At 38.4% G+C, this 72089-nt stretch overlaps 1 protein-coding gene across 1 annotated transcript; it reads left to right on the forward strand.

The window, feature by feature from the left end:
* The first annotated feature begins 5066 nt into the window (after nt 1-5066).
* Nucleotides 5067-41257, forward strand: Slc30a8 (solute carrier family 30 member 8). The gene is made up of 9 exons (XM_034517216.2): nt 5067-5183; nt 13331-13337; nt 16047-16243; nt 24520-24666; nt 29101-29254; nt 33448-33598; nt 36437-36542; nt 38376-38510; nt 39904-41257. The coding sequence occupies exons 1-9, from the start codon at nt 5117-5119 to the stop codon at nt 40047-40049; spliced, it is 1110 nt and encodes a 369-aa protein (XP_034373107.1). The 5' UTR covers nt 5067-5116; the 3' UTR covers nt 40050-41257.
* Nucleotides 41258-72089: the final 30832 nt, after the last annotated feature.

The following is a 72089-nucleotide window of genomic DNA, read 5'->3' on the forward strand; positions in this document are numbered from 1 at the left end:
AAAAATGAAAATGGTTAAAGGATAAAGTTATACAGCCCTAATTTACCAAGGAGAAAATAAAGTTGGATGCCATTCAGTTCGTTTGTCAATAATATATCAAATATTGGAAATGATTGATGTTTTGTTTATGTTTACTGTAGATTAAAATAAACGTTCAATGATGTTGCTTATAAGACAATTAAAATCTCAGTGTTCTTATTTAATGTTTTCAGTGAGGACTTTTTAGAAACTTACATGGTAGAAATAACCATAACCTGACTATGGAAATGGTATTCAACTTGGAAATAAGGTCATTCTTGTCTGTGTGGAAGTACAGCAGCCTGGATGCTTCAGAAGGTGACTACAGTAGGTGGCTGTGAATTTATCCTCTGTTGTTGAAGAGTACATTATAATGGAGAATCTATATGGAATGGCATTTTACTGGAAAAGGGACAGTATGAGACAGACTTGGATGTCTAAATTGAGACTATTGAATTCACAGTGTAAACTTGTGATGTTTTCAAGTCCCCAGGCTCTTTCCAGTGGCCATGACTTTTTTCACTGATACTTTTATTCTTTGGTAATTCTCAGCCTTTGCTAAGACTGGGACATTGTACTTGAATGTGACTGAGTACACAGTAGTGTGGTTATATGTTAGAGCATGTTGTACTATGCTAGAGATTAAACTGAGAACATATGTTGTTTATAACCTATATTAGAAACTATTCTCTTTATTGCCTTGGAAAACTATATGGTGAACTTTATTAGTGTCTTTATTTTGTAGACAAAAAAGGAGAAGAAAAGAAAAAAATACTCAATTTGTTCAAGGTCCCATCTAAGGAAGTGCTGAAACCAAAACTCTAACTGATACACTTTAATGTATCAAAAATGATACATGAAGCAAAAATGATGTAAACTTAAAGGTAAGGTCTGAAAACAAGCTTGCTCTTGTACCCCATTTTAGGGGACAGTTACATACAAACAATAGCCTCGACAAATATTTTTGAAATATAAATTTATTTAGGGGAAATGTGAATTACGAGAACTTGGTCATGTTGTGTCTTGGTAATGTCCTGGTAGTATTTCATAGAAAAATGTATTTTCTATAAATGTATATTTCTATAAATGAAATATAAAAGATGCTGGTATTGGGGCCAATGTAATGGTTTAACACATAAAGCCGCATGCTACCAAGACTGACCATCTGAACTTAATCTCTGAGACCCATGTGATAGAGGGAAATGGTTAACTCCTATGGTTGTCTTCTGACCTCTGTGTATGTGTTACAATACACATGCTACTCTACTCTAGAAAATAAAACATTAAAAAGCCTTGTATGAATCATTTTTGTACAAGGATTAGCTATTGCTTGTAAAATTTTATTAGGAAATTGGTGCTGGAATCAGCCATCGCCAGGAAGCTGAAACTGTTATGTCAGTGATATTCTGTGGCTGACAGAATATTTATTCTCAGAGGTAACTGTTATAAATTGCATTTTGCCCCTTCAGTTGCTGTAAGCTTATGATGGAGTGTGGGCAGAGAGGACAACCTGTAATTCAAGATGATTGGGAAGCTGGTTGCCTAGGAAACTGAGATGAACAGCAGAATGCCCACCAAAACCAACTGTCAACAAGAGGGCATTTCTGTTCTGAGTTGCTTTCTTAATTTATACCTTATGCCTCCTGTAGTGTCTAATTAAAGCTACTTACTTGATGGACAGTTCACGCCAAAGTGACACATGTTAGCCAAGAGAGGCTACAAAATTTTTTATAAGCATTCTGCGGGCTAAATATTTAGAAAAAAGATAATAGTGCAATGAAAATGAATTTATAAAGTGGTGGACATTTACATATTTTAAATATTTAACATAAGACACTTAAAAGTTTTTTAATATTCTTTCTGTGTATACATGGTGTATATGTATATATGTGTGCAGACATGCAGAGGCTGGAGAAAGACATAATTGTGTTTTTTTTTTTTAATCTTCCTCCACTGTAGTCACTGAATCTTATGCTCACATTAAAGGTAGCCTAGCTGAACAGAGAGCTCCCATGATCCACCTGTCTCTGACCTCCATTGCTAGGGTGTCTGAGTATAATCATGCCTGGCTTTGACTTTAGCCTCTTGCTTGTAAAACAAGTACTCTTGGCCACTGAGCCATCTTCTCAGCTTCACATAAAGCCAATTCTTGATCATAACTTAACTGCACCTAAATTTATAGTCACAAAACCTGTTTCTAACATGAGATTTTTATTTGCTATAATCTCTGCTCTTATGCTCGTTGCATGAGATACTTTGGTGTACGATAATTATCTTCAAGAATAACACTTAGAAATTCATAAATATTTGATGAAAATGGTATCTAATTTCTCAATACTTTATAAATACAGACATCTAAATTTTTAATTTTAAATGTATTATCTATGTCCATACATATTTTATAGCTATGCATATTTAATAAAATCCCAACACATGAAATTTCAGTACAGAGCCTATGACCAGGGTAATTTCACTTAGATAAATTTATAATGAAATAGAACAAATTCATATTTTCTTATCCTTTTTTGCTTTGATTGCATTTGCCTACCTTTTTTCATCTCTGTTTCACCTTATCCTATGCTAACACTATCCATTGCCTCTCTCCTTACCCATAGTACATTGCAAGGTAGTATATGACCTCTGTACTCATAGGCTCATGAACACTTACAATTCTGCCTGTACATTCATATCTAGACTAATGACAAAGCTTTTGGTAGTCTCAGGCCTACAGGTTGCTCTCTTCTGTTGCCCTCTACAGTCCACATTCTCCTTTCTGTACTTTAGTGTCTTCTTCCCTTTCTCCTTTCCCATCCTTACTGCATTTCAGCTTCATTTGTAGCTGCTTCCTTGTTTTTCCAATATTTGTCCTTCCAGATTTTATTTCTCTCTTCTATGCTAGCAACTGTTCACAAATGATCCGTGCAATGGAGTATGGTCCTGTGTCACCCAGATGGATTGGTAGTTGTTTTCTGCTTTTGTCTAATTTGTCTCTATAGAATAACTTGATGTTTTGCTCAGGTAACTTAGAATACATGAGAAGGAAATGCTTTGATTTTTTTATTCTGCTGACATTAGCTTCTGAGATCTATGGCTTCTCCAACAAGGACAGATTGCTCCCCTACAGCTATTTCATTGACTCTTCACTGACAAAGTAAAATTAATAGTCAGACAATACTGTTCTATGCAGAGCCCTTAGCGTTTATATTACAATGGGAGCTTGTGAAGTCTTGTGGTTTGCTGGATGTATGGCTCCCCATCGATGTGATAAAAGACCTCAAACAAGGGTTGCGTCTTTCTTTCAGCCCATCCCAGTGCCACTGGGATGGCACCCCATTCTCTTTATACAGTGTAACATTGATCCTATCAGGCATCGAGAGTGATCTCTGCTTGACAAAATGGCATACTCCAGTGACACCAGGCTGAGGGGTTACTCTGGAGCTACACCTCTCTGAATTTTCTCCAGAGGAAATGCAAAGGAAGGTAGAACTAAGGGTTCAGTGATGGCTCATGCTTCCCTGCTCTACCTAGCAATTTCCTCCACCTTTATAGATCTTTGGTCTGTATTCAAATGACTATTGTTTGACCAGGCTCTTGTTTCTTCTCATCTGTGGAAAAGAATGGAGTTTGCAATGAAGTAATGTGTCAATCCTTGGAATTTTGTGACTTAAAATTCTTTTGTGAGCAACCCAGAAGGCTCTATTCCTGATTAATTGTGGTTGATGTCCCTGAGGGTGTTGCCTGGGCTAGGTCTTCCACCTTCTGCTGTGGGCAGTCCAGCCAAGGTAGGTACAGTTCACTCAGAGGTAGTCATTTATCCAGCAAAGAGCTTACCAAGGGCTTTTTTTTTTTTGATATTTTATTTACACTTCAGATGCCATCCCTTTCCCCACTCCCCCCCTTAGAAAGCCCCTATCCCATGCCCCCCTTTTCTTTTTGCACATATACATTTTTTTAAAAAATGTTAATCATAGGCTTTATAAGTTTGGCATTGCTCAATCAGAGGTGTAACCCACTACCCAATCTAGATATATCAACTATCTTTGACTGGTGGAGATACATGAACATCTGCCTCCCTGTCTCCCCTCCTTTCTCTCTTTCATCACCTAGCTTCTCCTCTCCTTCTTCTCCTCCTCTTCTTACTCCTTCTCTTCCTCTCAGTACTCCTTCCACCTTAGCTCCTCCTACATATCACCCTTCCTGTTAAAATGAAACTTTTCTCTCAAAATACAATTAGAGCATAATTATGCCAATTTGTACCCGTGAGGTACAAGATAGTCCTCATACTCAGTCCAACATTTTGTTGACTAACCAGAACCTCTGTCGTCTCTCCTAACTAAAACACTTAGTTCTGAACCTGGCTTTTTCCTTGGCTTTAGGATGAATGTCAGCTGACAACCATCCACTCAAATCTTTTCTCTCAATTACCAAGGGCTTTTAACAATGCCATATCCAGAATACACTCTGATGCTAGATTTCAGTGAATGATAACCTTTGTTCCCCACTTCAGGAATGAAATCCCAAAAGAGTCCTAGAAGAGGGGAATTAAAATTCTCTCAGCTGCTTAGAGGTCATCTCTGAACTATATCCCAGGAGAAATGTTTGTAGAAACAAAACGAAAATGAGGAAAAGAAAACAAAATGAGGCTAGCGTAGAGAAAGACAGAGGTGGCAATTTGCAGCTCACTCAGCTGTACTCTGAAGGTAAGTGTCCTGCATCAGCATTATCAGAGCAACTCCACCCTTTAGAAAGCAAGGAGAGATTCACACATATGCTCATGTATACACACACACACACACACACACACACACACACACACACACACACCTCTTATTATGATTCCACTTTCGAGTCTGCCAAAAAAAGCAGGTTCTGTGGGTGATAGAAGGAGTCCAGGTGATCTTCCAAGGAGACTGTTAATTTTCACAGACCTACCCACAACACTGATGTAGAAGGCCCCGTTAACTCAAGTACTGGAAGAATTTTTCTAATTTTTTAGGGAGTTGTGTGAGTATAATAATCTCAGTGCTTTTTTTACTTCCAAAACTGGAAAGTGAGTTAAACATCAGAAACAACAGTATCAGCTCCTGTCCTGGCTACCATGGAGTTTCTTGAGAGAACGTACCTTGTGAATGATCAAGCTACCAAGATGTACGCCTTCACTCTGGGCAGGTAAGAAGATACTTATGTCTGCACTATATGTCAGTAAGATAAAAATAATAGTACTTTAGAAGGTCTGCTTTGAAAATTAGGATTATTTTGAGCATCTCAAAAGAGGTTTACTGATTTGTGTGACTCATGTCCTGAGACATACTGAACACTGCATAGTTGTTCTGATTCCTTCAACATTATAAATCCTGAAAGAAAACACTCATTAAAGTGATTTTTCTTCTACGGTTTTTCATTAAAGCAAATGGACAAGAACAATCTAATTGTTTACTGTTGCTTTCTTTTTTCAATTTTTCCATTTTTAAGTTACAGAGTAAGCTGTCAGAATTATATATATATTCACACACACACACATATATGAAAAAGTAATATTTTCCAATGATGGTTCAAAACCAGAGTTATAGTCATCTGAAGATGAATGGATTACTTTATATTAGTAGGTGTACCTGTAATAAGTGTAGTTGAATTTAATGTTTTTTGTATTTTTAAAATGCCTTCCATAGTATTATGTGTAATATATTCTTTAATTTTCATTTTTAAACAGTTATTGACTGAACACACCTATCTAATGACCTATATATTTAATGAAAAAGAAAATATTTCTAGTCCTAGATATCTCTTTATTTAAAACCAAGAGGCTAATATGAATTGCATATAAAAAAAGAATTGATTACAGAATAGATAGAGAAGAGTACTGGAGACATTTAATGATTTTAAGAGATGACATTAAGAGAAGCTAATGTTTACCTGGGTGTGAGGATAAGAGCAAAATTTAAAAAAAAAAAAAATAGAATAAGGACTGAAGAAAAAAATAGAATCCCAATAGATTGAAGGGAAATCTATATAGAAAGTAAGGAAATGGGAGGTAGGGATATAGCTGAGTGGAAGAGAGTGTGGGGAGGGAATTGGTATATGTGGGGAGATCGCTCCTAGTGGGAGTCAAGTGGCTAAGTGAAACCTTAAAATGGATTCATGCAGAGGAAAACGTAAGAGAACATGTACTTAGTAATAATGTATGTAATACTTCTATTTTGTAGAATCAAATTCAATGATTCAATAATCTAAAAACAATGATATTGTATTTGTTCATATCAAATACAGTAAAACCTCTAAGACTTTCCCTAAAGACTATTTATAGTTTTTTAAACAAATGAATAGTATACAAAAAAAGAACATTTATTATCACACATCGAAAGAATGATTTTTCTTAGGAAATTTGAGGTGTCGGTTATTGATTTCATAAATATTGAAAACAAAGCCTCATATGAAGCCTGGACAACATGGTGTTAGCCTTAGGAGTGCTTCCATATTATCGAAATGACAATAATTCCTAGCAAAATAGATTTTTAGAAGTCTGTGATACAAACAGCCAAGAATTTATCAAAATGATCCTGTCCACCAAATAGGGTGACAGAGGTATGGTTCTCAAGATACAGTGCTTAGAAGAGCCAGGAAAACATTCAGTGTTTTCTTTTCAAACACAAAAATGAAATCTTGAACATTTTTTTTTTTTTTAAATCCCAATCCCTCCATTTGCCACAGAAGAAAATGAATGCCAAAGAATGGACCCAACATCCTCTTTGCAAGGCCAGACGGCTGAGTTGAAAGTTGAGAGGATCCATGCTCCTAGTGGGTCCGTGTAGTGAATTTCCTTCTCCTGCATCCACGCTCTGTGTGACCTCAAAACCTCATCTAATTACTCCTGAGATAATCTGTGTCTTACAGACCTCTTAACCTTCCTCACCTCTTCCAGTCTCTTTACCTGTGCATTTTCTTTCATTTCAGAGCTTTGCCTCTTAATAATCTTTTTCTTCTTCTGGGTTGCTTCCTTTGACCCATCACTAGCTTCTTGTTTAAATTGTTATATGCTGTAAAAAGACACTTACTCTTGAAGGCAACCTTGTTGTCCAATTCCATTGAGAGATTGTTTCCTATAGCTGTTGTTTTACAATAAACTATTCCCACAGGGGGTGGCTTATAGCACAAAATTCTATGAGGAAAATGTGAGGCATATGACCTTTGCTCTGGTTTGCTTAGGAGGCTGTTTTCTGCTGGTGTCTAGACTAGAAGGTTCAAAATGCCTTTCTTACACTCCCATGCCTGGGGTCTTTTGCTGACCTTTGACTAGAGTCTTTGTTCTTGTTCTCTACGCTTGCACCAGCTTGAGAGTTTTGACATGATAATTCAGGACCTAAAAAGAACAAGACTGAGAGCTTATAACCATCACATAGCCTAGGACCACAGCACGATCACTGTTACTATTTTAGCAGGTAATAACAAGCCTCAAGGTCTGAAATTTAACACGACGGATATTACTGGGTGTCATCGTTGTACAAACTTCACTATGGGACAAAGGTGAACCTTGTCAGGGCCATTGTACTACGTGTACCCTCTGCTTCCTCTGCAGGGCTTATTCCAGAATTGTTCCATTGTTATAGAAGGACAGTGGAAACAAGAATAGGGATAAAGGATAGAGATTAATCAATAGAATCTTTTCAACAATCTCTTTCCCTCTGTCTCTCTGTCGTTCTGTCTGTCTCTGCCTTTGTGTCTGTCTGTCCGTCTGTCTGTCTCTGTGTGTGTTTGTGTGTGTCTCTGTGTGTGTGTTGATGTGTGTGCTTGTGGAAGACAATCCTCAGGTGCTTTCCATCATTTTCACCAGCCTGGATCTTTTAAGTAGTAGGTGAGGTTGGCTGGTCAGTGAGTCTGAGAGATCTGAAAATATATATCCCCCAAGGATTGAATTCAGGCCCTTCTGTTTGCCAGACATACCGGCAAGGTTTATGTTTTTTTATTGTCTCTGGAGTTGTCCTAAGGGCACTTGCAGAAATGAAAAACAACATGTTCTCAGTAAGAAGTGAGAGACTGGGTATTTCCAAGCAGAGTCGCTGCTGCTGCTGGAAACAGCAGAGTTCTTGTTTTTGAGAAAGGAAGAGTGGGCTTGAGGCTTCGTGACAGAAATAAACTAGCGAAAGAAAGAGCAGCTAAAAGTTTAGCAGCAACAGCCCAAGAATGAACACACACACACACACACACACACACACACACACACACACACAAATAAAAATTCCTTCTGTAGTTGCCGCTAACCACAGACTGGCATCAGCAGCAATCCTGAAGAGAGGTTTTCTTTGTGTTTCCCACTCATCGAATTCACATGCTGACACCTGAAGGCCCACTGTGGGCTTATTAACAATATGGCTTCTAAGGATATAACCAAGATTAAATGTGGCTACAGAAATGGCTGTTACATATGATAAGTCAGGGAATTCATTTTCTCTCTCTTTATATGCATAATGAAAAAAAAGCCATGTGAGGATACCAGAGAATGTGCAGAAATTTCCTAGCACACTGGCCATGAAACTCTAAACTCTAGACCTGTGAGAAAATACATTTCTGTTGTTATGTTATCCATGCTGCTATACTTTCTTGCAGTTCAAGCAGCCCGACAGAAGCCCTAAATTTAATTGAACCATGTAAACTCTGGAGTAATTTATATCCTAGAACACTGTTGAAAGCAGCCAGAGCAATTGGAAGGCAACTAGACAGCCCACACTCTGACGAGTTACTAGTATGTGGGCTGACTAGTACTATCTCTGAGTGAATAACTAGTACAGGCAGAACAAGCACCATAGGCTTGAGAGTGAGGCCTCAGAAAGACAAAGCATGTGCAACTAAAATAACCACCATCCGTGGAGTGTACAGAGAGGTAAAGAGACACAGAGACGGAGCCTCTCAAGCAGCATAGGGCATTCACAGGCATGGAAAACCAGAAAAAATCCACTCCACTGAACTGAATAAGACAAGTCATCAAATAAGAAATGAAAAGAAAGAAAATCCACAAAGGATCAGCATCATGAGAATACATAAAGTTCTTCATTTTCCTCAAAGTCACAAGACACAAAGAAACAGAATAAATACATAAATAGTAAAAAAAAAATTCAGTAATAGGACAGATTTAAAGTATCTAAATGTTGGACTTATAGTTTAAATGCTTTAATAATAGCTACTATAATATATCAAAAAACAAAATGTAATTATGTTTAACAAATTAATGAGAGACTTGATGACAATCTTAAAATAGTGAATATCAACAAAGAAATAGAAACCATAAAATCAGCATGTAAATTCTAGGATGGAAAGGCATAATAAGTAAAATTAAAAAAGAAAAAAGAAAATAAATAGCCAGAAAGGCCTAAAAAAAGACCTTTGCTATTGATATCAACAGACAGAATAAAACTACAGTGGTCTTGAAAATAAAACAATAGTTATCATTAATAAAATAATAAAGTAATAATTAAAATAATTAAATCAAACTAAAAATAATAAAATATTTATTTATATAATTATATAAATATATGTGTATGACTATAAAATAATAATAATAATTAAAAAGTTAAAGAACAATGAGCAGAGTATTAGAAAATGTGACACATGGAAAATTCACTAAGTCTAAATAATAGTATTACCAGAAGGAAAGAGAGAAAAACATAAATGTCTTTAAGTAATGCCCCCAAATCTCCAAAATTTAGAAAAAATTAATTTGCAGTTTCTTTATACTCAGTGAATAGAAGAAGAAACAAGCAGCTCAGTGAAGTAATACATATTTAAGCCAGTACTAGGCAGGCAGAGGTCGGTGGATCTCTATAAGTTTGAGGCTGGCCTGATCTATATAGTGAGTTCTGGGACATCCAGTGCTACATAGAGAGACTTTGTCTCAAAAAAAAAAAAATTGAGCAAGTGCCTGGGGAGCCAGCAGAGGGTGTTGGGTCCCTCTGAAGTTACAGGTAGTTGTAAGCTGGACTCTGTAGGTTTGGGTGAGCCCCCATGTGCTCAGAGGTGAAACCCAGCTCTTCTACAAAAAGTGCTTCTTCTAAGCACTCACCTCCCACACAGCTCCAAAAATTCTCTTCGGCTTCAAAGAGAATTTCTTCACAGTCATAACATGAAATGTCATAATTATGAAGAAAGTCTGAAAGTATTTCAGAGTAAGTAGAACATAACTATGTTCAGGCGCATTGCTTCTAATCAGTACTGCACCGTGTGTATTCCAGCCAGGACTTCTGCGTGAGAAACCAAAAAGAGAGACACCAGATTAGAAAGGCAAAATGAAAATTCTATTTTCAAGCAATAACATATTTTAAATATAAAAATGTCAAAAATACAGTGAGAAATGGTTAGATTTAGTAAGTTTAGTAAAGTGGTAGTGAATGATAACTGTAAATGTAACTGTATTTTTACATAAGAATAGCAAAAAAAGAGAAAGAAAGAAAAAAGAAAAAAGAAAAACAACACAATAACAAAACCCCTGAAAACAAAGTTAAGAAAACACTTCTACTTATAAGAGCATAACAACACAATGAGTAAGAATTCGTCAAGTAAGGGCTAAAGATATGGACTCAGGTTTGATTCCTAACACTCACATGGAATCTTACAAACACCTGCAACTGCGCTCCCCAGGGGAAGAAATGCCTTCTTTTGTCTTTTGCAGACACAACATTGCATGTGGTACACTGACCATACATGCAGGCAAAACACCCATACTCATAAATTAGAAATTTAAAAAGTAATTCATTAAATAAATAAAGATGCTCAATTTTATATTATAATTTACAGAACATTGTAGGAATTAAAGAATTCACTAAGAATGTTCCCCGCGTTGGAGGAGTGGAAGAATTAAGATTGCTAAGATGTCAAATTTTATAACTGACATGAGAATTTAATGTGCTCACCATAATACTTTTTATGAGAAATTAAGCCTTGATAGAGAAGTTAACAAATAGACCACACAACTTACATAGTAACAGAAGGGACTTAGAACTGAACAACACCCTTGCAAAAAAAAAGAAATCACCATGTCTTAGGATTATGATTGCTGTCAACCGTAGCAACTCTTACAGAGGAAAGCATTTAATTGGGGCCGACTTACAGTTCAGAGGTTTAGTCCATCATTGTCATGGTGGGAAACATGGTGGCATGCAGGCAGACATGATGCTGGAGAGGTTGCTGAGAGTTCTATATCTGGATTGGCAAGCAGCAGTAGGAGAGAGAGAGAGAGAGAGAGAGAGAGAGAGAGAGAGAGAGAGAGACAGAGACAGAGACAGAGACAGAGACAGACAGAGACAGAGAGAGAGACTGGGCCTGGCTTGAGCTTCTGCAACTTCAAATCTCCCCCTCCCCCATGACAGTTCCTCCAATAAGTTTATTTCGACTCTAAAAATGCCACTTTTCCTAATATTTTCAAATAGTGCCTATGGGGTCATTTTCCCTTAAACTACCATGTTCCATTCCCTCAACCCCATAAGATTCTAGCCATAATGTAATGCAAAAAAATGCATATAAAATGTAATACAAAAAAAGTCCAACTTTAAAAATCCCAATAGCCTATAACAGTCTCAACATTGTTTAAACACCCGAAGTTCAAAGTCTCTTCTGAAACTCATGATGAACTCTTAACCGTAGCCCCATGTAAGATCAAAATCAAAAAGCATATCACATACTTCCAACATACAATAGCATAGGAAATACATTGTCATTCCAGAAGGGAGGAAAGGAAGCAAGGTGGGGAAACACTGGACCAAAGGAAAACTGAAAACCAGCTGGGCAAACTCCAAACTCTATTTCTCTGTGTCTGATGTTGAAGAGCTCTTCAGATCTCCAACTCCTTTCAGCTTTGTTAACTGCAACACACTTCTCTCTCTCATGATAGATGGTTCCACTCTCTATTAGCAATTTTCTTCAAAAGCCATCCCGTGACTCTGTCATCTTCAGCATCTTGGAGTCTTCAAGGCAGTTCTTGCTTCACCTTCATAGCTTTCATCAATGGCCTGTTTAGGCCTCCACACAGTGATACCCCTGCCACATGCCTGACCTCAATGGTTTGCCTTAGTTGTGGAGGGAGATGCCATAAACCCCTTTCCTGTATCTTTGACTCTAAAGCCATAAACAAGTGGCGGAGAAGTTGGCAAGTTCTGCTGTTTGCTGGGGCTGGAACACAGTCCCCTAATTCGAATACATTTCACCAGCTTTCCGTTTTCAATGGTTTCCATCACTGCCTAGGCTTAGCTGTCCTGGAATTCCCTCTGTAGACCAGGTTTGCCTTGAACTCAGAGACCCACTTGTCTTTCTGCCTCCCAAGTGCTAGGATTAAAGGTGTGTGCTTCTATGTCCACTTTTTCTCAAATTGGAAGTTTAACTGGGTAGGGTTTTGATCTGAGGTCACTACTCCTTTGATTCCATTTAGCACCAGGCTTTTCTTTAATCTGTTTACAATTCCTGGTGCTCCTTTTTCTCCTCAAACTGTACATTTTGCATTGTTCCTTGCTCAGCTTGCTTCTTTTCATTATAGATATGCATAAGACTGGTCACTAATAATCAAGCAAGTAATTAAGCAACACTATCAATACTACGTTTTCTGAAAATTTCTCCTGCCAAAGCTGTTAATCCATAACTCTTCAATTTAGCTTCAGGCAGACTTTTCAGACAAGGGTGAAGCATAGTCACATTCTTCACCAAAATATCACAAGAATTTGACTAGGCCACATAGTAATATTCTTCTCTGAAACCTCTTAAGCCAGAAGCCTACAGTTCAAATCACTCTCAACACCACTGTCTTCCCTGATCCTACTAGTATGGCCCATTAAACCCACTTAAAGCACTCAACTGCTTTCCTAATCCAAAGTCCATATTCTGCCCCAAAAGGAAAAGGGTCAAGCCTACTACAGCAATACTTCAGTCCCTGGTATCAACTTCACAAGGTATCACATACTCTGCCTTTAAAAATTAACACCAACCCAATAAGAAAGGCAGGAGTGGGTGGGTGGGTGAATGGTGGAGAGGCAGGGGAGGGAGATTTAATGAGAGGGGCTCCAGAGGGGAGACTTGGAAAGGGTATAACATTTGAAATGTAAATAAATAAAATATCCAATAAAAGAAAAATAAATAAATAAAATTTTGGAAAAAAAATAAAAAGAAAGCACTTGGCCATTGCTACAATAGCCACACCACTACTAGTACACTAGAGTGTATTTATCTGTTCATCCGGTAACTCACATGCACACAAAGAAGACATAAAAGTGGGTGTGTGTGGTGGTTTGAATATGCTTGGCTTAGGGAGTAGCACTATTAGGAGGTGTGGCCTTCTTAGAGTCGGTGTGACCTTATTGGAGGAGGTGTATCACTGTGGGGATGGGCTCTGATGTGTTTATGCTCAGGCTCCTTCCAATGTGGAAAAAGCCTTCTCCTGGATGCCTGTGGAATACAGTTTTTATCTGGTTACCTTCAGATCTTCGGCTCCTCCAGCATCGTGTCTGCCTGCCCGCTGCCATATTTCTGCCTTGATGATAGTGGACTGAACCTTTGAAATTGTAACCCAGTCCCAATTAAATGTTTTTCTCTATGAGAGTTGCCTTGGTCATGGTGTTTCTTCACAGCAATGGAAACCCTAACTAAGACAGAGTGGCAAGAAGTCTTTCAGTATTAGAAAGAGAGGTAGAAGAGAGGATAATTATTGGGTAACAAGCTCCTGAAATTCATTATGTGCATGTATGAAACCATCAAAGAGTGAAAAAATGAAAAAAGTAAGTATACACTTAAATTCATGACATGGGCTACCAGCATATGTATACTAACTGAATGTGCCAATTGTCTTTCAACAAGGTGTTTTCAACAAATGTTTTTGGGACAATTAAATATTTATGTGTAGAAGAATTAATATGTATATATTTCTGACATCATGCTAAAAACATTACTAAAATGGATCATAGGCATTAAGGTAGATGCTATAATGATATAGTTAAATATCTTCTAAAAGAAAACATAGGTATAAACCAATGAATCTTGGATTAGGAGTGTTTTTCTTGACAAGATACTTAACATATAAATATTAAAATTGTGTAAGTTAACAAAAAAGGAAACATTTTGTTCTGAAAAGGATAGTATAGAAACAACGCCTGAACTTCACGAAATTAATGGAGGTAGACTTTGTTCTATTCTAAGCTCTGGGAAGCTGCATGGCTGGGTTTAGGCAGCTAAATATAAGGAGGTCTACACAAACAGTCTTCTGGTTATAGTGGGTGAGTCTCATTTGATAACATTGTTTTGCCTCCAGACACTTGGGTCAATTTCGAAAGAAAATAGTATATTAGTATTCTCATTGCTGTGACAAAAAGCAAGTTCAAGGAGAAAAGATTTGGCTGTGGTCATGGTTCAGGGGAGGACAGTCTATCATGACAAGACAAAGTAGGTCCTTTGTGATGGGAGCATGCGCCTGGGGCTCTCCTATTTTAGCTTTCCCAGGAAGCAAAAAGAAATAGACCAAAATCAAGGGGAGGTATACAATTCACAGGGTGATCCTACAGCTCCTTTCTGCAGCCAAATCCCACATTTTCTACCTTTAAAACAGTTATGGAAGCTAAAGATCAAGAGTTGAAACATTGGCTCATGATGAAGGGTCTGAGGGGAGGCTTTCAGACTCAAATCATGCCAGATAAACTTCCCTGCCTGCACAAACCCACAAAGATAGTCTGATAAACCCAGACAACAATTCCAAGATAGGAGGAAAATCAGTCTGAGGATAAAGCATAGGTGAGAAGAAGAGAAGGGCACTGGAGCCCTGTCCAAATAGTGCTTGGAGTCTACATGCTTCTAAATGTCTGCAGTAGCAGAACCAACTATTTTCATGCATTACCTTTTCAATACAATTTTTGTTTTTGGTACATAGAACTCAAAACATTCTAACCAATGGACTCTCATTGTATAAAAATCTATATTTAATATGTTGCAACACTATCCAATAAAACATCAAGAATTGTTTTTTTGGAAGTATGATTACCAGTGATTTTCCTTTGCTTTGTGTGTTTTTGTTATGTTAACTTTTTAATAATAATATGCATATATGTTATTTTTCAGAAGAATTCAAATATGACAATAAATTATATTATTGCGATCCTAATTATAATATTGCGATCCTAATACTTATCAGCAAAGCCCAAACATTCAGACTTATAATTCCAGATGGTGATAATCCAATGAGATAACCTTCAAATAGAAGCTAATCTAAAATTTAACTTTTAGGGCTAGAAATATAAAGTTCTTAATTCTGAGAGCCTCATTAGTGTTTTCAAATAAGTTTATTGAGTTTTAAAACATCCTATTAGTTGAAGACTCATGGATAATGTCATATGCACCAGCAACACTTGATTTTAGGTGCACTGATACGGGTTTTTCCTTGTTCTTTTCTGATCTTTAACTATTTGACCTCAGAAAAATCACATTATCTCTCTGAAACTTACTTAGTCAAGAAACTATGCAGGCGGGTTACCTTTGATCAATAGCCTTTCTAGCTCCGATCCTATGGAAATTTCCAAATTAAGTCTTGAGTTGGAACAGAATTGATAGTATTTGAGGACACATAAGTGGAATCCAGCTTTTATCGTAACTGAGTACTTGGTTGTCTGCACATGATGCAAATGGGTGATCAGGTGTCTGAGCGTCTCCACAAACTCAGCCTGGATGAGCATTGTGACCTACTGATGTCTATTTGTCATACCTTACAGTCTACCATACGGTGATGGTGGTGGGTTAAGAGCACAACATTTAGAATCTTTTAGTAATGGAGCAACTAACAAAGACTTGTCCTGAGGAATGTCTATTTTTTTCGTTCTATTCCATTAGCTCCACAAAGGTAGTGCTGGTAAGCAGTTATGAGTTCAAAAAGGAATGTAAAGAAAGCTCTGAATTACAACTCTTTTGCTAGTTTGCAGATGTCCTAGGAGCCACATTGAGAGTGGGCAGGGCTGCCAGGAAGGTGTTTGTTTGCAACCATGTTCACTTCTTGCTCCTGTCAAAATCATCCTCAACAGAGAACTTCGACAGAAGCCTGTGAATAAAGATCAGTGTCCTGGAGACAGGCCAGAGCATCCAGAGGCAGGAGGCATCTATCACTGCCACAACAGCACCAAGGCCACAGGGAACAGGTCGAGCAAGCAAGCGCATGCCGAGTGGAGACTGTGTGCTGCTTCAGCAATATGCTTCATCTTTATTGTGGCAGAGGTGGTGGGTGAGTACTGTCCAGGAAAATGCTTGAAGATTCTGCAACCTAATAAAACCTTGTGGGGGGATGGGAGGGACAACTAAGTTGTTCTTTAAAAGAAGCTTTTAGCATTTTCTGCATGTATAGAATGACAATAGGCATCTAATAGTCAAGTTGGAAAATAGAAGAAAAGTAAAATCTATTATTATGTCACATTTAAATTAAATGAAAGCCTCTAATAATGCCATAGGTTATTTCCTACAGTATATCTTTCTTTTCTTTTACGTAACTTGGACCTTGTTGAATGCTCTTGTCTATTGTATCAAATATTCTTTAAAGATATTTTTGTGCCCAAAGAATATACTCCACTGTAATTCATATAACTATTTCTCTACTGTTAGGAAATTTAGGGATATTTTTCTGCTTCTGCATTATACTACAATGAAGAAAATCTTAATAAAAATCTGCCTACTGTTCTGGTTATCCTTTGAAAGGGATTCTAAAACTGGAAATAATTGAAATACTTGGTTGAAAGACAAGAATATTTTTTTATTTCTTGAATCATTCTGTCAAACCTATATCCAGACACTTGAAATGATTCATCAGTATGGAAGCTCCTCATAAAAATGATTTTCCACCCAACTCTTTAAAAATCTTTGTTGTGACTAGACAGGAAGAGTTCGGTGGTTAAGAGCACTTGCTGTTCTTTCAGAGAACCTGAGTTCAGTTCTCAGCACCCACATTGGGCAACTCATATCTACCTGTAATTACAGCTTTAGAGGGTCTGATACTCTCTTCCGAACTCCACAGGCATGCATACGTACACATGCACATGCATTCGTGTACACACGCACACACATACATTCACACTCATAAAGTCTTTGCTGATGTAGATATCAGTGCTTTAGTATTCATTGCTTCAATTCTTAGCATCGTTCACACACTTATTAGTCAGACATGTTTACTTCTCTGATGTACCCCCTCCTTCTTTTGTATTACCTTCTTAGTTGAGAATTTTGCAAATTATTTTATTGATCTTTGGGAGCTCCTGAAGTGTTGGGATGTTAATTCTGGTCTATAGCATTTATAACTATATTTTTAGTTTATTGATTGCCTTTCCATTTGTGTTTTGACTTCAGAAACTTAAATTTAAGGTAGTTTAGGTTTCAAATATAGGCAACTATAAAACTTTCACCCTGAGCTTTTTTTTTTTTTTTAAACTTGGTAATCTCCACCTACTGAGAGAATAAATACTTTTTAATGCATTTTCTTCTGCTTTTTGCATGTGATTTTAACATCAATGTAAAATTAGATGTTTTGCATTCTACAAGAACAAAAGTCCCTTTTCTAACCATTTAAAAAAGTTTCCAATATCATGGCATAATTATTTTCCATTGATATTCAATATATTTTTATTTTTCATTTATCTTTTATAAGTATCAAAGTGTGTTTCTAAGGTTGTTTATCGATCTGAGTTCCTATCCTATAACAGTAACATAATTAATGTAGATTTAAATATTATAGTGTCTGTTGTATTGTCTATTTAGAAGAAAAGTAAATGGTTATTAATTTTTGTGGTTTTAATTAAAAATAAGACTCACTCTGTTCTCATTCAATATAATTATGAGTTTATTGGTGTGTAAGTTAATAGAAATTATAAATATTTATTAATAATAAATTTAGTGGTAGTTTTCTATTTTGGTGTTTTTCTAAGATTTTTGAGTCACAGCCACACATGCTAATATGGAAAGCTGAGATTTAATAATTTCATTTTAATAAATAAACCATACAGCTTGTAATCATCTCTTCTAGAGAATTTTTTAAGTACTTTTTTGGTATATATTTTAGCTTTTGTCTCATTCATTGGTAAACTCAAAATTTCTGCTTCTTCAGTATTTTTTTCTCTTCTATATTTTTTTCTAAAACCATTCAACTACTAGGAAATTTTAAAATTATTGTCAGACACTGGGACATGATGGCCTTCTATCTAAGTTGCTCAGCTTGAAGATTTTGGAATGAAATGTTATCTCATTTTTCTCTAAATATGTAAAAGGAAACTAAGTTTCATGTATATGGGGCCATTATTACTTTTACAATTCTGTTACCCATTACCTGGAACACTATTACTAGTGTCTTAGGGGCCTCCCTTCCATTCTGTTACCTAGAGGGAAGCTGATATGAATGGAAACAGGCAAATAGAAGAAAATACGCTCTCCCTAGCTCCTTCTTCCACTGTATTTTTTAGCTACCAGAATAAGATGTTTTTCTTCTATCTTTGGACTCTTCTCATATGTGCACATTTACAGGTTTTGAAAATCAGGTAAAAACCATAGATCTGTTAAATCCAAAACAACCACAGCATTGATACAGCACTTTACTCTGAGTTTATAAGGAGAATAAGTACCACACAATTTCTCTGCCAACTGCTATATCTTTTGAGGAAAGAGATCAAAAGTTTGATGGAGTTGCAAAACAATCCGCTGCAGACAATAGGCAGTTCCAATCTAGAGCATCTTCTTGGAAATGTACCGATATCTCACAAAAGTACGTACAGAAGCACACACACAGATAGATGGCACAATACATACATGTGCACACATGTGTATATATACATATACACTTACAGTATACTTAGATAAATAGATGATGTTTTATACAAATAGAAAATGTCCACCCTTTATTTCCTGTTATAATGTTTTCTAGTTCTTTGTCTTGTTTATTTGCTCCAGCTATGGCCTTCAGAACACACCAAATAGAAGTGGCAAAAGTGAGTTCCTTGTCTTGCTCCTGATCACAGAGGAACTAACTCTTTCCCTTTTCCATCCTGTGTAGCAAGAGGTTGTGTCATGTGGAGCCTTCATTTTGTTCATTACTTCTAATATTCTTTATTTGTTATTTGCCGTTTTTGTTTCAAAATACTCCATGTGAGATAGGTATGGGAAGCTATCCACATGGCTCTCTTCCTATTCCTATATATCCAAGTGTGTGAGTTCTACTCTGACTCTTAAAGTCACATGCAATCTCACCAGTAAAGGAATATAATGGATCCTGACTGAAACCTGCTGAGTTTTGAGCCATGTCAGCATCAAGCTGATTATTGTTCTTCTCATGCCTCCCATCAGGCCACTTCTATCCATCTTCAAAAGTCTTCAGCATTTTCCATTTGGTTGAAATGCAGTTGAGCACGAGGCTAATCCAACAAGAGCATGAGTAGCGGGAAGAGGCTGGTTCAGAAGCTGCTTCTACGCTAGACCCCACTTCACTCTCCCAAATGAAATGTGATCAATATAATAGAAATTCTGGACATCTGAGACAAAAGAAAAGAAAATTCTTTCTGTGAAGTATCTTTTCAGATATTCCACAATCAATCTGCCTTATAAATTAGTAATATTTTTCTCTTGCCACATCCTTATTCAGTTCTAACTCAAAGAGATTATTCATTTTCTGAGAAGTGATCCTATGCTTTAGGGTCTCAGGAGCTTTCACCTTTTTATTTAAATACCAAAGTCTTCATTCTCATCAAAGCTCAGCCATCACTCAAGATCTCAGTCCACAGCACACCTATTCCCTGAAGTCAAATAGAGGAATGATTACTCTCAAGACCTCTTAGGGGAGTCTAAAGGTTCTTTTTCAGGGCATGGACTCTGAAGAAGGCCTCAAAGGAAGAACTAGGAGGTTCCTAAATGAAATGAGAAAGTCCTTTTTGATAGAACACTGAAAGTGATGTAGTTGTATGTAAATTTAAAAAATTGGTTAAATCAATAAATAAAAATAACAAAACCAAACAGCTTATTATTTATGCCTGTGGTCGGAGAGGTCACAACTATCAGGCTCTTTCTTCAAATATTTCTATGGGTATGTCTGAAACAGGACAAGGAATGATACCTACAGAGATTCAGGCACAACAGCTTAAAGGAGACAGACACTTCTGTTCAGTTTGCTTTTGTTGTCCAAAATGACTACAAGACTTATCCATCCTCTTGGCCTAAGGACCTGATGCTTGAAGTATCTCTTGCCTCTATGTGAAGAGATTGAATAAAAACTTAGTGTCTTTCCTCTAAAAATATTAATGTGGAATGATGCAGTCCCGCAGCTTCCAGAGCTCCATCTCTGTCTTACCTGCCTTCAGCAACCTGCTTTAGTAACATCTTGATCCTTAGGACACACCTGCTCAATTATCCCCAGATTCATTCACAGGAGCCAATAACTTAAAACCTGCCCGTTGTTTAATCTAATTCAGATTAAGCTTTTATGACTTAGACCTGAAGGAGAATACCTAAGGAGAGTCTGTTGAAGACACAGCTAGAATGGTAATTGGGAGTTCGGCCGGGGAACTGGGTTCTTTTGCAGAGCTTGCTTTATAACTGCTCATTAGAGTAGGAGAGAATCGGGCCATCGGGCTACATTTTGGGAAGAGGACTGCCACAGTGTGCTGAGCAGAGTGGTAGAGGGACTGAGAAATGAAGGAGATAGGCACAGTGAGCCCACTTATGGGCCTTTGGAGCTGTCAAACTTAACTGTTTTGTGGCTTGTAAACATTCTTCACTGTGCAAAGGCCATAAAATGGGGCTTATGTGGTAGATATGAACGCATATCTGTACTTGAAAAGATAAAATGAAGACACAGAGAACTCGGAAAATAAGCCTAAGTGCGTCATTGCTGGAAGCAATTGAGAGTAGGCAGGGAGAGGCATCTGGGGTACCATGTTCAGTGTTATATAAGGATGGGGTAAGATGATTTTTGCCAGGCAGTGATGCAGAGCTGGAGCAGGCTGAAGAAACACACATTTGAGAGTGAGAATTTCTGTCTAACTAAGAGAAGGATGTAGCTGTAATGCGTGATTCTTACATGTTTGATTACTAGATTTTTACTTGCTTTGTTCTGTAGTTATGACACCTCAGTGACATGGGTCATAAATATTTTTGGTTTAAAAACTTTACTCTCTGAGAACCTTATATATGAGCATCGAATCTGCATCATGCCCTTCTATTTCTCCATCTAACACCTCCTGTGGCTGTCACCCCCAATTCAGGTTATAGATAATTTTTGTGGTTCCTGCTATTGAGAAATTTTAAAACAAGATCCCCAAAACTATGGTACATTTAAAATACTTGCTAAATAATAACTGAAGATTTGGACACATCATAATATTAGATAATACAATGTAATAAAATGCTACTCATAAGATAGGTAAGTCATTCTTATATATGAATTAACGGTGTATAAGAGTGTAGCTCAGTAGTGGATACAAGGCTCTCTTGGTTACTTTTCTATTGCTATGATAAGACACCATGGCCAAGGCGATTTGTAGAATGAGTTTACTTAGGGTTGACAGTTTCAGAGAGTTTGAATTCAGAAAGATCGTGGCAAAGAGCATGGTAGCATTCAAGCAGGTAATGCTGGAGCAGTAGCTGAGAGCTCATATCTTGAGACATACGTATAAGGCAGAGAGATGTAATTGGGAATGGTGTAGACTTTTGAAATCTCAAAGCCCACCTTCAGTGACACATCTCCTCCACCAAAGCCACACCTCCTAATCCTTCACAAACAGTTCCATCACTGGGGACTAAGCACTTAAATATATGAACCCATGGCTGTATTCTCATTCAAACCCCACAAAAGGTATTTTCATCAGGTGAACCATTATTTTTTTTCTCAGCCAACACATCTCTTCCTTCATGGAAAATGCCATTTGGAATTTAAAGCCAACTGTTTAAATTCAAGGGGTTCCATGTCTAGGAGATGCAGGCCCAATATTCTGCAGGCAGGGCCCATGTGATCTGTTTTCAGGCTGAGACCTCTCTGTGCCTGTGCTCCCTTGCCACAAGCACATTCTGCACACATCTTTCCATGGCTAGAAATAGAACTGACAACACGCTGCTTCACACATTCGCCATAGTTCTCTTCAGCAATTATTGTTGTGTGGGATTTCTAAATTAGCATACAAACTATGAGGTTTTATTATGATATTCTGAAACATTATTTTTTGTTTATTCCACTGTTCTCCCTTTATGTTCTTGCTTCTGTTCCCTGTTTCCCCTTCCTTCTACCTTCATATTCTTCTATCAACTTTCTTGTCCTGTGTGTTGTATCACTCTCTTCCCTTTCCATGACAATTCTTTTTTTCTCATCTCAGGGTCTCATTTCTACTTTCATAGCATGTGCACAATTATACGTGAACATATTTACACACACACACACATGCACACACACACAGTCAAAGCTAGGATCAATGTATGAGAAGCATCATGTGATATTTGTCTCTCTGAGTTTTATCATATAATGCCTTCCAGATCCATGTGCTTTTAATCATCAATGTCTTTTCTCTCCAAGTAAGCCTGTATACTGGTAACAAAGATCTCTCTCTCTCTCTCAAACACAAATCTAAACATTCATTGGCATTGCCTGAAAATCCTAAGGAGATCTCCTTAGCCAGGAGGCTAGCCTTCAACCTCCTTTTCAATCGCATTTTCCATACTCATTGGATATGCACCATCTTCTTTTTTTTTTTTTTACAGCAAAGTGCCAAATTCTTTTATTTCTTTTTCCATGTTCCTGTTTATCATGAAAACCCACAATTTTCTTGATAACTCTCAGTCCTTCTTTGAAAAGTTCCCGAAGAGCACAGTGTTCTCAGATCCCATTCCAGTAGCAAGTCTTCAGTGCAGTGTTAGGAGATCACTGAAGAAAGGGGTTGTAATTTGTTTATCTTTGTGTACTTTGCTCATGCTACCTTGCACAGCAAGGGCTCAATAAGTGCTGGCTGGATGGTTGAATTAATGGACAAAAATGCCCCATGCTTTCAGAAGCAAATGCACTTGCTACCTCTTGAAAACAGTTTACTCTGCATCCTTCAGCAGTGCCTACACTTTTCTGGATAGTTCCTATTACCAGCTCTGATGGTTGGGAAATGATTGTGGGGTCCCAGGTCTCCACATTACCATGATTCTTCTAAAGCAAGCTCCTTTTTCAGTTACTTCCTCGCCAGCTGAGCCTGCTAAAGAATTTCTCTGAGACTTTTTCTTCCCTTAACTTAGCGGGCAATTTCAGCATGGCACAGAGAATCCTCATCATTCATGGCTGAAATTGCAGCATGCTGCTTATCTGCATGTAGTCATTCTCCAGGCAAGAAATAATGCATTATTAACACAGCTTTATTATCAGGACCGAGTCTGGCAGATAGAGGAACATTAGAGGATAATTGGAAGGACAGCTGATTTGTTAGCAAAATGTTGCCTTTTGGCTAATGAATCATTCTGATTTTTGCACCGACAGCTCAGTAACAAGCCTGAAGACTACTTTGCTTCAGACCATTAAACTTTGACAAACCAGTTATTAAGTACAGCTCGAGCCACCGGTCTGTGGGGATTATTGCAATTATGAACCATCTATGCAATTTTTTTTAATCATTAGGCGAGACAAGGTGAGTCTGATGATGGAGGGTCTGATGACTGACAGTCTCTGCTGTTTTTGTAGTACACAAGGCAATAAACAGTAGCAGGGACGACTCATCAGTCAGCACACGCTCTTTGCTGGAAAGAGGTAGGGAGAGCAATAGAGGTTATGGCTCTCAAACAAGCCCTGTTCAGGAAGAAAGGACACAACACTTCTTTAATTTGTCTTCTGGAGGCTGGAGGTGTTTTCAAAGGAGAGACAGAGGGAAGGCGGAGGAACATCACCAATGCTCAGAAAATCAAGGTGGCCCTGTATGCCTGTGTTTCTCTATCTTATGCTTTATCAGATTGTTCATGCCTTCGGTATGTCCACTGGATAGTGCTTCCATTTTTCCGTTCTGCTCTGCTCTCCCACTATTTATAACACAGATCTTTAGTGCAGCTAGGTAGTATAATTCAGCACAACAAAGGTTAGCACTGAAGGCTATGGTAAAATTACAAATAACAAGCCGGTGAGCCAGACTGCAATGCTGCTTTCCAGGTAGAAGTTCAAGTCTACAGACTGGGTTATGACACCCTGTGAATCTAGCCAATGCCTCTATAGCCATATGTACTTGTAGGCTCATTCCTGAGGCTTTCTGCTTAGCCTAATTGAGATGCGCCATAATTCCTATCTCTGTACGTCCACAGCCTCAGAAATGACTCCCTGAACATTCATGTTTGCATGTTTGAATTTATTTACTGTTAGGGTCTCAGTTATTTTACAAATTGGGAAAAAGAGGTGGGTTAATTTAAATTCAATACCTTTCTTTCTTCTCAAGTTGTATGAGTGAACTATGTTTAATATGCACATGACTCTGATTGCATTCTGAGCCTTTTTTTACCCAGTGTGATTTGTGCATCTCACAGGTGGACGTGTTGCTGGGAGTCTGGCTGTTCTCACGGATGCTGCTCATCTCTTAATTGACCTGACTAGTTTCCTGCTCAGTCTCTTTTCTTTGTGGTTATCATCAAGGCCCCCTTCCAAGCGGCTGACATTTGGGTGGTACCGAGCAGGTAAAATCCTCTGACTGTGCAGTAGTGAATGAATAACGACAAAGAGTCAAATAGAGCTTGGGAAAGAAAGGAAGGTAAAGAGCAAAGTCTTGTCCAATAATTCCCTCTGGACTCCAAGTCTCATGCTCAGGATAAAATAACCATGTGGGAATTCGAGCTCTCTACATTAATTCAGCTGACAGCACGATTAATGGAGGTATCTCCTCTCCCATGGGACAACAGGAATAGCTGTACCATGATAGCAGCCACCATGTCCCCAGAGTCTCTGTGTAGTAACAACTTGGAGATGATTCTTTCAGTTACTCTACATCCTTCCAAGAAAGGATGAAGGAAGAGCATCTGCCACATTACAAATTAATGTCCAAGGGAGTACCAAGGTTTTGTAATTGTCCGTAGGGGGTCAGGCATAAAATATGGGCTTCCTCACTCACACACATAGTCATTCCTAAGATCTGAATGCTGCCTTTGAATCTCAGGTTGGAATTTAATGACTGTTCAGGTGGTCTTGAGATAGGACTTTTTTAAGTCATGAAATTTTTGCTCTCATTTGTGGGTCAATGTTGTTATTGTGGGAGTGGGATCCTGGGAAGAAGGAGGCAGTCAGCATCATTTATTTCCCTTTCTTCACACACACTTGCTTGTTTTTCTATCATGTTATGATGTGGCATAGAATGTTTGCCAACTTCAAGAACCTTGGGTCCTTGTACTTCCCAGGATCCAGAACTATGAGGAAAAAAAAAAACCCACCTTTTTTCATTATAAGTGACCTATTCTCTAGTAGTTTGTTATAGCAGCAGAAAATACACCAAGATAGCCATGCAGTGAATGCTCACCTCAGCTGAATCCTTGTTCATTTAATCATCAATAGCAATGAAGGAGACAAAGATGATGGCAAGAAACAAAGGGAGGGAATAAAACTCACTCTTGTCTTTTCTCAGAGCTTCTTTCACTGAGTGACTGCCTGTTCTTGCCAAGAAAGTAGCCAGAGCTATGAGAAGTGTTCAGTCTCTGGGAAGGGTTTACTATGGGTCTTTACTATATTCTCTCTCTCTCTCTCTCTCTCTCTCTCTCTCTCTCTCTCTCACACACACACACACACACACACAAACAAACACACACACACACACACACACACACACACACACACACACACACACTGCTGCACTGTTTCCCATCTCTGTGGCTTCTTACATCAGTTGCAGGAATTTCTGTTGGAATATTTAGTGCCAGCCTTGGAATCATATAGCTACAACTCTGTGACTTCACACGTGCTGAGGAGCCAAGGCAAAGGAGGGCTGATGGCAGCATTCAGGTAATCCTCACGGCCAGCCTTCACAGGGAAAGATGTTGGTGGCCACAAACCACAACTCCTTCAATGACAATGTGAACCATAGGTTTTCGAGATTAGAGTACAAGGAAACTCTGTTCTTCATGCTAAGCAATTTATCAGTGCAGGTGTTCTGGATTCGCTTCCCTTCAACAGTCAGAGAGAAATAAACAGCCACAGAAAGTTTCTGAGATGGAGCTTAGAGAACTCTTATTCTTGTTCGTGAACAAAGTGCCCCTGGAAGCCGTGTGAGTTTCGTTGAACTCTCTGCATTTTTTTGGCACAAATTTGTACATGTAGTCAACACTTCCTAGTACTGTTAGAACTGTTTTGTTTCACTAGGAAGTTTCCTTTTTAAGATAGGCTAGACTCAGAACTTTGCATCTTTGCTTAGACTCTGTGCCATCAACCATGGAAATCTATGAGCCCCTAATATTCTAAAAGACCAAGAATGTTCAATAAAAACTCTCTGCTATTAGGCAAAATATTTTTGAAATACAATGTAAATGTGATGTAAATATTGAGAACTTTAAATATAGCTAGGATGACTTAATAACAATATTTTTGATTTTATCTAATGTCTAACTCAGTGCCTGCATAGTATTAGTGGCTATCATGTGAAAAAGTACCATAGACAGTGGTGGGCCCCGTGAATCCACAGCCCAATCTAGCCAATCACTTGGTTATTTTCTTGGAAACCATATAGTACCATGGTATCACTTACTCTGACCAATGTTTGGATCTGACTGTTGATCCTTAAACTTGGTGTGAGGGCTTTATTGTCCCAGCCCTTCTCTTTGTATATATTTCTAAACATGGGCATAGAGGGAGACATGCTAAACTTGAATATCCCGTTTTAGATCTGGTCTCTGTTTCTAGCTAAGAAGAATCTTTAAAGGTGGATTCTCATTAATTGGGCAAAGGGAGTCTTAAGACTAATTAGTAATTCTCGAGAGGTTGTCTAATGTTCCGTTAGTTTCCCTGAGTTGCTTTAACAGCATGGTTCCAACTGGATGGCTCAGAGACATTGGGTGTCTTAGAGGTCTAGAGAAGCAGAAGTGTGTGATAAAGGCATGAATGAGGTTGGGTTCTTCTGACATCTGTCAGTGAAAACCTGCCCCATACCTCTCTCAGGCCAGCTAGTGGTCATTTGCTGACAGTCTTTGGCGTTCCTTAGCTTAAATATTTCTGCTTTAATTTTTATATTGTCCTGCACTCTCTCTCTCTCTCTCTATGCACATCTATTCCCACATTTCCCCATAGAATAAGCCAACTTGACATATTTGAATACAGAAATGCCTTATGCCAAAATGACTGCATCTTAACTAGTCATGTGGAAACACCCTATTTTCAAATAAGGTGACAATATGAATTGCTGATGAATAGCATTTTTACATACAGATCTTTGAGGGACAGAATTCAAGCCACAACCCATGTCAACTTGTATTCATATGGTATTTTAAAAGTCTGTCTTATATAGTTAAGAAACCCTTACTGTATAAAGCCACATAGGCAGTCACGGGTAAACCATATGGGTCTGATACTTGTAGTCAAGTCCTAAATATCTGCATCAGAACTTCCTATTATGTAAAAAAGTTCCATAGATGGTCTGTCAGATGTTTGGAGTGTTGCATGGACAATAACCTCATACACATTCTATTATGCATGAAACATAAAGTAGAACATCAAACTTGCAATTTTATGCATAATTTTGTTTAGGAAGAAGCTAAGCATAAGTGAGTTCATGTGAGAAAAATATAAAATGACTGAGATAAGTAGTATATGAATATAGCAAAAAAATGATGATTGTATATAAGTGACCAAAGTTAGAGAAGCAATAGCCACATGGTGGGTTATAGTAGATAATTCTGCTTTAACAGGTTCTAATACATAAGAATATTGTAAAGGGAGTGTCATAGTTGGTGTTAATTGTCTTGATACAGCCTACAGTCACCTGAGAAGAAACTCTCAACTAAGGGATTGCCCAGATCAGATTGGCCTGCAGACATACCTGAGGAGGATAGTCTTGATTGCTCTGGGTGGACCCTGCCTAATGTGGGTGGCACCATTCCTTAGGCTAGTGTTCTTCTTCTGTATAAAAAGTCTAGTTAAGCATAAACCACTAAGCATCATCCCTCTATGGTTTCTTGTTGAAATTCTTCCTTAAGTTCTGGACTTGACTTGCTTCCACGATAGTTTGTGGCCTGGAAGTTAAGGTAAACAAACCCGTTCCTCTCCTAGGTTGGTGTTTCTTACAGCACCAGAATGAAACCAGGACAGGGAGTAGAAAATAATGTATTGGACTTTGCCTGACCAGTGGCTCACAGGATCTCCCTAGACCCTTGTGGGTTTTTAAAGTCTATCTACAAGGTTGAGTGAAAGAACAAGGTGAGGTATTAAGGGATGCCCATGTGCTCCGAAGTGCTTTCTTTCTTAAACAAGCACATTGAGATCTCCCTGATCTTCAAATATTAATGCAAATGTTTCCTTTTTGATGTTTCTTTTCCTCGCGATTGCTCTTAAAGAGCAGTTTTGGAGCGCTGAGAAGCCCTTGAGTCTGACTCTGTGTTTACAATATGTCGGGTTGGCAAATGAAACCCATTTCCGTAAAGTACACTCTGACGCTTTCCTTTTTTACTAGCTTATTCCTCTAAAGGTGCCAGTGCTGGCAAGTTGTAAATGTTTTATGTTGAAATTAAGAGTTTCTAAACACATTTTACTCGTCGGATCTCATTATTTCATTCCTCCCTAATAAGTTTTCATCATTTTAGCACCTGTGTAAATTAAAATCCCCAAGGAGAACAGGGAGGGCAGACAGCAATTAATATGTTCTAAAAATTTGCTGAAAATTACCCAGTAATAGGGAACCTAATGAATTTTGATGCTCGTGTTTTATGGATGCAATGCTAAAGTGCCTCATCTCGGCTCTCAAATCCATTCATTCATCTGCTTCATGAATCACTGAAAAAAAAAAAAACCAAAAAACAATATGAAGCCATTTTCATGGGTGGTGGGGGAGGAGGAATCTAAAAGTCTATGACTTTTGCATGGGGAGGGGCGGATGTGAAGGTGATATTCATGTTGCTTTCTGTGAATTTGACTTCCAGAGGTCCTCGGTGCCCTGCTGTCTGTCCTTTGCATCTGGGTGGTGACTGGTGTGCTGGTGTACCTTGCCTGTGAGCGCCTCTTGTATCCTGATTACCAGATCCAAGCAGGCATCATGATCATTGTTTCAGGCTGTGCAGTGGCAGCCAATGTTGTGTAAGTCATACCATGCTGAGTGTCTGAGTGCTTGTCTCCACTCTTACCTAGAGAAAGATTTAGAAATAAATCCCCTGTGTCAGGAGGATGCTAACATTCCGACATTTGAGTGCCACTAAGAAAGAAAATAATGTTGGTCACTAAAGATTAAGGAGTTTTAAAACATTCCTTCTGATAGTTATATTTGAAAGTTAGCAACACACCAAAAACTGGAAAAAGATCATGTGATATACATATCGAACTGAATTTCACAGTCCTTCAAACCCACAGACTATGAAAAGGAAACTCAGCCATGTTAAACAGACAGTGAAGAATTAGGATTCAAATCTAGAGGCATGGCTTTAGAATTGAGCTTCCGTCCACTCTGCTTTCTTGTATGTGTTGATGACCCCATGGGATGTGGCTTCCAAATGGCTCAATGTTTGTTAGGTAAGTACATAATGAGTTCTCAGATTGCTGAGTTGACAGAGACCTTAGAAATTATTTACTGTCTCATGGATGCTGCATTTGTTAGCTTTTGAAATATCTTTATAAAGTGCTCTTCACCTTTGTGTATTCAACAAAATAAAAAATAGAGAGGTTTCTTCCCCAATAAAGTCTATTTTTTAAATTTTTTATTGGATATTTTATTTACATTTCAGATGCCATCCCCTGTCCACATTTTCCCTTTCTAGACAACCCCTTTCCCATACCCCTTCTCCTTTTTGCTTTTATACAATTCTTTTAATGTTAATCAAAGGCTTTATAAGTTTGGTAATACTCAATATCAATCAGAAGTGTAACCCAATACCCAATCTAGATATATCAACTATCTTTAACTGGCGGAGACACTCAAACATCTGCCTCAATCTTCCTTCCTCCTCTCTCTCCTCTCTCTCTCGCTCTCTGTCTCTCTGTGTCTGTCTCGCTCTCTCTCGTCACCTAGCACCTCCTTTCCTTTTCCTTCTTCTCTCCTTACTCCTCCTCTCTGTACTCCTCCCACCTTAGCTCCTCCTACATATCACCCTTTCTGTTAAAATAAAACTTTTCTCTCTAAATACAATCAGAGCATAACTATATCAATTGGTGTCACTAAGGTACAAGATACACCTAATATCCAGTCCATCATTTTGTTGACTAACCAGAACCTCTATCATCTCTCCTAACTAAAACATTTAGTTCTGAACCTGGCTTTTTTTTGGCTTTAGAATGAATGTCAACTGAAATATCATCTCTCAAATCTTTTCTCTCAAAGTAAATAGCTGGTATTGGCTATGAGACTTTAAGTTTTCAACCCCGTCAGAAATCCAGAATGACTGAGTTAACTGAAATTATGGGAAGCACAAAGCATAGCTTCTAAAACTTAGCCAATTTATAGAGACCACTAAACACCTGGAAAGCCCCTATACTACAAAATGTTGGAGCATCCAATCTTCAGCCTTCTGGCTCAGGATCATCTGACAGACCTAGTGATGCAGAATTATTAAGGGCTGATTACTCTGTCTTGGCAAATATAATCAGTCAACTATTCTGCAAGTGTGTCCTTGGGTTCTTCTGGGTTCTTTGAGATTGGGGGCAGAGCTGCCACCTGGGATCTACTCAGTGTTTGGGCCCAGACCGGGAGGAACCAGTGCTCTGGGCCAGGAGTGACTTCCTGGGTCCTAGTGGGTTCCAGTTACTCCCAAAGTCTATTTTATCTTTGTAACATGCTACTGCATGAAAAGCTGTTAGGGGAGAAAAATCTTCTCCACAGGTGCCTACAGAAGGAGCTCAGTCCTTGAAGCTTACTTTAGACATCTCACCCCCAGAACTGTAATATAATGAATTTATGTTATTTTAAATTCCCAAAGAATTGTGGTACTTCATTAATTCAGTTAATTGAAAATCATATATAGATCAAGCATCTGTGATACACAACCTAACCTGACCTGAAACCCAAGACTTTGGAATATGTTTTATGCACAAAATTCTGTACCTTGGAGTATTTTTAAACATTTTGAATAGTCAAATTAGGGATATTTAACTGGCAAATTTTATGTAAAAATTCACACACACACACACACACACACATCATCATCATCATCATCATCATCTTCCAGTACAAACTGATGCATATTATAAGGTAGATTTGACATCAAAGTCTTGACAGTGGTTGAAGAAATAAAATAGTACTGACATTGATAGATATACTAGCTTATATGATTTGAAAAGGTGTCCTCAGGTTATTGGAGGAGTATTCCATTTAGACACCTCTATTTTCACTCCATAGTGTGTACCCAAAATATCTGGGCTAAAAACTTATGATGGTTTTGGATCTGTTGTCATTGACTAGATCCTATGTGCTATGAGTTAACTTGAAATGATGCTTTGTTTTGGAAAAAGAATGTGGACAGACAAACATGAATCTATTTTGTCGGGGAGATAAATACTCAGGACATATGTCATGATCATCAAGGGGGGCTTAATAATACCTTCCTTTAGGAGACTAGGAGAAGAGTATATCCTAAAGTCATTAGGAAGAATGAAAGTATTCATAGTTTCCAAAGAATCATATGTCATGTAGGTTGTGTTAATCCTATGCAAAAATGGTGTACCAACCAAGTCAATTACTCTATTAATCTGGTGGACCTTAAGGGTGGATCTTGATTTTCACAAATAGATAGCACCCAGAATTTCTTTTTTACTGCATTGCTTTCAAACATTGACCATTCCAAGTAGTTTTCATACTTAGAAAGACAATTAACTGTTTGTTCTGCCTTTCCCAAGCAAACAAACTTATGGTTATTTGTAGATAAAAGTGACTAGAGTGTTTACTCTGGGAGCTGAGAATGTGGGTTTCATGTGCTGCTAGATACTGTGTTGTAGGAATATACTGAGAAATCAGGACTAAAATGGTGGTGGTGGGGGGGAAGAATCTGCTCTTTAGGAACCCACAAACCAGAACAGAAAGTTCTAATAGCAACTGTGAAGAGAGTCTTTGGTAAAAGTTGTAGATAGAGCTCTGAAGTGAAGATATTTGTGCTTAATTTGTGAATTCACCCTAGTTGCTATATATCTAAACTAGACCTCTCTGCTGGTCAACTATAGTGATAATTTTTAGTAGATATGAATATAAATCTCTCTCTCTCTCTCTCTCTCTCTCTCTCTCTCTCTCTCTCTCTCTCTCTCTGTGTGTGTGTGTGTGTGTGAGTGTGTGTGTAATCCTCTCTATCTCTGACACAAATGTATGCTAGGGAGATATTATGATGTCCAGTTTGTGGTGCAAATATTTAACTATGCCTAAATATGTGTTCCTCATCACCTTAAAATAAAACAAGCTAAAGAATGAATGACAACATGATGAACATAAATAACAGATTCAGCAGCTCTATTTACAGCCAGCCTGTCTGGGGCATGTGGAATGGTAACTTATAGTTGACAGTGAATTCCTATCCAAATACTGACAATCTGAAAACTGCATTATGGAATGATCAAATCTTAGTGGGGAGCTGTGACTCTGCTTTCAATGATGGCCTGAGATTTAACAGATACATTAAAAGTACATGATGTGTTTCCTTCTTTGTCTGTTTGCTTGTAATATGCATGCTAAACTTTTGCAATATGTTGTAATATGCGTGTATATATACAAGTTCTTTATACCATTATCAGATGATTTTAGTCTCTGTATAAATAAGCATATATGCAGACACAGTATTCTTTGCATTGACCATTAGGAAATTATTCAGATTTAAATAATCTTTCAAATGAAGCAAATTAAATTAAATATTCCAGCTTTTGGAAACAGATGAGAGAGCTCTCTGCAAGCTGCAAAGGGAGACAAACAGTCAATAGTTCAAGCAGGCTATAAGCTTATATAAACCACAGTGACAAGATATACTGAGGGTTTCAATAGTAGAACTTACATGTTTGGGGTACCCAACAGTCATCTAATTGGATCAAAGTTCAATTTTCATGAAAGCACTAATACTTATCACTTTTTCCATGAAACAGAATAGCATTATGTTAGTGAATTCTCCAGAAAAGTGGTGAATTTTTGAAATAATTCCTTTTGAGTGTTTTGAAAAGTTCTAAGATATACTTATATTCCAACATAAGTCCAACACAGTATACCTTAATTTATTTTAATTACCTGGCAGTTTGAGTAATAAATGCTACAGATGATTCCTCCATTATGTAAACTTACTGTGTTCCAGGAACATTGTTATCTCTTTCAGACTAACTATGATTTTGCACCAACGGAACCTTGGCCACAACCACAAGGATGTACAAGCTAATGCCAGCGTCCGAGCAGCCTTTGTGCATGCACTGGGGGATGTATTTCAGAGCATCAGTGTGCTAGTTAGTGCTCTTGTGATCTACTTTAAGGTGAGTATGCTTAGTGATCACGGTGATTCTCTGGATGAGGCAGCATCAAAGACTCAAATGCCACCAATACTAGCAGCCTGTCTTTACTCACTCAAACCACTTTATAAAGCTAAAACTAACAAGTCCTGAAACTTCAGTCTTTTCCTGAATCCCAAACAATTGTTGGTGCTTCATCTGTTTGGGCTCTGAATCTTTCAAGAAAGATCCTCTTGATATGGCATTAAGAGATAAACCAATGAAACATGAACACCTTGGGTTTCTTCAGCTATAAACAATGGAAGAGATATCTGGCTTGATCTAAGTTATACCTATTGGATAATGAATGGAATGTATGGAATGAACTCAGAGCCACAAATCAAGGTAGAGATCGGGCACATTTTGGTATCTACAGGTATCTTACTGAGATAAATATGTCTGATCAAGTATTTTATCTGTTCATATTATCACTGCCAGGAATCATATTTCTTACAGATTTATTTATGTATGCTTTATTAGTTATGTCCAATAATGTGTCTCTGAGAGAGTATGTGAACACAAGTGCAGGTACCCACAGAGGTAAGAGGAGTTGGATCCCCTGCAGCTGGAGTTATTAGAGTCCTAATGTGAGTGCTGAGAACTGAGTTCAGATTCTCTGCAAGAGCATCATTTGCTCCTCATCACTGAGACATCTTCTCCAGCCCCCTGAGAATCATATTTTTCGGGAGGGAATCCAATTCGCTGTGTTTGGGACTTGTGCCTGCTGCTTAGCTGGGAAATGGTAGAGTATTTGATTCATGTGCCTGCTGACATTGTTTTCAGTGTGGGAGGAGCTGCTTTTACCCCAAAGGAGAACTCTGGGGGAAAATGAGAATGGAGAAGGGTCTCTCATTCTAAACACGTAAGAACTTCTTGACAATATGTGTTTGGGACAGAGTGAGTGCGGAAAAGAAATAGTCTTTGGCTCTGCTGCTTTGTATTATGCTATTATAATTGTCCAATTTGGAGAGGATAGTATTTTTTCTTAAAGTGTGAAAACATGTAGGGAAAAGGAAAAGGAAAAGGAAAAGGAAAAGGAAAAGGAAAAGGAAAAGGAAAAGGAAAAGGAAAAGATATCTGAACACAAAGGGGAAGAGATGCACAGTAAATGCTTGAAGTTAGTAAATAAATAAAAACTTTTCAAGTGAAATAAAAGGTTCAAGTCAAAGGCAAAGGTAGTTTAAAATCATAAAGATTAATAGTTTGAGTTTGCCAGAGGGGATGGTGAATTCCAATGAAACAAGGCCTTCTAAACACAGTAGGGCCTGTGGAACTATGAACTCTCATATATTTGGCAACACACATAGGATCTGCCAGGTCTGGCTGAGAGGGGGAATAGACACAAGGCCCCACCCCCAACACAGAAGCTATTTCCAATTGATAACTGCTCACAAATGGAAAGTTATTCTAATCAGTTATTATCCAATGGAGTCTCCCTGGCTATATAAACCATACTTACGGGCAGGCTTCATGCCCATCAGTAAATGTCAAAACAGAATGAAATCAAGGGCATTTTTGAAAGTTCTCTGTCTCATAATGCTTTGTCAGGCCTTTTGTCTTTTTAAACTTTACAGGTCCTTTGCATATATTTTATAGCTTCTGATTTTGTGTTTTTATGAGACTTGTGTGTGTCTCTGTAACTATTCGTGTTTCTTAAGCTTTTTCTTTGGCTCTTTTTCTTCTGTTTGTTTTGTCTGATTCTGTTTATATTAGTATTAGTATTAGTATTAGTATTAGTATTAGAATTAGAATTAGTATTAGTATTAGTATTAATATTAGTATTAGTATTAGACTTAGTATTAGTAGTATTATTGCCTGTGTATATCCTAAAGAGAAAGAAAGGGTATGTGTTTGGGTGGTTGGAAGAGGGAAAATTATAATCAGAATATACTGCATTAAACAATCTATTTAAATAAAAAAGAATTGAAACTTTGCAATGCATTAATCAACCACTCACTTTCACTAATCTAAAAGGCTAAGAATGTCACCCCAGAACATCACATAGCATCTGAAATCTATAGCAGACTTTTCCCAGCTTTGCTGTAACCCGCCTATCCATGGCATCCATAATATATTTGGCAAGTAACTTGATTTATGACTTTCTTTGCTGTGTAACTAATAAAATCCATGTAATGCCTTCAAAAACAACCCCAGTTGCTGCATGCACAGAGGTTAGGTTTATGTTACATTTCCTAAAGGAAGTAGAGAATAGACTTTTCCGCTCCACTGAGCTTCATCATAATCAGAATAGTCCATATTTCACTCTAATTTCAAGACTATCAATCAGCAGGGGTAAGGAAGAAGAGGGAGAGGGAGAGAGAGAGTGAGGGAGAAGGAAATGATGGGAGAGAGAGAGAGAGAGAGAGAGAGAGAGAGAGAGAGAGAGAGAGAGAGAGAGAGAGCTCAAGAATCATGCTTTGGTTTGTGCTTTAAAAGCTGAAATAAATGATACCGTTTTCCCCCCTCGTCATAATTATGGTTGAAAAGCATTGGCTGGTGTGATGATCTTTTCACATCCTTCCATGACTACTGTGTTTTCAAATTAGTTTGAAAACTATAAATCAGGTAAATATAGAGAATATTTAAGAATATATAGGAACACATTTCCAGATACCCTCCATTCCTTACTCACTGCAAATTTAAAACTTGGGTGACTGAGTTCCCAGGAAAAAAAGCATCCTGCCTTTGAATTGAATGTTCAGGGTCAGCAAGGTCAATGAGTGGTTGAGAAAAGAAGGATTCAGAGAGCGTTACTTCTTTTATCAACTGGGCGTCTCGATAGAAAGTTTGAACTCAGTTAACCAAGGCTGCTGTGTTTTCCAGCCTGACTACAAAATCGCTGATCCAGTGTGCACATTTATCTTTTCCATTCTGGTTTTGGCCAGCACCGTCATGATCTTAAAAGACTTCTCCATCTTACTCATGGAAGGTAGGAGTGCTTTCATCAGTATCCTCAGGACTGATGCTTCTCCCCTTTGATCATAAAAGGGTGGCTGCAAGGCATGTTCTTGGTTAATTTGTATTTACATTATAGAGGAAATTAGAGTGATAAGGATTATTAATGTTTGATTTCTGCCTATATGGAACAAATAGAAATTACACACACACACACACACACACACACACACACACACACACACACACACCCTGTTAAATTTTACCTCGCAATTTATTATAAAGATGTCAAATATAAGCACTGAATACAACATTAAAAGGAAGTATTGCAAATATTGCAAAGGTATCCTGGAAACTATCAAGGAAAGACAAGAAGCATCTTTCTATTAGGCAGCAACATAATTGAACATTTAGGGCTCACGTGTCTCAAAGTACAAAGACACTGGGATGGTATTTATTTAATCCGGCAAGTGCTTGCGGAACCCTGCCAGATCATGTCCTTAAAAATTAGACTTACTAAGATGAGCTAAACAGTGATTCAGTGATTGACACTGAATGAAGGGAACTATACTTGAGTGAAAGGACAGATTGCCTAAACAGTAAGAATAGAGCAGTGAATGCTACAAAGAAGAGCTGTGAGATTCAAACATGGCTGCGGAGGAGGGGCCGGCGAGCAACTGGGGATGTGATGTTACAAGCTCGTTCTTAGCCCAGGGTTGGATCTTTTTCACTGTTCATAGACAGTGTGGCCCCAACTATTCTTCTGCTTGGCCTGGCTGGCCCCATGGGTCTTCCTGTCAATCAGAGAAAGATGGCAGAAGTAACTCTCACTGTCAAGACAGTAGCTCCTATGACTAAAGCTTACTGGAAATGTCTCTGCCTTATGTAGTTTGTTGCTTTATTTTCATTTGGCATAACACAGTTGAAGAACTGCTGTTTTCTGAGATTCCCAGACTGCATCTCAGTAGTTAGGTGTGATTGACATATATTCTGAGACTAGTTCAGCCTCAAAGAACAGTTAATAGCCAGGTACAGTGGCAAATGCCTGTAATGTCAGAAACTTGGAGGTAGAGGCAGGAGGATTGCTGTAAGTTCAAAATTATAATACATGTAGGCCATTCAGGGTTACATAGTGAGAACCTGTCAAAAATAAATTATAAACATTAAAACCCAGCTGATTGTCCAGTGGTTTTCTGATATTTCTATGTGTTCTACATGATTTATTTAAAAAGAAGAGTGACTATCAAATTGTTATAGTCTGTGACCCAGACTTTGAATGACCTAAGCAGCTAACAAAATGAGCTATTTGTAAATCATGGCAACGTTAGCATTTCCTCTTACCACAGTTTCTGGAGTGACCACTAAATATCAACCTTTCATAGCATTATAATTTATAAAGAACAGACTTGTTCCACAAGCTCTCACATCATTCATCACATGTGAATTGCTCATATTGGTGATATTTTATTATGCATATGATGCAGGTCAGAGAAGCATCACAATTTAAGAAAATTCCCACTAATTATAGTCAAAATGCAAACCCAAGATTTATGATAGCAAACCCCTTGCTGTTTCATTATGTTTTGTAGAACATGTGCAAAGATAATTAGGCAAAACACTGTTGGTATAATAACATCTTCAGGATGATTACTGTTGCTAGATGTTGCTGAGTAAATTCTGTTGAGTATTTTGTTTGTGGACTTGAGATTCATCAGTCTCAAAGCCTTCAGCAGAGGCAGATTTTAAACATTTGAAGTACCAAATCAAAGAAAGGCACTGGATGCAAGTTGGTGTTCTACAGTCCACTTAGCCTTCCTGGTGAATACATTTAGGTAAGTAACAAGAGGGTGATACTTTTCTTTGTCAGGTGTTCCAACGGGCCTGAGTTACAACAGTGTGAAAGAGCTCATCCTTGGAGTTGATGGTGTGATCTCTGTGCACAGTCTACACATCTGGGCTTTGACAGTGAACCAAGTGATTCTCTCTGTTCATGTGGCTACAGGTCAGTGAGTCTTGTAAACACCCAGGCACGATTCACTCCTCACTCTGAAAAGTCAGTCATTTCTCTTCCTTTTACAGTCACCCTTACTATCTATTGTCTGTCAAAACAACTGTAAAATGTGTTGCTCTACTCAGCACCTCTGAAAACCAGCCCACTTATCAATGTTGTCATAGCAACAATGATCCCAATTGCATCCTCTGAGCTGATTGCAAACAATAGAGAGAGCACAAAGGGCTAAAATGTCTCTCTTACTTCAAGTCCCCAGCTTCAGAAAAAAATGACTTTGCCTATTTGTCTGGGTACCCCCTTAGTCTAGAGAATAGGGATGAATTAAACAACAAAGCATCTCAATGGAGTATCGCATGTGTAAATGATACTTTTCTGACCCCGAAGAAGAAAGAAGGGAGATGGAGGCTCAGCTTTGAAATTTCAACAAGCTAATAGATGTGTAGAAAGATGGTCAGACATCATGTGGCCATGCAAGACACTTCATCAAATAGACTCTTTTTTCAAGTAGAAGGGGAGGGTGTTCATAAGTTTTCAGACTGGGAAAAATGGGAGGCAGGAGGTTCTTCTTCCTTTTAAGAGAAACCTTAGGCCAAGGATAGTAATTAGGTTTTTTAAAATGACTCAAAAAGTTACTTAGAGGTAAGGGATGGGAAAGCCAGTGGCAGTCACTTGAAGGCTGCACTTTATCAGATGTCTTCATTTTCTCCAAGGGACTTCAGAAATCTACAGCATCCTCTGTACAAATATTTCACCACCATTGTAAGAATATAGTAAACAATCAGGTAACCATGTGGGGACTTTGCAGCCTCCTGATATTATTTAAGACAGAAAAAAGGATAGCACTGAGGCTGGATACTTTAGGGAAAGTCTGTGGGGAGGTCTAAATGCTTCCCTGTTCCTGCCACTTGTCTTGATATAAATTCTAATTAAATCCAGGATTGGCAAGAGGGAGATCCTGGGGGGGCTGGTGATCAGGGCCCAGTAAGGCACAGGAGCTCAGTCTGGTTCTACTGCTATCCAAGTCTTTGCTCTCCTTCCATAAGAAGCTCCTACCAGTGCCAGACTACAGAGGTAGCTGTGTAGGGAGACTACCCATAGTAACTCGGTACCTTGCTATTGTCTGTGTGAACAGACATGAGTGTTAGAGCCCACTGCTTCTTTGAGGGCTCTGCCCTTTCTCTACCCTTCAAGCACCAAACCCTTGAAGGTGAGATCACCTCTTGTTTCAGTGCATGTGTGTGTGTCTCTGTGTGTGTATGTGTGTGTGGAGAGAGAGAGAGGGAGAGAGGGAGAGAGGGAGAGAGGGAGAGAGGGAGAGAGGGAGAGAGAACACAAATACATTATCACATTATCTGTGTTAATCTTCCTGTTTCTTTACCAACAGCTGCCAGCCAGGACAGTCAGTCTGTGCGGACAGGAATTGCTTGTGCCCTCAGCAGTAGTTTTGATCTGCACTCTCTTACCATTCAGATAGAATCTGCAGCAGACCAGGACCCCAGCTGCCTTCTCTGTGAAGACCCTCAAGACTAGCTCGGTCACACTGTCAGCTTCCTGTGTTTCCTAGGCCATGAGAAGCTGCAGCAAAGTTTCCGCAATGCACAATTAAGCAACCAGTGGAATAGATTTGAGAAACTCATGACAATGCAATGTGCATGCTCTTTCTTTGTATTTATCTCCATCCACCATGAATGAGGATGCATGGGATTCATCAGCTTCTTGGATTATATACTAATCAGTAGTTGCTCTCAATTATAGTATATATAGATTATTCCTAAATGGGGCTGAAATAACAGATGTTTGCAACCATAGGTAATGAATGATTAACTTCCCTACACTAGTAGGTATAGTTGAATTCAGGAATACCTTTTTAGGAATCCACAGCACCCCAGGCGAATTAAAGGCTGGGAATCTACACATCAGTAGGTACTGCTGGGGATGATAATGGATGTTTGTAGAATCCCTAGGCAGAGCAGAGCAGAGCAGAGCAGAGCAGAGCAGAGCAGAGCAGAGCAGAGCAGAGCAGAGCATCAGAGGGTGAGAGAGACAAGCATCCTGGCTTGCTTTTCTTCCTTTTCATATAAATCCCTAGTTTCACTGGATTAGAGCCCTGTCTTTGTGTTCCTATTAAACATTACCTTCCAGTGGTTTCATCCACCCAAACCAAGATTAGATTAGATTTCTTCTCTCTTAAGGGTCCACCAGGGGCATTACATTTCAACATTAATTTTGGTGGGTTTGTTTAAATTGTTATCAGTGAACAAAGTTGATGTTAACACTGGCACTCAGAAAGCTATTTTTCTTTTGTTGGGGAGACATACTCTGTACAGTTGCAAACAAGTGAGAATTACTATAAGAACTAGCCAATAATCTGAAGGAAGAGCGGCTTTCAGATTAAGGCAGGTTCATGAAGAATTTCTCAGAGAAAACCAAATTTGACGGGAACAACAACAACTATGTGCTAGGCAGATGGAATGTAGGAGGAGCCAGGATCTATAAAACCAAACCAAGTTGAGAGTCATGCCACAAGAGGGTGCCCACCTCTGACACTACCTGGTGAGGACCAATAGCCTGGATAGCCCAGGGACCTAGGATAGAACCAAACGTGACCAGCAAATAAATAAACAAATGAAAACTCAATGGAGTGATTCCTACTGATATTCTGCTATACTCATAGATTGGTACCAAGCCCAACTGTCATCAGAGCGGCTTTACCCAGCAATGAATGGAAACAGATACAAAGGCCCACGGCAGAGCTCAGGGAATCCTGCAAAAGAGAAGGAGGAAGGATTGTAGGAGCCAGAGGGATGAAGGATGCCATAAGAAAATGCATAAGATCAATGATCCTGAGCTCATTAGGGCTCACAGAAACTGAACTGCTAACCAGAGAGCCTGCATGAGCCTGACCTAGGCCCTCTGCATATATGCTGCAGCTGTGTAGCTTTGTCTTCTTGTGAGACTACTAACAGTGGGAGTAGGGGCTGCCTCTGACTGTTTTGCTAGACTTTGAGATACTTTTCATCATTCTGGGTTGCCTCCTTTAGCCTTCACATGAGGGGAGGTGCCTAGTCTTACTACAACTTGATATGCCATGTTTGGTTGATATCCATGGGACCCCTGGCCTTTTCTGAATAGAAAATGAGAAGGGAATGAAAGGGTACACAGAGGGGAGGGAATGGAGAGGGAATGGGAGGTAAGGGAAGGAGGAAGGGGAAACTATGGTCAGGATGTAGTAATAATAAAAAAATGAAATCAGGGAATGAGCACACTGAAGAATTTGGTGCATTGTAGAACGTGAAGAAGGTCCTTGTTGCCACTGGTGCACTAAATAGGCAAATTAAAGACCATGGAAAATGAAGCTGGAGAGAGAAGCAAGCCAAGTCATGATGCAAGATCTACCTTAAAGCTCACCTATGCTTTCCTTTGAATACATTTCTCTGCATTCTCTCTCTCTCTCTCTCTCTCTCTCTCTCTCTCTCTCTCTCTCTCTCTCTCTCCTCTCCCTCTCTCTCTTATTTTGACCAAAGTACCTGTTTCAATGGTCAGCTATTACAGCAGATGTACAAATGATTAGTTTTTTAATTCTTCAAAAGAAGAGAGTGAATACAATGTGGATTTTAAAGGCAAACATGGACAGTAGTTCCTTGATGTATTCTATCTGTGACTGAACATGCCCTGCTATTCACAGACCGCACTGAGCTTCTCTCTCAAGAAAAGTCTGGCTAGGGAAAGAGAAAATGAGTTGATAGAAAGGGTTGTGACTGGATAAAAGATGTATCTAGGGTATGCCGTTAACAAAAGAGCAGTGGAAGAGAAGAGCTACAGACATTAGCAGGATGGAGCGAGAGACGGCAGTGGGTAAAGAACATGAGAGAATTATAAAGCATGGATCCCCTCTCTTTCTGCTTCCTTCCATATCTCTAACCTTGAACTGGTCCTATTTCTCTGAGCTCCAAAGTCCTCATCAGAAAATGAAGTTTCTCTTGTTAGAAAGACATTTATAGCTGAGCTTCATAGACTAACAAATCTAAGGACCTGGTTCTTTCTGGGGTAAATAGTCTAACCCACCATCTCTGAACCTCAGCACTGTAAGAAAAATTTTCCTATCAACTACTATAAAACTTGTGTTTTTAACAAGGAATTTAAATCTTTTTTATCTCCTCATCTTGTAAGATTTTTATGCAAATGTTTTAATTCCCCAATCCTACTCTGGTAAAATCTTGGTATACACAAAGGGCCTACTAAGATTTCCAATTAAAATGGCAGATCTATCTACCCTTTATCCCCCATCGTGCTAGTTTTTTTTAAGGAGAAAGATCAGACACCTAATAGCTAATAAGGAAAATACACAGTTGTCACCTGCATTAAAAAAAAATCTAAACTCACCATATGCCTGTTCCACTTCTTTGGTTAGCAGCTCACCATCTTGATCAAGAGTACATTTTTAGCTTGTTGCAAGACCTTGCTTGAAGTGGTGGACTCTCTCTTTGCAAACACAAACATATTTCTAACAGCACTAATCCTATTTGGGGCTGAATCACTCTTTGTTATGGGGAACACTGTCCTTTCTTCGGCAGTGTATTTATTAGGGTCCTCAGGTCTACTTGCATTTGCTAATTGTGGTTGTAATGCACACACACACACACACACACACACACACACACACACACACACACCTTACAGCGTGTAGGGAGGATAGATTTACAGAAAGGAAGTGGAGGTTGTGAGTGTTTGGAGCTTGCATGGCTGCCTTTGAACAAGAAACCAAGATTCACAAGGGACAGGAGGGTGTCTTTCATGTTGGGTTCATGGCTGTCTACGTATTTTCCAGATCCTTCATTAAGCAGTCAAGACATTTAATATGATTCATCTTAAACTAGAACAGTTATTGGGCTAACTTTAAATATTATGCAAAGTTATGGCATACCAAAGGCAGAGAAACTTGCTCATTTATTGTTCTCTCTGTGTACCCCTTGGTACATAAAGTAGGCAGAGTATTATTTGGAGAGCTAGCCCCAGGTTTGTAGCTGCCCATCCTTCTCTCTCAACCTCTCTCTCTCTCTCTCTCTCTCTCTCTCTCTCTCTCTCTCCTTTTTCACAGGGGGATTGAATAAACTTGTCTCAAGAGTTAAGCTTAAACCACAGAAAAAAGGGATGGCTTAATTCATATTCCAGCCCCCAAAACATTTCCTTGAATTATTGGACTCAGATATTAATCCAGTGGTATTTTGATTTGTATTACCTTATTTATAGATCTTCCTTTAGGCCCTCCTCTGGGAAAAAGAACAATTGACAATACTGGTCTATATCACACACACACACACACACACACACAGAGACACAGCCTTTATATTTGAATATTCTTTAAGCAGCTCAAAAGCTGAACCACTGCCTAACTTTCACTTGGTTAATCCTGAGTTATCACTAATTCTAAGTTCTACCTTGGCTGATCTGGGGCTACCTTCTCTTGGCTCCTTCACATGGCGGTCATGTCTCTCTGTCCTGCACTTTTCTCAGGCATTGTGCCACTTTTCTTCTTTACACTATTCTGTTATGGAGGTTCTTCTCCTTCCTTCTCCTGGTCCCAAGTCCGGAAAATTCCAAAAACCCTCACGTCTGTCTGTATTTCCCAGCTAATGGCTGTTGGAATTTTTATTTACCAATCAGAACCAACTAGGGGCAGGTTCTCAGAAACTTCTTGCAGACACTCTTGTAAACAGATTTTGGAGGAATGTAATTACCATTCATAATACAAGCAGCTATACAAAGTTGATTCTCCAAGTCATTGACATGATAATTAACCTGAAAGGAGTAATGAAGATGTAATGACTTTATTGATTCCACATGTACAACCTGAGCACTCGCTTTGCAGCAGGCATCCTGCTAGACAATGAAGTTATAAAGAAAAATTAGACATAGTATATGCTTCTAACCCAGCGATAACTCATACTTCCTCTGGTAATTCAATTAAAATAGAAGTGTTCAGGCCAGTGCCTGGGAAATCACAAGTCAGAGGCCATGGTTTATACAGTTTGCGCATTTACGCAAATTACCTAGAGAAGACTCTAAAGAAAAGGCACAGACTGGAAGAACCTCAAACATAAACTGAAAGGCACAGAAAAGGTGAGTCAGACATACGCTTGGATAGCTATAGCAGCATTAGATAGCTATGGCAGCATTTCACATTACAGGATGAAGTAAGGCATGAAGTGGGATGGTGAGAGTGGCCGAGGGAGCATTAGGCTTTATGCAGCCATGGTGACATCATTCTGGACCTTGAATTTTATAATAGGGTTCCAAGCAGATAGAAATAGCCATTCTAGGCAAAGGCATAATAAAAGCAACCAAGGAACACTTGTGTTTATCTGTCAGTCTTCGATTATAAAGCAATGAGCATGTGGAAAAGGCCTTTTTCAACTCTATGGTTTTTAATGTCATATAATTTTATGGCTTTATGGTTATTAGTGCATAGAGAATATCACTCCAGTCTTAGGGAACCTTTATATCATTGCCAGCCTCCAGCAGGATGCTAGAAACCTAGAAGACCTTAAGGACTCTGAGGCTAGACGTGGGCCTTGCCACTGCTTTTTCATTTATCTTTGTATTTTTCTGGAATTTTGAAGGTCAAGAACACATTGACTTTGACAGAGGAGGTTGGTCACATCTGTGCAATCTCTGCAGATCAGTCGGTGCCACTGTCATGCTATTTAGCATTCTGCTGACATCTGGCCCTGTCCAGGTGAAGGTAAATTGATGTGTCCCCTCTCTGACAGACATGCACATTCAAGCAACTGCTCAGGTTTCTCTAGCCGCATCTGGTTTCCCCTATGGCTCAGATCATGCAAGTTTGTTTCCTCTCTCTCAAGGGCTACGGAATGACTCTTTGTTTTCATATTTTTGTGTGGATCACAGTACTAATGATGATGTGACCTGGCAAACACATTGGTTCTAGTGCAATTTCAAATCATGGAAAGGTTTTATTTTATATAAAAACGCACTGTATGGCAGGCAATCGTGAAGGCGGGGGTGTGGGGGTGTGGGGGAATGATGTGTCTACCAAAAGAATTGGCTTCTAGTTAATCCTCTGAAATTTCTCATTTTATTTTTTGAAACTTTCACATCTTTAACTGGCTCACTTGGAAGATCTAGATGGTAAATTGCAAGACAACTTAAAACGAAGATTTTAAAATCTTAAGAAAAAAAAAAAAAAAACCCAGATGTGTTCCAGCACGTTTATATGCCATCTGTCAGTTCTGATGTTTTGACTCGCCCTCTGCCCCTTCCTTTGCATGGTCAGAATTCTGAGCCATTGAAGTGAGTGACATAGCATAGGATTCTTTGCTTTGAGACATTGTATTCCCCCAGCTTTCAAAACATCATTTCTGTCAAAGGAACGCACTTCATTCTTCTGAGTACTGAAATCAGGTCAGCCTCTCTGCCCTCTCCATCCTTAATATGCTTCTCCATCATCCAGCACCGAGTTGAGATTCATCTAGGGCTCTATGGTGATGTTAGGGCTCATAAAAGAAATTTATGTGGTCCATATGTTTGGCTGCAGATGGAAAATGGGAATTCCGAAGGACATGACCGAGAGAGTGCTTCTGCATGGAGCATCGATTTGGAAGTCAGATTACCTAAGTTGGGATCTCAGCTCATCATCTTATTGGCTCTGTAACCTCTCAAGCTGGTTACTTAAATACTCTGACCCTTCATTTCCTGAGTGCAGAAACTTTCCTATTTAGTTGTTTGAGTATCTGAAAAAACAACTTGGGACAGTTAGAAGAGTTCAGACTGTGAAGTGTTCAGTCATCATTCAGGATATGTTAGTGATTATCTATGAAGGCGAGAAATATGTGTCTATGAAACACAGCTTTAAATCATCCAGCTCTTTAGAAACTCCTAAGTTTCTAAACTTCTAAGTTTAGAAACTCCTAAGTTTCTAAAGTTTCTAAGTTTCATCAGCACAAATACCACCACAGACAGGCAAAATGGCTGGTGAAAATTAAACAGCCTTTGTATAAGAAGGAGTAATTGAGCCTTGCTGAGATAAAGGCGTTTACTTCGAGAACGATTCCTGCTGAGGAAGTCATGGACTAATTAAATCAGGCCAATCTCTTCCTGTCAGTCTCTAAAAATGTCTACTCTCATCTTTGAAGCAGAAACTGATTAGTCACTCCAAGTACATTTATTAGCAAAAAAGTGTAACTGGCCAGTTCCAAGAGGGTGGTCATAGCTTTCTTCTGGCTTCCCCAATTCCTATAAATACCACACCACTTCCTTTCTCTTTCCCCTTGACTTTTTGCCCCAACTCATTTTTTAAAAAAATGGTTTTTTTTTTTTTTTTTTACAAATGTTTACTCATATTTTAGTGTGTGTATGTATGCCCACTGATATGCATGTGTGTGTATGCCCACTGTATGTGCATGTGTGTATGCCCACTGTATGTGCATGCCATTGTGCTAGCCCTTGCATACATTTTAGAGACCAAGGGAGGACATTGTGTGTCCTGATGTATCACTCTTTGCCTTACTCATTTGAGACAGATTCTCTCGAAGAACTTGGAACCAGACTGGCATCCAGTAAAACTCATGGGTCTTCCTGTCTCCACCCACTACAGAGCTGGTGTTACAGGCATAGGCAGACACGTCTTGCTTTCTTTGTGGGTACTGAGGTTCAAAATCAGATTCTCATGCTTGGAAAGTAAGGACTCTTACCCCACTAGCTACCTCTCTTAGTTTCTGGTTCAATTCATTCATACCGAGTACATTTCCTTAATTCTAGTTAGCCAATTTTGATATTAGATCACTTGCTATCATGAAGCCAACGAAACTCTTTATAGCACTCCAGGGTCAGAGAGAAAAAGATATATTCTCATCACATATATTTTTTATAGAGTCCTGGCTGTTCTCTAGCTCCACTCTCACCCAGTGAAACATGATCCGAAGACCCCTTCACAGAGGAAAGCCTTGTTTCCCACAATAAGCTCCAAGAAAAGTAAATTCAGGACATTATTTTCTAAGTTCATTTCTCTGCTCCCCCAGTTTTGGATCATAGGGCAATCTGTTTAAATGACTAATTACAGACATATTAAAGGCACCAAACAAATGTCTGTGAATACCCACTTCTTGGCTTGACAGTGATGAGGCCACTTAGCAGACCAGTGCAGGCGGAGGTTTCAAAGAAAAAAAACAGTGACCATATGTGGATTAGTTTCTTTAACTTTCAGATTTCACACTTAACGCTTGTCATTCTGTTACTGGGCACCTGCTTCAGTTCTATTTTAAAATGTTAATATATGTTGTTTAGAATAAAATCAGAAATAAGACAGTTCAGGTTAATTTTTCTTTATTTTTTCAATAACCAAAATCATGGTGGAAATATTGTCCATCCCAGCAAGAAAGCCCGCCATAAAACTTTACTTTTAGCTCTCTATATTTTCTTGGTAGAAAGAACTTATTTGGTTAATAGATTGGCTCAGGGGAAATGGACATTAATCTAAGAAGTGAGAGCATTTTTTTGGAAGTCATCCTGTCATAGATAAAAGAATCCAGCTGGAGAGGAAGACGAGGGTCAGGGGTAAGTGGTAAAGCTTGACAATGGTAAAAAAGAACTTCAAATGTAAAAGCTGGGAAGAGATGACAGTTGTCTTTCATCTAGTGTGATACTAATAGAGAGATCCTACCCTCAGGAGTAACGGTCAAGCCCTGGAGATGACATATCAATAAAATTGTCCTATATTTCTCTTCTTCAAAAGCATAGATGATTGCTAACAATATAATTTTCATATTTAGAGCCACCAAAACGATGTGGCTACTGCATACAGTCCAATATTACCGTCAAATATTATTTTCCCACATTTGCAATGCTTGGGTGTGTTTGGGAATACTGTAGATAAAGGATATCAGTTATACTGAAGATGCTCTAAACAACAAGTTAGCGGGCACAACAGAAGGAGGATGGTGTGTCAATTTGGTCTATGTTTGAAGAAGGTTAACCTCATCTTCAGAAAGGGGCTTAGTAAATCAGTTCCATGTTTTTCTATAGTCTCTCTCAGGTATTAGGCCTGAATTGTTTAGTTTAGAAAACTGCAGAACCACCCTCTTACTGCCCATTTTTCCCTCTATGCTTCCACTGCGGTGTGGCAGAAATCCCACAATGGAAAACCAAATAGCCATTTTGGAGTTTCTTTAGTATTTTTGACAAATTAGTGGCTTTAAGAGATAAGGGCCTTTTTTTCAAGGGATGGGGTTGAGATGTCACAGAATTCAACATCTCAAATCAGTTCTCATGAAAAGAGATACGTCACATTTTTCAGCTGTAGTAACTCATAAGAAGTGGCTGGCCCTCCACCCATTCTTTCTGCACACGAGGCAACAGAGGGTATTTTCACTTTGACTATAAAAGAGTACAGTCAGAGACACTGGGTGGTGCAGATGTACAGTTATTTTTCCTCTGCATTTTATTGCTATTATTTTGGAAATTTTCGAGTGTCCTAGAATTTACTACTTCAACTGTGGTGTTGTTCACTTATCTAAGTAGAACATTTATACAACAACAGAAATACCCAAGTAATATGGAGCTTGGAAAACAAATTGAATTCATTTGTTCATTTCATCTAAAAAAATACAGATAAACCACAAGCCAAACACAATTCTAGGAGAACACTGGTGCTTTAGAAAAATTGATATTCATCCCGAAGACTCCTAGTCACAGCCAGGATTAGAACTTTCTGAATTTTAAACTTTAGGTGTCCTCAAAAAATGCCTCATATTTATGTGCTAGGCATCAGCTCTGAGAACCAAACACACACCTGCACTGCTTCCCCTCTGCAAATCTATCACCCAACAGAATTGCGCAGGTGCAATCAAATCCCGGAACCAGCCACAGTTCCTGATATATGTTTCCTGTTATTCCCAAACATGAAAGTACTTCACTTCATTTTCCTTCTTCAGTTACTGAGTTGATGTGCATTGCACGTAGGAAAAGTGGGCAATGAATGGTATGAGGGTGTAGTTTTGAATGTTAGTGCTTGGATACTACACAGAAATAGAGCTGGAAATGCCAAGAGGGGTGTGTGTGTGTGTGTGTGTGTGTGTGTGTATGTGTGTGTGTGTGTGTTGGGAGGTTCAGGACAAGAAGAAGAATGTAGTCCTAGGTAAGTAGCTTAGTAAACCAGCAACTGGAAAGTTAAAGATATAGTTGTTTATGTGAATCTGGGCTGAAGTTAAAGAAATAGCACTTTCGATGTCTCTGCACAATCAGGGATATATAGGGAGGGACTTCGTTGTGTTTTAAATTGCAGCATCAGGTCACAGGGAAGACAAGGATAGAAACACTGGTTTTAACTTCGTCTTACACTTTCCAAATAATATCTTTAAACTGACATTTCCCATGTCTGCTGAGTCTATTGGCCACACTAATTATACCTAACTTAACGAAATGGGAGCTGACAGATACAAAACTTGTGGTTTCTGAGCTAGAGAGAGAGGAGAGTACTGCTGAAATAGCATGCATCAGTAAGGAAGGAAAGCCCAGATTTGGCACATAACAGTGAGTTTAGTTCTAAAGGACCATCTATGCACAAGACAGTTTCCACAACCAGACTACTGCGGACAGATGGTGGATTTGGTGGAATCAATTCAACACTCTCTTTGGATCTCTTAATTTTTGCCTATGAAACTGGAACTAAATACATCAATTGAGTGCATCACTGAAGGAGAAGACACCGAGAATTGGAAATGGGACAGGCAAAAATGAAATAGTCATCAGGGGAAGAAGCCACGGAAGAGCCAGTATTGAAAGCTTGCTTGCCTGGGTGTGCCCATTGCTAAGTTTTGTCTCTCAACTCCCTACTCATTCATCTACACTTGGCTTGAAGATACTGAGGCAGGACTGTGTTCTTTGCATTCCTCCTTAGCTGGGGCTTTGTTGCAAGCAGGCTCTAGAGGGAGATCATCAACCAGAAGCCTGGACTGAGGAAAAGAGGGCTTTCTCTGGTTTGGGTTCCTGCTTAGACCTCTCACAACAGAGCCAGCCCAACAAAGCATTTCACTGCAGCAGGAGCTCTTTCTCATTTCCTCCTTATTTCTATTCTGAAGGATGCTCAACATCCACAGAGCCAGTCTCAGTCATACTTCCCTGGAGAAGAGAACACCAACTTGCTGTTATCTATCTTTCTTGAGAGATCTGGACTATAGCTCCATAGTAACCCTCTGTAGAGCAAGACAGGATTGGTGGTTATCAGTGCCTCTCCTCAGGGCAGAGCTGTAGCCATTTAGGGTTTAATCCTTGAAGCTCCTGAGCTCTATCAATTCTTTAGCCATAGCAATGTTACCTCCTTCAGTGCTGTCTCCTTCAGTGTTGATTCTTCGCCTCTCTGCTGTTTAATTTTTTAGTCTACAGATAATATTTTACATAAAATATAATATAGTTGGTGTGGTCTTATAGGGATCCATGTGATACTGTGGCTTTCGGAAGATCAATAAACCAATTAACCTGACTCTGTTTCAATTTTATTCTTGACAAAAGAACTAAAGACAGTCACATTTTGCATAGTCGTGAATGTTAAGTGAGAAGTTGTGTGTCAATCACTCAGCAAGATGCATCTCATATAGTAAGTTCTCAACGAACCCCAACCATCCAATTTCAAGTTATTATACTTCTGGCTTCTGGACCAATGCTAGTCATCATCACTGGCTTATTAGGGGGAACAACTCTTCTCAACCATTTCTAGCTGTTATGTTTGTCTCTTTCTTGTAGGTTGTGTACAGTGTTTTGTTGCTTTGATTTTTAAATATTTCCCCCCTCTAACTATAAATCTATGTTTTGTTTTGTACTTCAGCACTTAGCACAAGGCTTTCGCAGAAAGGAGTATTCAGTAAACTGCCATATCAAAAGTGTAATAGTCTTATCTGGGAGACTATAATGTTATAAATGGAATAATGAGTTACTTTTCAATTCTTTCACATTGAATTGCAAATGCAGATATCTACATTTGGGCCCTAACCTTAGATTCACTCCATCCCACAGTGTGATTTTTTTTTATTTGGAGCTGCAAGATTTTGGACATATTCTGAAGCAGGAATTAAATGGGAAGGGGGATAATGGCATCTGTGTCACGAGTTTGTATAATCATTAGGTAACTAATGTGGCTGGAACATAACATAGCCTAAGGACATGAGTACTTGCTCTATCTGAAATATGTCCCTGCTCATGAACATGAATGTGTGGATGACAAGGGTAGAAGATGTGTATTATTTAATTAGGGGTTTCATGTTCTTATTTAAAGAATTAAATTATCAAAATAATGAAAAAATTATTACTCATATCCTAGAACCTTAAAACATAGATTGGATATAAGCAGTATTATAACCTATTGTTCCCTACAGTGTATTCAATGTACTATTCATAAAAAGCTAAAAAAGGAGACTGTAAAATGTTTTAAGGAATTGATATATATAAAGAACTGAAAGATGAAGAAGATAGAAGCTAAAATGCTTAAAAATAGAGTGATGATGCTATTATGCCATTTGTGTGTATGTGTGTGTGTGTGTGTGTGTGTAATTTTATTCAGAGATCATGGTTATGAAATGCTTAATGTGGAGAACTGTATGCTTAGAAATTATTCTAGAAAATGAGATGAGCGCATACGTGTTTCCTGACACTCACAGAAAGAATACATAGGGGAAAGATGTGGGAGAGGAGATAGGGTAGATTTAAAGGAAGAGTAGGGGGTTGAGGATAATGTGATAAAACTAACTTAACCCCTGTATCCTGAGAGATGTTAAAATGAAACGGAAATGTCATTGCATATGTTCATTTCCTCCCAGATCTGAAAAAGTCCAATAGAAATTCAGGTGTTAGTGCAGAACAGATCTTACCTTTCCTTCAATCTGTCTTTGCTTTTTTATAAGCGTGTTTATTCAGTGAACATTTAATGAACGCTAATTATTCACAAAGCTCTCTGTTACATTTGAACATCCAGACAATTTGCTGACAATTTGGTGTCTAGTAAAGGAAACTATGGTGGTTTGGATGAGATATCCCCCATACTCTTGGACATCTGAATACTTGGTCACTGCTTGGGTGACTTATGATGTATGGTCTTGTTGGAATGGGTGTGAAATTGAATGATTTGGGTGTTCAATTCAAAATGTAAAAGTCTCAGCTTCCAGTTGCAGCTGCTAGGACTCTACTCTGCCATAATAGACTCTTATCCCTCTGGGAATCTAAGTCTAAATAAACTTTTCTAAAAGTTGCCTTGGCCATGATGTTTTATCACACTAACAAAAAATGTGACCAATACAGACATTGATAATAAACAAACAAACAAACAAGGACTTAAATGAAACATCTTGGGGGTAGTTACAAGAAGAAGAAATGATAATGATTAGGAGTATAACAGAGAAAGGCAGCTGCATATATAAGGTCATGGAGGTCCTATTGACAAAAGGTGACATTTGAGCTGAGCCTGGACATCAAGAAATGTCCATCTATGAAAAAGAGATCAAGGAAAAGGACCAACCCCTTGTGATACTGGAGGAAAAGACAGACTAGTATGTGTAAAAGCCAAGGTAAGAAGAACTTGAAAAGGAAATGAAGACAGTGTGTTTGAACATTTGTGGGCAAAGGTTGCAAAAGTGTAGTATTCTGGACGTACAAGTTAAAGCCAGTAGACAAAGACTGGTACCGAGACTTTACTGTAAGTGAAAAGCCTTTCCTTAATAGATTGGACCCACAACAAGATCTGGGCATGCTACAAGTCTTTAAGATAGTGTTACTCCAAAAAAAAAAAAAATGTATTTCCAAATAAATCCATTAAATATTTACCAAGGCTCACAAACCACTTCCAAAGAAATGCTTCACTAAGTATGTGTTAATTAATATTTATAGTTAAAAGATCTTCCTGAAAGAAGCAAAGCATCACATAAGGGGAATGTCTCCCAGGAAATCACAAGAAGAGTAAAGAAGTAGGATGGATGCCTGGTGACCCCATCCTCACACTCCTGAGATGCATCTCCTCATGAAAGCCCTATGGCAATCTGTCATCACCAGCATTTAAACAGGATTATGGTCAGGGAATCCCATACCTGGCTTGGAGTTCCTCATTTTGTTTTGTTTCTCCTTTTAGGAATGGCATTCAGTCCAAGGGCTACAGGGGCTGTCTTCTTTCTTCATGTAGTCAGCAAGGACAAACTGTGGTACCCAAATACTGCTTATCTGACTACAATGCCTGTATTCTCTCTACATCTACTATGGTTCAAATGCAGGCTTGTGGAGGGTGGGATCATCAGACATCTACCATTCAGAAGATAGATTACTCAATTACAAACCTTGTTGCCTCTTTTTATTGGATATTATATTTACATTTCAGATATTATCCCCTTACCCCATTTCCCCCACCACCCAGGAACCTCCTATCACATCCCCCTCCTCCTGCTTCTATGAGGATGTGCCCCCACCTACCCCCCGACTCCCACCTCCCCACCTTCGAATTCCCCCCATTCAGTGTTCATCCTTCATGGGACCAAGGATCTCCTCTCCCATCTATGCTCGACAAGGCCATCCTCCCCTACATATACAGATAAAGTCATGGGTCCCTCCCTATGTGCTCCCAGGCTGGTGGTTTAGACCCTGGGGAGCTCTGGTTAGTTGGTATTGTTGCTCTCCTCATGGGGCCACAAACCCTTTCATCTCCTTCAGTCTTCTGTGTAGCCCTGGCTGTCCTGTAACTCACTATGTAGAACAGGCTGGCCTCGAACTCAGAAATCTGCCTGCCTCTGCCTCCCAAGTGCTGGGATTAAAGGTGTGTGCCACCACTGCCTGGCTAAAATTCAATTTTTTTTTTTTTTAAAAAAATGGGAGTAAGAGTTTATTTTGGAACACTATTGAGTGACTCTGCCCTGGGAAAGACAGTGTTAGGTTACCTCGAATTCCATGTTTCAATGTAGAAGCAGTTTCATGAAGTGTTTATAGTTTTAAAAAGCAAAGTCCTACATCAAAATAAGTTTAAAATATTTTCATTGGTACATCAGAGAGACAGTCATAGTGACATGGAGGAGGCTTTCCTACAGCCCCAAGATGCTATCTGAGTTTTTGGGTTGGTGGAAGCTAAGTTGATGTGCTAAGAGATTCCAAATGGTTTTTAAGATGTTAGCACTGACACACAGGTAGGCAAGAAATGGTCGTTTTGGGGAGCTACATTTAGCCTAAAATAAGGTAATTATCTTCTGGACCTGAAACATTCCAATCTTTCCACAGGAATATAATTTTAACCCATCTTAGCAGACATGGGCTTTTTTTCAGGTCTTGGTCACAGGGCCGCTTGTTGGACAAGCGTCACATATTGTGTGTGCCAGAGCCACAGTCTAGTTATTAAATATAAAGTCCTTTATTGATAGGAAAACTCATCTGTAGTATTTGATGTAGATGAGGTTAAGTAGCAAAATATAGATGAATATATTAAAGTGAATCTAGATTTCTCTTTATGGTGTTACCATGTATCATTTCACTCTCTCATAGCATCCTTGTAATTTATCAGGTACCTAGTTTCTAACAGTTGACTATGCTTCTCCCTGACTCTGGACCTTTGATCATTTTCTCTTCCTGGAATACTTTATCATCTTTTCCTTTCCATCTGTTACTTAAACGTTATATTTACCTTTTCAAATTTATTTATTTATTTTTCTCTCATATAATATTCTAGCTGCAGCTTGTCCTCCCTCCTCTCTTCCCAGTCCCTCAGAACACCATTCTCCCACTAATCTTCCCCTCCTCCATTTCCTTTCAGAAAAAGGCAGGCATCTCAGGGATTATCAACCAAACATGGCATATCTATCTGCAGTGAGACTAAGCAACCATCTTATTAAAGCTGGAAGAGGCAACTGAGGAGGAGGAAAAAGGTCCAAATAGTAAACAAAAGAATTAGAGACACCACTGCTGCTCTCTCTGATAGAATTCTCACAAGAAGACTTGAAGAGATGGCTCAGCAGTTAAAGGTTAAACTCACAGTCAAAAATCTATTTACTTCTGAAAGTCTTGCTAAAGATCAACTATTTCTACATCTTCTCACACTTCTGGCCTCTTATTTCCATATTCTGAACGTACTTTATCTAATTTATTATTTTTGCCCCCTTCAACTAGATTTTGAGTTCTTCACAAGAATGATGTTTTAGTTTCACTTATTCAACTAGATTTTTAGTTCTTATAAAACAGTGATTTTTCTTTTACCTCTTTCCTCCTCTCACAGAACCTAACATGGCTCCTAGGCTCTACATTCATTGGAGAATTTTCTGCATGAAAAATTATATAATATGTCAAGTCTTAAGGCATAGGCTGGATGTACTAATCTTTAAACTCTTAGGAAAGTAGTATAGCCAGAGTTTCTGAAGACAGACCATAGGAAGGATGACAGGACAGATACCAACATAATTGATTCTGTAATGGGGACTATTTCTTTGCAAAACTGAACTGGAAATAAGAATCTAGGTTTTCATTATTTTCTTTAGTTGCTATGGAGACAAATAAGGTGAAATACGTGAAATCCCTTTGTTAACTGCCAATCATTATAAATATTATCCCCCTTTTAGCAGCAATTCTGTGCATTGTAATGTATTTTAGAAATACTACATCCAGTCTATATCTTTCTTTGGGAGTATATATGTTCTTTCTCTCTTGTAACCACCAACATATTGAAAATACATATTTGGCTACTTGCTTGAATGAATAGCCAGCCTATTCAGACTAGTTTCTATTCACTTATCTGACTGTGGAAAGCTGTTTCCTGAGATCTCCTGGTGCTAATATTTGATCTCAATGTTTAGAAGTAAATTTCAGTGGAAATAAGGGGAAAATGCAGACTCATAGAAGCTGAGAAGTGATCCTGGAAGTTGTAACCAGCACAGTGTCTGCAAAGTCAAGATAATCCCTGAGGGAAGCATTCTGTCAGGTCTGAACTTTTACCTAATGTAAGTGGGTCACGTTTTAGTACATCATTTTGGTAAGAAGATCTTGCTTATCTTATTGTAGGAGCATAGACACAGATTTCTCCAAACCCTACTTCCTGGGTTGAGCCATGTAATAAAGAAAGCAATGACAAGAGTGGGCTTCCTGACTCAGAATGTAATTTCTATTAACCTGTGTATGTGTTTGAGGATGATGGCCTCTGCACTAATGTTTTATCCATAATTCTGTACATCTTTGACCTTTGGATCAATTTTTGGAAGGTAGGATGTCAAGGATTAAGTGATTCTGGAAAGTGAAGAAGGCTTGAAAATTTCTGTCAACTTTTTTCTCTTATTCTTTTTTATATTGATAAAAGGTGGAATCTAGCATTAATTCTAAGAGTAGTCTTTCTAGGATTGCTAAGCTATAAGCTCCAAAGTGTGTTGAAGCCTTTTAAAGTGAGAGTTTGGCCCTCCAAAAGGTTCAATAAGCAGCTGAAAAAATCAGATGCAGATATTTACACCCAACCAATGGACAGAAGCTGGTGATCCCTGTGGTTGGATTAGGGAAAAGCTGGCAGATGCTGAGGAGGAGGGCAACCCTATAGGAGCAGCAGTTTCAACTAACCTGGACCCCTGAGATCTCTCAGCCACTGGACCACCAACCAGGCAGCATACACCAGCTGATATGATGCTCCCAACACATATACAGCAGAAGACTTCTGGGTCTTGATTCAGTGAGAGAACATGCACCTAACCATCAAGAGACTTGAGGCCTGAGGAAGTTGGAAGGTCTGTTGGGGTGGGGGTTGGGGGATGGGGACATCCTCTTGGAGATAGGGGAGGAGGTATGGTATGTGGAACAGTCAGAGGGTAGACCAGGAGGGGGATAAAGAGAGGACTGTAAAAAAATATTAAAAAATAAAAATAAATAAATAAACTAAGAGTTTGGCAGAGGTGTTTATTCAAATTATGGTTTTCTTTATTTAGTAAGAAATGTCTCTTATTTTCTAGTATATCAGTCTAGTGGACATAAGTGAGACAAAGCAGAAGACAACAGCCCGATTGATGTGGGCTTCTATACCTCACATGATGCTTTAGGAGAAACGAACATCTTAGACTCAGGAACTTGGATAATTTTGGTGTTAAATTGATAGAAGTCCAAATAACTTGGTCTAGTCATAGCCTCCAGATTCCCTGGGAGCTTGGATTGAGGTTGTACACATGGTCATTTTTGATGTGCAGTTTTCAGTCATACCCAACCATCTCCAGGCTCTTTGTTCCACAAAGGGTAGGATAGGCTGCCCTATCTCCTTCTGTGTTTCCATGGTGCTGTGGCACCATACTGTTCAGGAAATACTGAATGATCTAAATGGCAAGAGCAGCTTGAACTTGACATACCTCTTCTAAATTCTTGGACAAGGAAAGTTGATGCTGAACTAGCTGCTGGAGAGAAAGAATGGGATATATATATATATATATATATATATATATATATATATATATATATATGGATGTTTTATTTATTTACAATAGAGATGTTATCCCCTTTCCCCATTTTCCCTCCCTAGAACCCCCTATCCTATACCCCTCTTCCTTTATGTTTTTTATACCATTTTGATTACATGCATGTATTAAGGTCAATTCTAGTTGAGGGTCTAGCAATACAATAGATACAAATAGTCAAGGAACAAGCAATACAATAAACACAGATAGTCAAAGAAAAAGCAAGGCATTAAACACAATTATGTGAACATTCTCGTGATCACTGTTTCTAATGGCTTATCATGATGACCAACGTGTCTGAGCCTACTTCCCTGTCCAAGCCCCAGGTCATTTTCATGTCTGAAACCTACTTCCTTGTTCTAGCCTAAAATTTAGATTTCTGTTTGAAATTACTTCTTTGTTCTAGCCTAATATTTAGATTCCTGTCTGAGATTACTTTTTTGTTGTAGCCTAAGATTTAAATTCCTACCTGAAATTACTTCTTTGTTCTAGCCTAATGTCAGATTCCTGCCTGAAGCCTACTTCCTTGTCCTTGGCCAATCTCATATTCTTGCCAAGTAGCCCATTTCCCTGTCCTTGGCCCATGCCAGCTTCTGGCCAAGCAGCCCCAAAGGCTCCCCACCTTTCCTGCTTTTTTATTTCATTAACAAGACTGAGCATGTCTTAGCATGTCTGACAAGAATGCCTTCCTTCCCCATCATGGAATATACATTATCAAAAGCAATGCACTTCTGTCTTAGGTTGGTAAGGCTCTGTGTAGAATCTTACCCGTCCTTGGCTTGCCAGCCTGTTAAATTAATAACTCTGTCTGGGGGGTCCATTATCACTTTCAAGTCATGTACTTTGGCTGCCAGCCTGTTGATGTAGTTAGAGACAAGCTTTAACACAATGTGTAGGAATAAAAGTATTCCCAGAACAAGAAGAGCTAGCCTGATCAAGCTATATATGTCATTCCTGAGGTTTGACCAAAACGGAAATACTGACCTCAGGCCATGGATAATTTTATCTGCATTATCTGCAGCATCAAAGCTCAACAGACTGGCATTTGTTAAATTCATAATCTCAGTATGCAAAGTTAACACACCCAGAGAGGTGTTAGAATTATGCCAAATATCCTACAGGTGTCTTTAAACTTTTTTCTAATTATAATGAGTATCATAATGAATTTCAAAAGCAACACTACTCCAATGATATTTGTCATGACACCTGAAATGGCTAACTCTTGAACCCTGAACCTCCTTCAGATAATTTGAATAGGTTATAAAGCATCATCCATTGTTCCAAATACCTATATAAATCCTTTTGTATATTCAATACATTAGTAACATTTTTTTGCTAGACAGTTGACAAAAATAGTTGTCTTAACTCCTTGTGTCAATAATGCTATTGCAGAAGCAGTGGAGCTAGCAACTAATGAAATTAAAGCTGTTATACCAACAATAATCAAGCCCGATACCCTCTTGCTTCTGCTTAAACTGTAACCACTTCTTCCAACACTTTTAAGCTTTTTTCAGTGAATCAAGGTTTTATAATACTTAGGGCAGCAAGACAAAAGCTGGTTTCTTTTGTGAAACTGGGTGCTCTTGCATTTGGTACATAGATGTTCAGAACTTAGAGTTCATGTTGGTTGACTTTTTTTTTTTTTTTTTTTTTTGATGAGTATGAAATGTCTTTCCTTATCCTCTTTGATAGCTTTAAGTTGAAAGTTGATATTATTCAATATTAGAATGGCTACTCCAGCTTCTTTTTTGGGACTATTTGCTTGAAAATTTGTTTTTCAGCCTTTTACTCTAAAGTGGTGTCTGTCTTTGTCATTGAGGTGGGTTTCTTATATTCAGCAAAATGCTGGGTCCTGTTTATGTATCCAGTTCATTAGTCTATGTCTTTTTATTGGAGAATTGAGTCCATTGATATTAAGAGATATTAAGGAGAGGAGATTGTTGCTTTCTGTTATTTTTGTTATTATTTGTTATTGTTATTTGGCATTGTTGTGTGGCTATCTTCTTTTAGATTTTTTGGAAGAAGATTACTTTCTTGCTCTTTCTACAGTATAATTTCCCTCCTTGTATTGGAGCTTTCTCTCTATTATCCTTTGTAGTGCTGGGTTTGTGGAAAGATATTGTGTAAATTTGGTTTTGTCATAGAATATCTTGGTTTCTCCATCAATAGTGATTGAGAGTTTTGCTGGGTATAGTAGCCTGGGCTGGCATTTGTGTTCTCTTAGGGTCTGTATGACATCTGTCGAGGATCTTCTGGCTTTTATAGTATCTGGTGAGAAGTCTGCTGTAATTCTGATAGGTCTGCCTTTATATGTTACTTGGCCTTTTTCCCTTATTGCTTTTAATATTTTTTTCTTTGTTTTGTGCATTTGGTGTTTTGATTATTATGTGACAGGAGGTATTTTTTTTTTTCTGGTCTAGTCTATTTGGCATTCTACAGGCTTCTTGTATGTTTATGGGCATCTCGTTCTTTAAATTAGTGAAGTTTTCTTCTATAATTTTATTGAAGATATTTATTGACCTTTTAAGTTAGAAATCATCAATCTCTTCTATACCCATTATCTTTAGGTTTGGTCTTCTAATTGTGTCCTGGATTTCCTGGATGTTTTGGGTTAAGAACTTTTTGCATTTTTTATTTTCTTTGACAGTTGTGTCAATATTTTCTATGGTATCTTCTGTACCTGAGATTTTTTTTTCTATCTCTTGTATTCTGTTGGTGATGCTTGGCTCTATAACTCCTGATTTCTTTCCTAGGTTTCTATCTTGAGGGTAGTCTTCCTTTGTGATTTCTTTATTGTTTCTGCTTTCATTTTTATGTACTGGATGGATTTGTTCAATTTCTTCACCTGTTTGGTTGTGGTTTTTTGTAATTCTTTAAGGTTTTTTGTGTGTTCCTTTTTTAAGGGCTTCTATCTGTTTGCCTGTTTTCTCAGATTCTTTGAGAGTGTTATTTATGTCCTTCTTAAAGTCCTCTATCATCATTATTCGAAGTGATTTTAAATCTGAATCTTACTTTCCTGGTGATATGGGGAATTTAGGACTTTTTATTGTAGGAGAACTAGGTTCTAGTGATGCCAAGTACCCTGGGTTGTTGATGCTTATGTTTTTGCACTTACCTTTCACCATCTGGATCTCCTTAGTGCTACTTGCACTGTCTCTGACTGGAGCCTGTCTTTCCTATTATCTTGGTTTTGTCAGAACTGTTTGGGGTGGATGTTGCTGCTGAGGTTAGATCTGAGGCCCACAATCTGCTCAGTGCTTGAGCACAGACCGGAAGGAACCAGTGCTCCAGGCCAGAAGTGAATTCCTGGGTCCAAGTGGGTCCCAGTTACTTCCCGTTTGGGGCGTGTGTTGCTGTCTCCTTACCTAAGATACTGTCTGGGTTAGAGGTCCTGGAAGCCCAGCCTCTTCTGGGTTTTGTGAGATTAGATGCAGAACTTAAGCCCAGAATCTGCTCAGTGCTCAAGCTCAGACCGGAAGGGACAAATATATTTCTTATTCAGATCTCAACAAAACATTCTATATACTCAATAAAACATCATATATATGATGTGTATAATATATATATATATATATATATATATATATATATATATATACTTCTGTATGAAAGATGGGAAACAGAGAATGTGACTTACTCAAATCTAATACCTAATAAAAGTAAAACTCAAGTATAGGTGTATATTAACAGGCTCTAAAATGATTGTATATTTCTCCTTAGTTCATCTCTCCCAGGGTTTCATGAATAGCATGGAAGGTGATTTGGAGAGACAAGGGAGCTTCCAATTCCCTTACTTGGTACTTCAGGAGTAAAATTCCTCAGTGATGCCAAACTGTAAGGTGATGGCACAAAGGCTGAGGGAAACACATTGGAAATAAAGTAATATTAGTTTTGTTCCCCATATGTCTTCTAACCTAACTGCCCCCAAGAAATACTGAAAATTGCCTTATTTGAGACATCCAATTATATTATTCATATACTATTCATATAATAGTAATGATGATGACCACATAGCTTTAGATGAAAACCTCCCAGCTGTTGAATAATGCAATATTATCAAGGTTCATTAGCTATAGAAGTGAAGATGCAACCTTTACATGCTATGTCCTTTAAAAAGCCTTTCTTGTTTTGAATATGCTTCAACATATCCTAATAAAAAATAAGAAATTCAAAATTTGCACTGCTCATTATTGATCTAAAAATTGAATGCCTTTGTTAGGCAGAACCAACCTCATATACATTCTTTTATAGATTATGAAGCAAAAGAAATGGAGTGGAGAAGATAAAGCCCCCATATTTCATTTTCAGTCACTGGGGATGAGATTTAGTCTATCGATTCTATTATGTACATAAGGTGCTTGACATTCGATGGAAATGGAAAAGACTGATATCACACAGTGGGGCCCAGTAGAACTAAAATATTGATCCTCCTACCTCCAAAATTTTTTTTACTTCAGTCAAGTTGTAGGTCATCTCAATATCACAGATAAACAATTACACAAAATCAACATTATTTCATGAATAAGAATATTTGAAAAATTATAAGTCTAGGTAAATTCCTCAAACTGGTAAAACCCAAGTTTTCATTGTGGTAAAAATGGAAGACTGAATGCTTTTTTTTAAAGACTGGGAATGATGCAGGAATATTCACTTTTACTGTTTATTAGGCATTTTCCCATGCACTGTATCCCATTGAATAGAAAAGATTTGTGAGCCATATATTTGCTAAGAAACAGTTAAACAAAATACATAAAGTGTTTCTAAAATTCAATAATAAAACATAAAGAACCCAGTTAAAAAAAGATCAATAATTTGAATAGACATTTCTCCTAAGATACACAAATAGTCATAAGCACATGAAAAGTATTCAGCATCATTGCTTGTATTTGTTAGCATTTCTATTGCTGTGGTGAAACTGCATGACTATAAGCAACTTGGGAAGAAAAGGGTTTATTTAAATCATGGTTCTATACCACAGTACACAATTCGAAGGAGTCAGAGCAGGAACCTGGAGGGAGAAACTGACACAGAGGCCATGCAGGACTGCTGATTTGGGCTGGGTTCTCCCACATGAAACTTCAATTGAGAGAATGTAGCATAGGCTTCCATAGGAAAATGTGGTGGGGACATTTTCTCAGTTGATCTGTCCTTTTCCAAAACGACTCTAGCTTATGTCAAATTACCATTAAACTAGTAAGGCAGCACATTGCTCATTGATGAGATGAAAATCAAAACTGTGAGCTACTAACCCCAGTACATTAGGATGGCTATAATTGAAAACACAAAGTAAGGGTTGATGAATATGTAAAGACACATAAAGTTTGTTATGTTGCCTTTTGGAATGCAAGATGGTGTGGTCTCATTAGAAAACAATTTGGCAATTTCTAAAGATGTTAAAGCAACTGCATTCCATGGCTTAGTAATTTAACTACTAGTAGTATATGTATCTCTCCAAAGGAAGTTAAACCCCTCTCACACACAAAAATGTGAGCAGAAGTGTTAAGAGAGTGTTCATAGAACAGGACCAAAATAGCCCAAACTAGAAATGTACTATCAGACACAATTTCACTAACATAATATACGATTAATTCTTTGAGTATTTTATAAATGTATAATATGTATTTTGATCATATTCACCTCCAACTATTCCCATATCCTCCCTCCTCTCTCTTCCCAAACTTTCTGTCATTTTTCTTTTTTTAATTTTTAAAATAAGACACTGAGTCCAATTTGTGTTACCCATATGCACATGGGTGTAGAGCCACCCACTAGAGCATGATCAAATTACCAAGGGTCATATTCCTATAAAAAGCATATTCTCCCTCTGATAGCATCCATAAACTTATTCTTATACTCTTTGTTAACGTGATTGATACTGAGAGAAATAACTTAAGGGAGTGTGATAGTTTGAATACAAATGGCCCCCAAAGATTCATATTTGAATGCATAGGAAATGGCATTAGGAGTAGCCTTGTTGGAACAGGTTGATCTTGTGGAGGAAGTGTGTGACACCGGAGTAGGGCTTTGGGGTTTCAAATGTTCAAGCCATGCCTGGTTTCACTTTCTCTTCCTGCTGCCTGTTGATCCAGATGTAGAACTTTTGGCTTCTTCTCCAGCACCATGAACGCCTGTGTGCCACCCATCACGAAGATAATGAATTAAACCTCTGAACCTGTTAGCCAGCTCCAATGAAATGATTCTCTTTATAAGACTTGCTGTGGTCATGGTGTCTCTTTACATCAGTAATAACTCTAGCTTTATTGCTATGCATCTGTGATGAAATAGGAGGAAGGCATGGCAGAGAAAGAAAAATTCACCCCAAAGCATCAAGTAATCAGATGCAGGAAAGGCCAAGGATCAACTATAGCCTACAAAGATGAACCCTCTGTGACTTTTTTCATTTAGGTCTTGACTCGAAAACGCAGCTCTCCCAGAGCAGCATTACCAGCACAAACCTTTGGCACATGAGTCTAAGGAGGAACAATTCATCTTAAAATCATAATACGATCTAAATATTCAGCAGCTAATGAATGGATGCATCAAACCCTGGAGTATTATTCATCAATAAAAAGAATAAAAGCATGGCCCATGCTATAACACAGACGAGGCTTGGGAAAATGACCTTAAGTGAAAGGATCTAGTTACAAAGAACCCAGAGCATGGTTGCACTTAAACTGAATGTCAAGAGCAGGGAAGTCTGTGGAGATGGAAACTCCATAATGTTTCTTACAGCAGAGAAAGGAAAGTTGTGGAGAGCAAAGGGGAAGAAGAGTATTAAGATATTTTATCTCGTACCTGAGGTGATCAAAATTTTATTAAATTAAACTATGGTGGACTTTATGATTAAAACAAATGCTGGGGCTAAAAATTAATAATAGGATTGAAACTCAAAAGGTTCAGAAAACTGGAGTTTTGTGGGTAGGAGTGAGCTAGCCAAAGTGACCAGATTAGAGGAAGGGCAGGGCTCTGGCTAAAACAACCAAATCAGTCCCAGGAGCATTTGTAAGTATTAATGTCTTTCCTTTCCCCCACCCACAGTGAACTTCTTAATTTTATGGGTAGTAATGTGCACATGAGTATACACACACACAAACACACACACACACACAGAGAGAGAGAGAGAGAGAGAGAGAGAGAGAGAGAAAGAGAGAGAGAGAGAGAGAAAGAGAGAGAGAGAGAGAGAGAGAGAGAGACAGAGAGAGAGAGAGAGGGAGAGAGGAGGAGAGAGGGAGTAAGACAGACAGAGAGAGAGAGAGAGAGAGAGAGAGAGAGAGAGAGAGAGAGAGAGAGAGAGAGCTAGCTCTTGGCTTTTCCATATAGGGATGCATAATTAAACCTTAAAAGCTTTTTCTATTTTCCCCTTGTGTCTCACACTCTGCAACTGGGTGTAGCCATATTTTATGAAGAATTTAAAAAAAGCTTCTTGTGCATGAGGATGTTTATCACCATTCTGCCACTAGTGAAGTGTGGGTGGTCCAAGGGAAGCAACTCTTAGGATGTTTCCATCCTTTATTAAAGATTGGCTGCAGATGCTAAATAAGTCAAAACCACCCAAGGGACCAAGATCTGAGTTTGACTGTGCACATCTTGTATTAAAATTACTTGCTTGTGAGGTCAGGATCAGAATACAGGATGTCTGAGTAGGTGAGAGGAGAAAGCTTTCCATAAGTAAATCCTAGGCTCACCATGTGGGAGGAAATGCGAGGAAGGTATATGACAGCTTAATGGAATGTGCTGAAATACAGACTGCCTCCCATTTTTGTAGAGCCTCTTAAGTGCAAAATGTCTATAGGTGTTGAAAGCACTTCTGGTGATGGTGCTCACATTTGTCAAAAGGTCTCTGCCTGTTGTTGTGGACCAATGGCAGTTAGCTGCCCAGTGATTTCTTGTTTCAGTATTAGTGGTTGCTGACAGCCAACTGAAGAAATATGAATGGAACATTCCTGAATCACTCTTCTCTGAAACACAGAGGTGCTCATTAGAAACCAGCCCAGGGAACTGTTCATCTGGGTACTCGGGTCAGATTGCCTGGGCATGAAAACAAGCTCACTGTTTTCTTGGCTGTCTGACATCAGCTACTGAGTTTTGCTAAGGCTGTTTTCCTCTGTACAACAGGAGTTATCAGGTTGCCATGCTGCTAGGGTTGTACCATTAAAGTATAAACAGGGCTGCCGAGTATCCCTGGCTTTTTAATAGTATATTATACCTGAGCTTTAAAATTCTTGGCACCCAAATACAGTCTTAAATTAGGGGTAGAGTTATAACACCCTCCTCCATGACTCATCCTTCCTGCATCATTTTAGGACTTTTTCCTTCCCTTCTGATTTCACCCTGGTGAGAGACTCTCATTCATCAGTGTGCCCCAACACCCTCCCATCACAACCTTTGCATAAACTATGATTCTGTCTGTAATTGTTTTTCTTTCCTCCTTATAGAACAAGTCCTGAATTCCAGATTAAGTCTTGGGCTAAATGACATATGGTTAGGTCTGGCTTCAGTCTCCTGTATTATGTCCCCATAATATCCCAAACTTCTGTGTAACTTTAATCACATGATAATTAAAAATATATTTATGCTTCCTTAAAAACTCTGATCTGTAATGATGATATTTAACAATGCTAAAAAGACATTGGAATAAGTAGATGAATGCATGAATGAACGCAAACCTATCTTGTTTTTATTGAGAACTTGTGGTACATATAAACTGTACTTTTTATTTATCAATATAGACCTGATATTACATATCATTGGAGGTTATCAGGCTATTAGCATATGTTATTATAGGTCCTGATATTTTCATTGAAAGCTCATCTTTAAACTAGATTTAATAGTCCTCAATGAGAAAAGCCAACAGTTTAAACATACCAATTTTAACAAAAAAATCTGTACAAATAAGTTTAGAATATCAAAAGCATGGCTATTCTGTATTGTACACAGCTGCTTGACCTGGCAAACCACAAATCTTGGCTAGTGTAAGTACACACATAGTACAAATGAATCCATGTAGGAGTTGACACATAGGGCACTGTTATGTGTAATTATTAGTGTTGCTAATGTCCAGGGTTATGACTACATCCCCTGACCTGCCTGTGCTACATTACAGATAAGCTGTTTTGCCTTCTAAGGGATGTCATCTGTCACTTTGCTTTGCTCCCATGCCCTGCTACTGTCAAAGTGTTTTCGGCTCAGAATCAGTCTGACTCTAGTTATAACACATGTCACTGTGTCCTTGTGGTGGGGCACTTTCTCAGATGCCTCATGCAGCATCAGGTTGGTTATATGTTCCTCCTGTATCTTCATATGAAGTCACCTATAATGCTGGTCCATGGGTTTTATTTTGCCTTTTGTTCAATAAACTACTCAGCATGAGGTTAGTCTCTCTATGAACAACATAGAGAGGGAACTACAAGCACAGATTGTGGAGTAGAAGAGAGCTGGGTTCAATTATGCCTCTGCCAAAAATCTGTGGAATTTATAACTCTGAACAGTTTCTTCAGCTTTTAAAAGAGTAGCTAACAGGCTAGGTCAAAAATTTAGTGAGGCAATGTATACATAATGCTTAATGTAGTGACTATTCCATCTACTGTTAATAAATGTTATATCACTGCTATTATTGGAATGGCTATTACTATGGCTACTGTTGCTGTTACTTTAATGTCAGGGAAAGCAGAGATGATTAAATGTCACCAGTCTATGTCTTATATTTGCAATTATGGAAAATACCTAAGTAGACTGTACTCAGTTGGGGAATTTTTGAGCAGTTCAGAATCCTCAACGTGATTCAACTGCTGAGATTCAAATGATGTTGAAGAGAAGAAGAGAAGATGAAGAGGAAGGACAAATTAAAAACCCCTGTAAATTGCAAGTTACACTTGAGGATCACACGAAAGTTTTTGCTATCTATTTTGTAAATTAGTTTGCTTTATGAGTTTCTAAAAAGTCCAGCATTGCTAACTAGTGACCCAGAAGAAGGTCATAAGTTAGTGAGAGTTTTTCTTTAATGTTTGCTGCATGGTTATAATAACTATTTCATAATGTATACAAGCCGTATGTAATTTATTATAGAAAAGTGCCTTGGTTCCTTTGGGAAATTCATTTTCCAAATTACTCTTAGCACTTGACAGCTTCACCCCAAGCTGTTTGGGAAGGAGGAGAAGAACAGCACAGATTTCATGGGCTTCTCTGCAGATGGTAGTTTTTCTTACTGCTGTGCCTACCCATCTGATGGAGGATCCTCTCTGTGATAAAGAGGAAGTGAACAGAATTTTTGATTCACTGCCAGAGGAGTTAACAGTGAAGATATCTTACAAGGAATTGCAGGGTACCACATGCATGCTTTTCATTTGGAGTGGATCATTTCAAGTTTTAATCCCTCCCCCCACCCCCCGAGTGAGGTACCATTGTGATGATAAAATGATTGTCCTAAATCTTGGGTTCCAGATTGTTTCAAGTCTTGAGTTCTGGGAAGGTTGCATGTCCCTGTCAACCGACAAGGCTTCCCTTCTTGCCTTCTTTGAACTTGGAACCCAATGCCATGATAATTTTTAGTCAATCTCGCCTGTAATTTTTATAATTTCTACTGTCTCTTATATTAAGCAATATCTGCCACGGTCTTGAGTAATTTACAGTAATGAATTTACAGTATTAGTAAATGTGTGGGACAGAAGTTCAATGAACACACATGCACGCACAAGTATGCCTATTCATTTTTGTGTGACACCTCCATCAATGAATACACACATATCAGTTTGTATATGTGATGTGCTATGTGCATAATTCATAGCCTTTATAAAGTTATTTTATAAATTTATAATTGAAAAATTCTTAAGATTTATTGATTTTATATATGTGAGTACACTGTTACTATCTTCAGACACACCAGAAGAGAGCATCAGATCCTATTACAGATGGTTGTGAACCACCATGTGGTTGCTGGGAATTGAGCTCAGGACCTCTAGAAGAGCAGTGAATGCTTTTAACCACTGAGCCATCTCTCTAGCCCCTATAACTGAAAATTATACTTGCCATATCAGTGATAGATCTGATACCCTCCTATGCCACAGCACCCCAAGGTTGAATGTGTGTATGTGTATATGTATGTATATGTATACATATGTATACACAGATACATACATATATGTAATATATTTATATTAATATTATATTTATAATATTGGTGTATCATCTGTCTGTCTGTCTGTCTGTCTGTCTGTCTGTCTGTGTGTCTTACATATTTTTTAGCCTGATTATAATCCTGATATCTTGTATCATAGATAAGGAGATACAAGTTTCCATTTAACATCATTCTTCAGGTACTCTGCCTGGGGACTCTGTGCTGCAGGCTGAGATAAAATGCATCTTTCCAATTTCTCTCCATAGGGATGAGATGCCTTAGGGTGCACATTAAGTTCTTGGTTTCCTTCTTCCTTCTGGCTCTCTAGCCCTGTCCAGGCCCCCAAGCTCTCTGTGACTATTGGGATTAACCTTCTCAGCCACCACCGCAGCATCCTTTTGTGATTGGAGCCTTTGAAATTTCAGTCACACTGTCTATGGCTTCTGCTGCCTTTGCTCTTTTGACATCAGGCAAAGATAACAATTTCTGTCCAGATGGTGTCAGTTATACGATTGGTATCTAATGTTGCATGATACACCAATGCTGACCCAATATGCATTATGGGCAATTTTCTGAAATTTTTCTTTGTAGAGGAGAATGAAGCATTTGGGAAACAACATATTTGTAGTAATACGAAAAATCTCTATCTAAAAATTATCTCCAAGCCTGGTATAAAATACATGAATATTACCATTTCCGTAGTATTGCTGGACATTTATTAAAAGCCAGAAGTGCACCATTAAGTGCAATGAGTTGTTTCTTATGTGCTGATAATCATTCAAACTGGGTCTTTACTATGTTCTCTGAAGCCCTGAGTGGTGTGGCTTCTACAACAGCATCAGTTAGAATTCAGACTCAGGAATCAAATAAAGAAAAAAATATCCAACAGTGGTTCAGACAATGAATGATCAATACTTCTCATACGACAACATTTCAAACGGCAGAAGTCCAGTCAGCTGATGAAGAGTACGCGTATGCTCTTTCTTGGTTTTGTCCAGGCTCTTCCGAATCCTCTTCTATGTTGTCTCTACCATAGAGTTCTTGACCTAATGGCAAAAAGATGGTTACTGTGGCTCCACAAGGAAAAGATTTATTGTCTGGAGTTACGGTACCCTTTTTGAGTTATTGATAAATTCTCTCCAGGGAGAATATTAGCCTATCCTATCAGATATTTTTATCCAAAAGAATCAGCTACCATTTGAAACCAAGTAAAAATAGTTATCAGGAATGTGCAAGGGCAGAATAGGAAGCGATTGCTGCAACTTTCACCTCTCTGTCTTGTTTCTTGTATCCCAGCCACACGGACGTCTTTCAGTGCAGCAAGCTCTTGTCTCCCCATGAGCATCCTTGCATTCACTATTGGTTGCCTTAGGGCTGGAGCTGTAACTCCATGGTCAATCGCTTGCCTAGGATGAACAAACCGCAACACTGAAAAAAAGTTTCTCCTTTCCCCTTCCAGCAATTGGCTTCTTCATAGCTAATTTACACCATGTACAGTGCCTCTCCTACCACCTCTGACCGCCTAGCACAGGACACTTTTTCTTGTTTTCCCCATTTTCTGTTGTTCACCACTGCGTGTCTGGCATTTATCTTGTCATTCTAGACCAGTGGAAAGTCAGTGAATGAATGCTCTAGTCTGTTTGATATTTGCAATGGCTCTCTGGGGTACAGGTACCTACTTGTGTGCTATCAGTGGATGACTGAATATATCAGACAGAATCCAGAACTCCATCTGCTAGGTTCTTTCCAAAAATACCGCTTCTTGACAGAAGGCAATTTAGGTAGTAGTTCACATCAGTCTGTCTCTATTTTAGGGCATGAAAGACATGCTCTGTGCTATGCTAATTGATTTGTTTGCTGTATCTATAGCAGCCAAGATGAATGAAATCAGGACTACTATAACCTACAAAAAGGTAGTTTTTACATTTGATTTATCCAAAAAGGCTGGATATATAAACACCAAGAAGGTGTTTATATTGTTCCCTTTAAGTGACTCCATTGTTGATAAACAGCACATGAGAATGACCAGTCTGTACTCTGTTCATTAACAAAACTGTTTCAGCTCAGAGATGACGGATTGCTTTCTGTTTAGAGGGGCAATCTCTTTCTGATTCTCATTAGTTCTTTTAAGTATTTTTTTCTATGATGTAAATATAAAACGTTTTAACCCAACTTTACTCAATTAGATTTTTCTGTCAGACTATTAACAATTAAAAAGAACTTGACCAATATTTAGAGATCAGGACTGAGATCCCATGTAAAACATAAAGATGGTAGTTGGGGATTTTGCATTATATACTTGATTGTAAGTGTCCTTGCTTCCTCCCCAATTTCTGGCTGTGTGAGGTGCCAGGCATGCTTACTACCTCAGCTGTGGTAATCATTTCATGCCAATGCCCATTAAACATCATATTGTCCCATAGAAATATAATTTTTTTTGCTTGTTAAGCGTACTTCAATAAAGGTGAGAATAAAAAGAAATGGATCAAATTTCATTAGCTGACTGCCTGTTCCCCACAGTAACTCAAAAATTTCTCCATATTGGATGCTGGGTATTTTTTCTTCTTTCATTTTGAGAGTTTTTAATGTTTTCCTGTTCCCACTCGTGAAATTTCACTGCATCCCTAATTGACTTTTGCTGTTGTAATGATTATTGTTGATTATTTATTAGTTTATCTGTTAACTGTGATCTTCAGCTTAGATTAACCCAGAATACATACATACATACATACATACATACATACATACATACATACACACAGACACACAGACACACAGACACGCAAACACACACACACACACACACACACACACACACACACACACACACACACACACACATTCTCTATTTGGTTATGCTTCTCTCTTCTATTAAACGACATTGGAGGTAATAATCTCCAGTACAAAATGTTTTACATCCCAAAGTATCGTAAGCCTTTTTATTATCTGAAACTTAGTTTTGTCTTCTCCCAGAATTTTCTCACAAATTTGGTGTTCGTTCAACAGATTGTT

Source organism: Arvicanthis niloticus, chromosome 13, assembly GCF_011762505.2.
Source record: "Arvicanthis niloticus isolate mArvNil1 chromosome 13, mArvNil1.pat.X, whole genome shotgun sequence".
Taxonomy (NCBI): Eukaryota; Metazoa; Chordata; class Mammalia; order Rodentia; family Muridae; genus Arvicanthis; species Arvicanthis niloticus.

Excerpts from the sequence above, each read along its gene's own strand:
- Slc30a8 (XM_034517216.2), top strand. The coding sequence starts at position 5,117 with ATGGAGTTTCTTGAGAGAACGTACCTTGTGAATGATCAAGCTACCAAG. Across the intron at positions 16,244-24,519 it reads TATTGTGGCAGAGGTGGTGG|GTGGACGTGTTGCTGGGAGT; the intron begins GTGAGTACTGTC and ends TGCATCTCACAG. Across the intron at positions 29,255-33,447 it reads GCAGTGGCAGCCAATGTTGT|ACTAACTATGATTTTGCACC; the intron begins GTAAGTCATACC and ends TATCTCTTTCAG.